Genomic DNA, 72089 nt, shown 5'->3' with positions numbered 1-72089 from the left:
ATATTTAAGTTGTGTGTTTATGTTCTGAAAACACCATTTTTCTTTATTTTTTGCTGTAATGTGATTGTTGTTAGCTGTTATCTGCTAAACTACTGGAATTGGAGACTAATGCTTCTATACCATGGAAAAGCAGCAGTTGCCAGCTTGCAGATATTATTTCATAAATTTAGTTGGTTTTTTTGATAGTCTGCTGCAATAATTTTTATACGTAAGATAGGAATTTATTTAAATGAGATTACGTATCTAAAAAAAATATATATATATATATGCTACAATCAGTCAGGGATCACTCCATAGAAAACTGTAGTAATATCACCTTGCTCTGTTACTGTGTTTCACTAAATTTTGCCTGTATCCTATCTCAACAGACCTTCAGTTTTCTGATTCTTCCTTGTTACCTGCCTTGTAGGCAGAGCTGGGTAAACATTGCCTTTACTCTTGAAGGCCTCTGTCTTTGATCTTTTATACACTTAGAAGTTGTTTTTGTTTTTGTTTTTCTATATTAACTAATCAAGAACAGCTATTCTCAAGGCAGCCCCTTTGAACAGCTCTGATATATCTACTTAAGCTACTTCTGTGATCATTGCATTCCCACAGCGCTGTATTGCTCTTAGCATAAAAGCAGTGTTCAAGTCAGACATCATGATGCAGTTCTGTGCTACAGGCTCTAAGTATTCTGGGATTTTCCTTCTGAAGCACAATGAGATATAGAGCAAAACCACTGGGAATTTGGATCAAACTGAGTAATTATCAGGCATAGAGGGAGACGGAGAATTAAATTGAGCCATCACTCGATAAACATTTTGTGATGTGACTTCCCGTGCTGAACTGTCACCATCTAGCAGGGACCAATGAGATGATGTAAGGTAACAGCACTGAACAGATGAGCAGCAGCAGCAGAATGTAATAAGGGCAAAGGCTGTGTTCCTAGAAATGTTTACAGAGCTCATACTGATGCTGCTGTACATAAATCTCTTACAAAGTAGCTTTTATCACCCAGAGAAGAGAGCGGCAATTGTTATTTTGAAGCTTCCTGTTTCCTGCTGTTACCAATTCCCAGTCAAGCAACCCTATAGCACCTCTCCTTGATGCTTCCCACCTTTCTGTGGCTTTTTTCCCCGTGCCGTAGAGCAGCATTCCTTTTTGCCTGGGAGGCTGCACCTGCTGGTATCAAATACATTTGCTTTAACTGGATGTTCCTATTCTCTTGTCTACTCTGCTATTCCACTGATCCTGTGTATTAAAAGATCTCTGTCAAGAATGTCGATACAGAAGTCAGGTGCATCTGACTGTAAAGAGCTGAATCAGTCTTGCAGCCCCATTTTAGTGAACTTTTGTTTAATCCTTTTTCTAATTACTATTATTTCAGACACATGCAAACTTCTGTGTTTTTATCATACAACTTTAATTTTTCCATATGGAAGAAGGAAACATACTCTGGCAGGTTGATTTTAAAAAATAAAAATCCCAAAGCAAAAAGGTTGCAAGCATTTGCTCAGCAGCATGGAATGCTAGAGCCATTTCTGGCTTCCTGGATGTAGGTAAGATAGAACAGGTGACAAATTCAATGTATCATGTCTCTGCAATGCATCACATGGACCTTATTTCCAAGCATGTGATATGTAGTATGCGTATGCTCTTGGTTTTGTAAACAGTGAAATATGAGGGATCTGGTTAATTTAGGATATTACATTTTTTTTCTCTTTTTAAAAGAAAAGATTAAAAACATCTATCCTAAGAAAATAACTTGGCAGCTTGTTTTGTTTTTCTGATATTAAAAATACTAAGAGGAAAACACTGCTGTGTGTCCTGCAGGAATTTCCTGACTTCTTGCAGATAACTATTGGGATAGAAAACAAAATCACACTATATTTACTTTTTAATTAAGATTTTTTTTTAATTAGTAATGTCCACATGCACAAATGTGGTGCATGGTATTTGGCTCTGGATTTGTGTATTCATAACATTCCTTGCTAAACACAATATTTAAAAATACAATACATGTTTAATAAACATTCTTCTTCCTCAACTTAAAAAAAAAAAAGTTAATTTATATGCCTTTGAAACATTTGTTTTTCATCTGTACAATCACTGAAGAACAGAGAAGGCAAAAAAATAAGCTTGTCGTTTCACTTTGGTAGTGGTTGTGCGAGTGGTCATCACTTTCAGAAGTCTGTCATCATGATTTCCTCTTTAGCAGAAGCTCTAGCTTATTCATGCCCTTGATCAACAGTTCTTTGTTCTTTTGAAATCAAGTGCTTGTGGTAGGGAAAGAATGAGAAGAGAAACTGCAAAGGGATCTTGGAGCCTAAAACCCTTGCAACAGTCCAAGCACAGAGACTGACCCTGTTGATGGGAGACACTGCAGATGGAGCAGGGTCTCTGGAGCTCTTGTCATGCTGCATGTAGCACCGAAGTGCTGCCTGTGCAACATCAGTCAGCTTGGGCATGGTTTGGTTGCCTAGGCACAGGTGACTGGTGCCATTCGAGAAGGATATCCAAGGGCATCCAGTACATCCATATGAGGCTGGCATCATGATGTATATGTGGCACAGCAGCTGAAGTGTAGGCGATCTACCTTGTGAGCATCCACAAAGACACCAAACATTGATGTTTAGGTAGCTGAATCCTACTTGTCCAGATTTCTGTAGGACAGGGGGAATCACTGGGAGATGTAACACAACGTAATCCAAAAGAGTGATCCCAGATGGTCCTGCATTTCCTGCTGTGTTCTTCCAGTGATTCAACGTAGAGAACTTCAAAATGATACATCTCTTCTTGAGGTCTAATTAGTGGTGAGTCTCTACAGAATCCTTAAAAACCCTTAGCATTTTCGGCCCCAGTTCTCTTCCTTTCTGACTTCTGCAGTCAGACACGTTCCCCACAGAGTGTGGGCTACTGATTTCTTTAGCCCACGCTCTGTCTGTCAGCCTCTCTGCTGGCTCTGTACTCACTTCCTGCTACACTCGCTTCCTCAGTACTTAGGAGGCAGTCACCTAAATAACATATACCCTAAATTCTTGCTTGTTTTCTTCTAATCTACTGAAAGCCTATCCTTAAAGAGGTTATGTCTCTGGATTGGTGTTGTGTAGCTGTTTCTCAGGGTGTTTGTATCTCACTGGCATGTCAGCATAAATTACTTCAAAACATCCTGCAGTACTTCAAAGGAATCAATCGATAGAACTGAACATTGCAGAAGCCTTTAGGACTCAGCACAATCATGTGAATCTGGTCCAAAAGGAAGGACTTGATCAATCTGAAAGGAGTTTCTCTTTGCTCCAGCATTTGGTGGTATGTGTGACTAACATTATGGATTGCCACAAAGTGGTTCAGCAGATGCATACCACTGAGTTTAATTGTATAAGAGCAAATAAACCAACAATGATTTTGTTGTGAATCTTCTCTGCAGTAACTGTGCATGAAAAGAGAATGCAATGTACTTTGCGTTGGCTTTTTGTGTCAGGTGGCATGAAGAAATTCTTGTTCCCTGGTATTAATGGATTTGTGGTTTAAGAAAATTGTCTTCCTCCCCCTTTCTTCTCTACGGGGGAACGGGGGAACATACACTCACTCGTAGGTGTTCTACACTTGAAAACAAAAGAGATGTTTTATAACAAAGCATCCATTCTACTGCAGTATGGGCAGTGAATAATACTGTGACCTGTGTGTGTATTTGTGTGTGCAGCCAACACATTCTTCAAGTCCAGCATCCTGCACCTCCTTTCCCTCAGGGCCTTAACTGTGAGCCTACTCTGCTGCATTTGTGCAAAATTGGTAGGTTTTAACTGCATGTCTTCTAATAATCTTGCTATTTCAATTGTGTAATGAGAATGTCTGGTTTTAGATTAGTCATAACTTTGGTACCTGTTTTAATGAGATCTTTGGCTGTCTCCTAGTGGGGAAGGCTTTGTTTTCCCAAAAGTGATGTGTGTCTTCCCAGAAGAGATGAAATTCTACTAATGAGGCATTAGAAGGTAAGGTTACAAGTTGAATGTTGGAGTGTTTACAGGGAGAAGGGAAACAGCTAAGAAATATGGAGTCATGAGTCTTGTGCACTGTAGAGCATTTTGATAATACCAGTGCCTATCACATACTAGGCATTCACATATAAAAATAGTTGCAACAGTGCATAGCATCACTGTGATCATACTTGCTTTGAGAACAGCTAAATGTAATAGCCTTCTCTGTCATGGTGTAGAGGAGTACAACCCAAAAAATAATTCCTGCTCTTGCATGTTGTTAGTAGACATATAAAATTATGAGACCAGACTTTAATGACTGCTACAAGAGTTGGTCTGCTCCCAAAGAATTTATGGCTACGATACATTTGTTATGTTTGTCTGCTTATTGTGAAGACTGGTTACTGTATAACTATTTAAAGCTGAATCAACAGGGTTGTTGGGGAAACAGGAAGGCGAATTAGTCATTCAAGATAAGATAGAAGACCCTAGTCCTCCCCCCTCTCCAGACAAATAAGGGGGGGGGGGCTGCTATAAAGACGGTGGGAAAGCAGTCAAGTGGCTGGCTTAAACAGTCCCTCCATTTTCCAGAATATTGGAGTGGAAACTGGTTTTAGGCATCAAGATCAAAGAATCAGAGATGATTTACAGCTGAAATATAAGTCTTTTCTGGGGATTTTATTGAGAACTGTTTGACACGCACAGATACTTTCACAGAAGCAAAGCCTTCCTTGGTTTCTGCTCATCTGTGAGGAAACTTTCTGGCCACCATTTCACCAGTAAACGTAGGCAGATTTGGAAGGAAGATTGGGTGGGCCTGCTGGCCAGGAAAGGGATGTATACACTTAGTGTGTAGTCCAAGGTTAAATCTTAAAGTAGAGATACAAAATTCTGTCCCCCCCCCCCTAGGGTTTTTTTCAGTGAGCTTTTCACAACTAAATCACAGGGTTTTAAAGTGAACCCTGGTAAATAGGAAGTTAATAGCTCTGGTCAGCTTTCAAAGAAAGAATATCTTGACTTTCTCAGTAAAACTGCCCTTGAATGCATGCACAAAGACTTGTAAATAACGTGAGATAACTGTAAAGAGTATTTGGAATACTGTGGACTGTCTTTGAGAAAACGTAAAGACAGTCCTCACACTTCTGAACTGACTTAAGTCAGTCTGACTTCAGTTTAGAATGACTTTTCCTTTTTGCTGTCGCATATTTGAATTTAAATACAATATTTGTAAAATAACATTAATATCCTATACTATAACATATGGGTTTAAGCAGTCGATTTTGTTTCAAAAAAGATCTTTCTGATATTTTCTGAGTTCTTCAGAGCTGGGGAAGTCCTTATCCAAGACAAGTTTTTCAGGTTAAATAATATGCTTAACGAGTCACCTTGGCGGCGGGCTTTGGGATATATAGCCCCTGAGATTTAACTGAAGAAGGGCTTGTGAACCTGAGAGTTTTTCTTTTTTCAAGTATACTTGTTGATTTCTCATAAGAGACACTATCTCAGCTTATAGCACTGTTTTGCCTATGTTCTTAGATCATGACAGCTGTGACCACTAGCATGTTTCTGAATACTGTAGAATTATTTTGGCCAGCTGAGGATCACTAGAGCTTCCCTCATTCTAACCTTGCATGATTAATTGCCTGGTCCTAAATATCTGAAACACAAGACCGTGGGCAATGTGGAAGAATGATACAGACATTGGGTTCGGTTTATATGAATATCCATTCGCTGGATTTCTAGCAAAGTCTAATTCTAAGGAGCACTGTCTTTTCTCCGTAAGCTCAGCTAAACTAGATAACTTTCAAACTAGTTACTGCCTCATTCTGCCTTTGAGATGAAATTCTAATTTTCAACCATCAGTTAATAGCTAGCTCTTAACAGTTATACAAGTTGTGTAGTTTTTAAGTTAGATGACAACTGTTCCCCTTCCTGTTCTGATATATGTGTAAAACAGACCATATTAAGCATAGCATTATCCTTATGGAGGGCCTTCAAAGTGTGTTATGTACTTGTCTGTGTGTAAAGTGGAAAATGTAGTCAGTAATGGTTACTTCTATCTCTGTTGGCTATAGCAACCCGATTGCAGCAGTTCTTCGTAAAAGTAACTGGGAGTGACCAGCTAGGAAGGATATCCACAGTGGAACTTTGCTCTATGGATTTACAGCTATAGAGGATGTGCAATAAGTGCTTCGTTCTGTTCCTGCCTGTTTGGGGCCTTTTGTTGCTGACTTGCTTTGGTTGCTGTTGCATTCTGCAATGTGGAGTACTGAACTGAAAAGCCTGAGTCCCCGCAGCATCATTCCATTTCTCTGGGGTGGTAGAGCTAGAAAGCGCCTTTTTGTTTGTTGTTGGATCCCAGCAACCGGGTGATAGACAGTTATTACAGATTTGCCTATAGAACTGCAAACTACAGGGTCAAATGTGTCCATACATAATGTGTTACAACTGATTTAGGTAAAGGTGTGGTGTATAAACTGTCACTGTCATTTCAGTTTGCTTAAGACTGGTTTGTGCTGATTTGGCTTGAAGTAAATATATTTAAGTGAACCTGGAGTAAGCCTTCAGGCTAGTTGTTTCCTGTAGGCTTGCAATACAGTTTTAATGAAGTAGGTTTAAAAATGGATTTTAAGTGTGTGCATTCTCCTCATTCAGACAAAGCATGAGCAGGAAATCTTTCTTCTGCTGAAGGCAGAAAAAGTCTTTCAGACCCCTTCGGTCTACATATTGAATTCACTGTCAAAAAAAACAACATGTGGGTTTGGGGTCTGTGGCAGCAAGATGCAGGTCATGTCTGGCTTGCAGGCAAGAAGTTCCCCACCTTTGCTTCTCTTGCTGCTTCCGCTAGACAATCAAGGGAAGCTATGGATCACTATAGGTATAAGTTACACAAGTTTCCAAGAAGGCTGAGTCCCATCTCCTGTTTATGTTGAGTGTATTTCTGTGGCATGTAGTAGTCGCCACAGAGAGAGAGAACGATTCAGCCCAGGAACCCTCATCTAAATGACGGTGAGTGAGGGGAAGAGAAATGCAAAGTATCAGCAAAGGGGTGGTAATGGTTGGGGGAGTGTCTCTCCCTCTTGCTTTAAATTCTGTGCTAATCTTGTTTTGGGACAGGTCATGTTGTAACAGATAATGTGTAAATACTTGCATTTGAAGGGGGGTAGTGGTCTTGTCACTTGGGGCTGAGTTATGGGATGCATTGAGAATAGAGTGGGAGGAGCTGTTGCCTGGGTGAAGGCTGCATTGGTGCCTCCATCTTGCACCCCACCATGCTCCCTCTTGACACAACAGTGGGGCTGTTTGTCGCAGCCACTGGCGTAGCCTCCCCTCCAGCAGCCCAGCGGTACTAGGGAGAGAGCGTGCTGCCTGCCACCTGCCTTCAGTGCCTATACTGGCAGCGGGATGGGCAAGAGGCAGCAATGGGTGAGCAGCTTCCTTCCTAGTAGGCTGGGTGCAGGGCTTTCTGGGTACCCAAGCACCTACCTGTGCCTCTACCTGGGAGAAATGCCTACACTGCTGAGTCAGCAGATGGTCATCTTGGTCTGAGAGCCTCTTCCATCCACAAAGGAAAACCTGGCCACAAGTTTGAACTGAGCTGGTCGCACAGCTGACTAGTTATTATAACCTTGAGCTGGTGTTGGTTTCAGGCCAGCTGGCAACCCCTCTTACTGGACTGTGGCACACTAATCAAACCCAAATGCTGCTTTTCTTTTCTTTTCTTTTCTTTCTCCCATCTTTGTTTGTCTTGTCTCTGCTCAGTGTTTTTACCCAGTATTTGCTGGCTCCTGCTCTTCACTCACAGCTTCTGAAAGGGGTTTTCTATACCCGAAATCTTCCTCCCATGCTGATAGTTGGCCAAGGGCTGATGCCAATCTTGTAAAGTTGTGGTACAACACTGATAAGACCAGTAATTTGGGAGAATATACCCAAAAGACAGTTTAACATTTAGTGGGCATGAAAGAAATTGGAAGCAGAAAATCCAGTGGGTATGGATGAATCACTGATTTTTCAGATAGATTTTCTTATTGGGCATTCTCATGAAAAGTTCTTCCTGCCAAATCGTGTTTGCTCCTCAGAATTGTCTGCTTTAATAATGAGTAACACTATTTAGAAGCTATTTACTTCCAAAATACTGTTTTCTTGCCACTGCCATAGGCTAACTCAGAAAGACAACAGGCTGTTGGGCAACTCGCCTGTTCAGTTAAATTCACTGTTAACAAAGTTTTAAATGGTTAACTAAACTACTGATAAACCCAGCTCAAACTAGTTCAGTATATGAACACAACTACACAGATGCAACACCAGTAACGTTTTGCACTAATGATAGGCCGTCTGATGAGCTCTTCAGTGTAAGAGATCCTGAGTGAATGGGCATTGCGTGTGGGACTGGATGCCTGTAGGAAATCCCATTGGACCATTGTAATGGTCTCTTTATGGTTTAAAAAAAAAACAAAAAAAACTATGGATTGCTCTACCTAAAAGACCTAAAAAACAGAACAGTTTGAGCAGATTTAATCAAAATGCTTGGTGAGCTCACTGTATTGGCTGAAATATTTCATATCTTTCCTGCTATTTTGAGCTGCAGTTATAGAGACTGCTTAGAACTGATCTGTCGCAGAGGACTTTACTTTTAATTTTATTTTTGACTGTATCTGTGCTCGTTTACCAGACATCTCCACAGAGAGCCATTATTAGACTGATGGTTTTGATTCTGTGGTTATGACCAAGACTGTCGCTTTCACTTCACTTTGATCTCTTTTTGAACAAGACCAAACACTAGCACTTCCTAGCGGTGACCAGGCTATGCTTCACAAAAATAACCATTTTGATAGCATACAGAAATCTGCAACAGGAAGAAAGCCAAGATAAAAAACTATGTAGTGCTATTTAAAAGCAATTCAAGCAGCAGAGCACTTGACTGGAAAAAAAAATCATAAGATAAATTAAAATGCTGAAAATGAGCAAAAATGAGAAACTTCAGGCATATGATATTCAGAACATTAAAGGGAGTGAGCCAGGAAAGAAAGGATCAGGTGGTGTCAGCATTTGCATTTATGAGACTGAAACCTGTTGCAATAAGCCTGCATTGCATTTGCTGACTTTTGCTTTTCTTACTCAGCTGTACAGATACAGCTTCCATCAACCTTTCCTTCCTGTGATAACTAAAAATTGGTTATTCCAGAGAGATACCTTGGGGGAAGAGAATATTTTGAAGGTAATATAACTTGATTCGATGCAATGAAATATTTAATTCCTGTAAGTTCTGGAAGAAAGGAAAACATGTATTCTGTGAAAATAAATACTTTTTCAGAAGCTGCAGTTAAGATCTTACTTAGAATTTTAATCAGTATTCCAGAATGCTAATACTTTAGTTGCTATTTATGAAACCTTGCTTTTTGGCTTTGCATTCCAGCTTGTAAAAAGAGCTGTTGTTTAATGTGGTGTTTGACACTAGCATCATATAAAAATATCAAGGGGTGGCTTATCCAATCTTGGGTGATTTTATATTGCCCGTTGTCATTAGTGTATCTAATAAAATGTGCATACAATTTGTGTGTGCCACTGCATGCACATATCTGCTCATCCTTTTTGAACCAAACAGAACTTTAGCTTGGAAAGTACTCAGATACTACTTTGCTTCTTTCCCTTGGTATTCAAAGATAGTTTTACTGGCAGTGACATGCCTTGTTTGTTTAAATGGTGCTAAAAAGTCCAGTGCCGACCCAGTGTTTTCCATGTTGATTACACCTGTAGTTAAAAGAAGACTGAACTCCCAACTTCCCAAGCTTGCTTCTGCTTCCAAAATTTTCTCCTAGCTTTTAGGAAAGGGATCTCAAAAGTTCCCTTAAGCAAGAGCGCTTGCTAAGAATTTATCTTAGAGGTCACCAATACTTCCATTCAAAGCCTCCCTGCCTGATCTCTCATTGGCCTTCTTAGAATGCCCTAACGAGAAAACTGGAATTATTTGCGCTGCAAAATGACTTAGCATAGTTTAAGCTGCTTATGTGCTGTAATATTTGGAAAGAGTAGCAAAGGTGGCCTCATGTAGCAGGCCAGCTTGATATGAGCTAATACATGCCCCCTGGAGATGAGGGGAGCCAGAGCTGTAGGAGAATTTTGAGTGGTCCCAGAAACTATTACAAATGTTACCCCTGAATAATAACTAATTACTTTGTTGAAGGCTGGCACATACTGTTCTGTCAGTGCCTTTACCCACAATTACCCTTCTCTAGCTGTGGCTAAAAGGCCAGTGTGCTGGCATTAACCTTATTGATATTCTCTAATGGGTGAAAACCAAAGTAACAGTTACTCTGGGATCAGCAACCCACCCAAACTGCAAATTTTACGTGAAGTCTTTTTGTTGAACACTTTTGCTGTTTGAGACTACAAAAAGGAGGAGAATCAAGAAAGATCCCATGTTCTCTCCCGCTGGAAACAGATTTCTTAATATGAATTTCTTGCTTGTTTATCTTTAAGTCTTTAGGAGCTTCTCAGAGGCTTGGAATGTGAGTCATTCTGCTATCCAGCAGTATGTTATTAAGTTGATGTAATTACAAGTGTGTCATAATACCAGTTTAATTGGAAAGCTGGACCCATACCTGATAATACAATCTATGTAGTGTATTTATTTTGGAGAGGAGAGGGAAGTTGGTATGTTTAACTTGTTGATTCTTGAGTTCCTCTGAAATGAAAGAAAATTTCTTAGATTTTTTTTAATTGACTGAATGAATTCTCTTGATTTAAAAAAAAAAAAGTTGTAATAGCGAGAAAGATTGCAGCACAGTGGAATGGCTGACTGCAGGAAAAATGCTAGCATGGTGTTTAAAGAGGATTCTTCCTATACCTGGTGGCCATAAACAAGCATTTTGCAACCAAATGGAGTGAAATCCTGTATGAAAACAAGAGTTAACTAGGCATCCTGACCGCAGCAGCTGAAAGTCAGAACTTCAAGTGCAGCCACAAAAGCATGATTTTTGGAAGTGCATTTCTATGTAGTGTTGTGGTTGAAGGGATGTTTTATGAATTCTGTTGGTGATTTGGAAAGTTCTTGTTCTTTTAAAAGCAGTTTAGAAAATGCCCTTGCTTCCTGCTCACCAGTGAAGTGATTCTGCTACTACTGTAGTACGACATTAATGAAATGGGTACTTTTAGCCCAGAAAGTACTGGATTGTACTTTAGTTTGCCAGCTTCACAAAGCAGTCTGCAGACAACTGAATGCTGTGCAGAATTAAGATAAAAATGCTTATATGTTTCTTTTGTTTTGTTTCTAATGAGCAGACCATGAGTGCGACTTGCTGAGGGAAGGATAAGTGGATAACCAGCAGGGTTAATGAAAGAAGGAAAGACCTGAGCACTCCAGAGTTACAGTACTCACCGTCCTGCTTAGGTACTTCAGAGAGGTGTACTCCTGATTCCTCTTATAAGTGCAGTCAGACTGACCCCAGGTATTACATTTGTTCAGGTGGACTAGAAGGCATCTGCTTACACCAAGGCTGAGTTTCTTCTGAACTGACTGGGGGGGGATCTACTTGGGGAGCAGCACTTGAATGAGATGTGAAGGACATAAAACTGAAACAGGCAGGCTGGCCAAAATGCAAGGTGCTGGTGATGGACACCACAAAGCTGCTATACAAGTGTGGTGTGTACTTATTAAAAACTAAAAATGCCAACCAGACAGGGCTGAAAACTGAAGGCTTTTTCTATGGACCCTGATGTTTTTTCATCTGTCAGTTGGGCTGCATTACTGGGTGTGCCCAGATTGCTAGCTTAGGCAGTAAGTCTGGTCACAGGCCTATCTGCAGTTTATATCTCTGGGTCTGGGCCATAGCGCCACTTTATAGTGGGCTGTGAACCCTCTGGTTTGGTCTGGACAAAAATGCCTGTCTAATGTAATGAGTAGCGTAAGGCTAAGATTCTCAGCTGAGATGGCTTGTGGTCCCTTAATGGTATGAACACTTCACTGTCCTCTGTAACGTACACGCTCTGAAAGTAGAGCCCACTACTGTTCATGAAATGCTCATGCTTTTGAGTGCAGTATGGTTGTCGATCTATCAGGAAAAAAAAAATCTTTTCCCTGTCAGTGAAAGCAGTAGTTCTACAATGACCATACACCCAAATCCTGTGAATGCCAGACTACATGATAATGTGATTAGTTTGGCATCACAGAATGGTACACTTTGTATGTATAAACCCCACGTATATGTATAAATATACTAGCTACCTATATGTATATTTCAGAATATTTTCTTCAAAAACTGGTGAATAAGCACGCAAAATTTTGTTTGTTTCTTGTACTCTAAGATACCACTGCAAGTCACCATCTAAGTCACTGCTGGACTAGACAGATGTTTCCACTGATTTCATATATTTTATTTATATATATTTATATATATTTTTATGTGTCTGTGTATATATATATAAAAAATAAAAATAGTGTGACTTCTTACTGTTATTGTGACTTTAGGCAGTTCAGACACTGCTTTCTGCTGCTTCTTACCCCTTCATCTGAAACAGATATGACACTTGAATCATGCTTCTGACTGGACATGAATTTACTAGGTGGGGCTTTAACCCCTCCATTAGCTTCCATTTCCTAGTTTCTTGCGGCAGCAGTGGCACAGTCCATTCCTATGGCTCCTGGCTCCTTGCAGTAGCTGTGGGACGTGCTCGTTTCCCAGCAGTGACCATCCCTGCCAGTGACTGACCTCTCAGACCCAGCCTGGCCCCCAAGTCTTCAGCAAGGACAGTAAATACTCCCCAAAATAAATTTTTGTTGTCCTACCCTGAATCTAAGCACTTATGTTTTGGCATAGAATTATTTCTGAGTTTGTTAAATATAGTCGTTTATGAACTCTCCAGAGCTAGCTTTTTTTTTAATTGCAGCTCTGTCTGTCTGTGTATTTTGCTCACAAATGCATGTGGACGACCTGATGCTTTTGAGTGCAGTGAGGCTGGGTACATGCAGGCATGTTCTGTTGTACTGAAGGCCATGTACTGATGTCATGTACTTTCTACAGACCGTAGATTAAAACTCTTAGGATATTTTATATGATCTTTAAGATAAGCAAAACCTAAAATGCAGTAAAGATCTTTATTTAGAGATTTAGTTGTGATCTGTCTGTTGGTCACACTGTAGCCTTGAAAGAAAATTTCATTCAATCCTGATGACAGTAACAACCTTGAAAGGGCAGCTGAGGACTTTGGTTGTGATTGCATAGGACTGTCAATCATGACCAAGGTGTAAAAATAGATTACTCTTCGCCGTTAAAGCTTGAAGGTGGTTATTTAGTTATATTTTCAGAAATAAACAAGGGTGGATGGATGGGTAATTCTTGAACTGCAACATTTATTGTTTGAGGGAAACACTGGCTCTGTGGCATTTTGTAAGCAATCCCAGAACAAACAAGTGCACTGCATATGCCACTACCTAGCAAAGGGCCAATCATAAAATTCCAATATAACTAAACACAGCTAGTAATGAGGCGGCCAAGAAGGCTGTGCTCGGGTACCCGTCAGAGACGAGCAGTCCCCAAGCTGAGCAGGCTGCTGAGGCTACGAACAGCACGTAGCTCTTGCTCGCTTTTGTTTGCGCTGTACTTGGAGCAGTCTATCGTGTCATTTTTTTGCCTGTATGAAACTGCTTTAGTTTTAATCATTCAGTTGGGGAATATAGGGGAGAAGCCACCTCCTCCTTTAAGATCAATTCATTTTCAAGGTAAAAGGAATTTTCCCAATAGTAGTTAAAATCTAAATTGAGTTTACTTAGAAAATAAACTCTAAATTAAATATGAAATAAAATATAATACCTAGCACTTCCCTGTTATCCATAAGAAAAACACTGCAGTTCCTGTTTCCCCCCCCCCCCCCCCCCCCCCCCCCCAATTCTTAGGCTACAGGAAGAATGACAAGTCACTCTCCGAACTTCTTTGCTTTTGGGTGGTGGTTGGCAGCTGTGGCGCTGTGCACTGAAGCTTTTGTTGGTTATGCAACTTAACTGTCAAGAAGTATCTGCTGAAAGGAACAGGTGTCATATTAAGTATATGAATCTAAATAATAATTAAAAATGGGCTTCAGTGTGATAATAAATCAGAAGCAGAATGAAAACTTATTCAAATCAGTGTGTGTGGGGGATTCTAGCCACTGTAGAAAGTATTTTATCAAAACTACAGATCTCCCACCGATTTGTTTCTTTTTCCCAGCATTGGTTCGTTTCTCTGTCAATGGAAACTTTTTATGAGTAAGAAGACCAGCAAACTTCTGTTTGGTTTCTGAAGGCAGTTTCTCTCCATCACCTGTGTTTTGGGAGGATTTTTCTAAAAACAAAAATATCTTTTCTTAAGCAGGAGTTGAACTGCTGTTCTGCTTCATTGACTTCTGCATGTGTTAGGAAAGTTCGAGAAGCTTATCTGTGTCTGCTGCTCTACAAGAGTACTCCATTCAGCATGTTTTCCAGTTGTCTGCAGTGTGATGGCTGGGATCTTGGCCACCTGAAGTCGGTGGAAAATATATCTTTAATGAGCTTGGATTTCACTTTGAGATTAATCACATTGGAAGCTGCTGAGTTGCTAGCCTGCCTGTAGTATGTTACTTGTAAAATGAAAAATGCATTTTGCTATTTGAATATGAGAATTTTTAAAAGTTGTGAATGAGATTTAGTATTTTAGTTTCCTTAAACAAGAGAACATTTACTATTAAAGGAACTAATGATAATATTTGCATTACAGAGTCTTAAAATGTTTCTTTCCTTTCTCATGCTATATCTTGTTTTGCAAGATTTTGGTTTATTAAGAGAAAATATTTGCATGTACAATGAAGTATCAGAATAGTCCTTTATTTCCTGTAATTCCATTTTTCAAATTGCATGGAAAATTTTTTTAGTATTTTAGAAAGCCTTTTGATGCTGAAATATTAATTTTAACACTTCAAATTGCAATGGCTGCTTGGAGTTTAAACTGTTCTTTCTAACCTGCACCAGCCCATAATTGTTAATTAGAAAATAGAAGATAAAATGAATTGTGTTATTTCAGCCCTGTCACTTATTAGCAGTATCAGGAATAGGATATTTTGAGCTTGCCTGATTCTTACTGCTTATGTCAGTAAGAAATAGAAGAGAAAGAAACTGCAGAAGAGATATGACCGGAAAAAACAACAACCCATAATAAAACACACATTCAACAAGAGCAGAGATACCATTTTCCTTCTACTGCAAAGGTGGTGGTGGGGGGGAGGATTTTTGGATTTGATCTAATTCTCTTTCCCCAAACAGGGGTTTTAAAAACACTAACGCCATGAAATTTAGCTTGAGTTTTAGCTAGCATACAGAATCCAAACAAGCAGTTTCTCTCTCTGCTTATCTCCATTTCTGGGAAACAGCTGAGAGGCGCATCTGGATTCTGCTGCTTTCAGCCATCCGTGAGCAGGATGATTTGGGCTGCATTGCGTTCTGGCGTCTTCTAGCCATCAGCTGTACTAGGCACGCAGAATGGTGCCTGGCAGTGAGGCAAGGAGGTGCTGCCTTGGCTTTGCTTCTGCGTGCGCTGGTGGTGCTGGGGGCCTGGGGCTGTTGGGGATTGGTGCGAGGAGGCTACCTGGATGGGCACTGGGGCACAGGGCAACTGCTGGATATAACAGGCCTCTGCAAGCAGTGCAGGGGTGTGCAAATCTCTGTGTGTGTCTTTTATATGGCCCTTGGGACAACCAAGAAAAATACACTGAGTTCCAGAGATGGCAGGCATCACTGGACTATCAAGTACTACAAATATCCCCAGAAGGGAACTAACCCAGTGCTTCTAACACAGCTCAGCAGTCTGGCCAGACAATCTGGCCCATCACGAATCAAAAATGCATAGAAATGAGCTTTTGTTTCTGACTATTCCATTCCTAGTTATGATTTGTGAAAAAAATATTATCTGCTATATACTGGACTGACTGTGGCTCTTTCTACTGTTTACTAATATCTAGCAAAAAAGATAATGACATTTAAATTCCTGTTAAATGCCAAGCTGGTGTCTGTTTTATTTTTCAGGGTTTTTTTTCTTTTAAATACAAAACTGTGAAGATGACCCCGAAGCATGAAAAACAAGTAAGTGATGTTTAAGCTTTAATAAAGAAGGATTCTAGTCTGGTTGTGGAGTGAATTTCACTGAGACTTACAGATGGGGAGTTTGTCATCTTATATCTGTCAGATTAAGTAACCGGTCGCAGCAATTTCATAACATCTTCCATTAGCTGTAAATAGAAAGCTTTCCCTGGAATTATTCACTTTCTTCTCTTACAGCAGCCTGCACCTGAAGTCAGAGTGGCCGTTATCTTTGGAGCATCTCCACTTAAAAATGCAGTGAAGTCTCCAGAGCACTCAAATGTGGTTGGTTAGGATGTGTTATATTAAAGAGGTGCTATACTAGGAACAAAGCACAGTATGATGTTCCGCCTTGGAGTAAATACCAAGCATTTCATAGTTATGCCATGTTATGGTTCTGGCAGTATTCCAACCCCTAGAGTAGTCCGTGGTCACTGCAAGATTGAAATGAAAGAAGAAATTTCTGGGACTAAGAGACTGAGATTTGGTTTGTGTGCTATATGCCACTTCCAAGCTGGCTTTTTTGAAGCAAGTTTTTAAAATGCCGCTTTTGTATGCCCTTGATTCCACTGTATGATGCTTTGGGATTATCCGGTTGCCTTTAGATATGCAAATCCATGATAGCACTGGTCGCTGCCTTTATTTTTGTTTGCTTGTTTTTAAGTGATTAGGCATTGTTAGCTGCCTGAATGTCATAGTACAGTGTTTTAGTAGCTAGTATAAACATCCCAAAGAAGATCCTGTAAAATCCTGTAATTCTTGCTTTTTGGCATTCCTAGGCCAGGATGCTCCTGCCTATTTGGGAAGACTTTTTGGCATAAGATGACAGCATCTTGAAAGCTACCATATTGTGTTCTCCATTAAAAAGACAGAAGATTTATTAGATTTTTTTTTAAGAACAAACAAAACAGTCATTTTAATGACTATTAGTAGTAACAGATTGTATCAATATTTTGAGCAGTTTTCTGCAAAATTTGCAACCTAAACTTTGCATTTTATTCGAAATGAGGGCTGAGGAGTGAAACTGAGTTGTTGCCAAAGCTGCGAAATGCACCTTCCCACCCGCAAAGTCTCTCAGCTTATATAGATTCGGATGATGTTAACCAAAGGAAGACGATTGGGAAAATATATTTAAACCCCATCTGATGCTACTTGTGATATTGCTGTAAGTGCAGCACCACAGAATTTTTTGCTTGTCCAACAGTGATTTCCGGATAAAACATGAGAAAGCAAATATTTGCTTTGTTACTACCAGTGTGTTTGTCTCAATTTGGGGCCTGGATTAAATGAAACTAAAATGGGTCACTGATAGTATGACAAAGGGTGATGCCTGTTTTGCAGGCCCAGATTGGCCCATTTGAGCAATGGCAGTAGGTTAAATAAATAAATGCAGCTAGTCAGCGTCCATCAAACACTTGCCTATTTTACCATCACCTCTTCTGGTATTTGTATTTATTTAATAATTTGTTGCTGCAGGAGTGTTTAAGAGCTTGAGATATAAATAAGATCCTGTGGACTTAGGTGTGCTGAACAAACCCGGGGGTGGGGGAAGTCCTTGCCTCAAAGACCACTCAGATTCAGGAGTGGCAAAAGCCTTTCACTTGTGACAGTTGCCATGTCTGCTGTCACTGGTGGAGCAGGACTAAAGTACAGCTGTAGGTAAAAGCTTTCTGAAAACAATCAGAGATCTAGGTGTGTTGGTAATGATATTTTGCTGTTATTATCAAAGCTGCAAACCATTTCATTGAAGCATTACATTAAAATAAGTTCACAGAAGCATTCAAGGGCACAAATTGATTTTTCAATTAAAATACCTATAGATGAATGTTTGAACCCAAATTAATTTACTGACCCAAACAACATCAGTGCTAGTATTCTGCATCAGTATTTGGAGCCAGACCTTAAGCACAAATGATATGGAAAACAGGTTAATACAACTGAAAAGCAAACCCTGCAGGCAGTTTTGAGGAGGAATTTGTTTGACATGTGCAAGTGTTTCTTCTGTTGTTGTGGTTCATGTCCTCAAGAACAACAGTGACATTTTGTCACCCCCCCACCTTCTTTTCTTTGCATGTTGTTGAGTGGATTGCCTGGTAAGTTTATTTTTAGCAAGGTATTAATAAAACATTTTTAAGCAGTGGCCACTGAGAATTGTCTGCTCCAAATGTTCGCTAGTGTGTGTCCTGGACTGGAAGTCAATGTGAGGATGGAAAGAAGTGCAAAAAGATGAACTCACCAAGAGCACGTGAAGAAGCTGGTCTATATTCTGTGGGGAGGCTGCTCTCATTTTAGGAGGCAGCTAGAACCCTGGCTCTGCTTCCACTGCAGCTGACCCAGCAGGGAGGACTTGCCATTTGCTGCTTCATATAGCCCAAACCAAATTCAGTTAGTTATACTGGGGTTAGGGGATTACTGAGTTAGCAGAGAATTTCCATATGATCTAATTATTGCAACATAGGAAACCTTCATGCTTTACTTAAACCAGATGAGAAAGCAGTGTTTAAAGTGACATGGTCCAAGCTTAGCACGTTGCGGGAAGAGTTAAAACCTGCTGAGGACTGGTGCCTTACAAGAGCAGCAGCTTCTGGAGAGTCAGTTTTCTACCATTGCTACCATCAATGAAATCAGAAAAACAGACAATTTCTGCTGTTGATATTTTGGCTATTACGTGGGCAGTCTGGGACATCTACATTTTAAATGGCAGAAGTAAGGGTAGTGCTCACAGAAGGGCTAGGCTACTCATTTCTCCTTGGTTTAGCTTCAGGTGCAGTTACATCCAAAATTGGGATTTCAAAACCCCTAGCAGTTGTTTCATGTACCTGTGGCAATAGCTCACTTCCAGAAATGCCTCCTTCCAGAAAAACCTCCTGTTGGTACGTGGCATAAAACAGTGGCAAAAAAACAAGGAACACCTCTTTTCTCACTTTATCCACCCAGAGAGTTGGCTTAGAGCATTCACTTAGGCCAGGAAAGATTTGCTGTGTTCTTCATGTTTTAATCACCAAGCTACAGAATATTCTAGAGTGAGGCACTGCCAGTTCCTTCTGTTCAAGTTTCATGGAAGAAACAAATATTCACTGGATCAGAGAGAAGGAGAGTAAATGGCTCTGTGCATGATGGGTTCAGACACTCAGCTGGGAGGGAGGGACTTCAGGTATTTCATAGGATGTAATGCTTGGAGCTAGGACTGAACTCTGACTTCCAGAAAAATCTTTTTTTTTTTTTTTTTGCTCAGTCCCAAAGTACATGAAAAACTTTATCAAAAAAATTTCTCAGCTGTTAATCTCTTATCAGCCTTACTATTCAGCATGCATGGAGTACAGATTCCCCATACACCCAACATAAAGAGCTCCATGTCACTTGTGATTGATCCTTTTACTAAGAGGCAACCTGATGGGAAATTCTGCTTTTTTAAGGATGCTTTGTGGAAAATGACTCTCTTGGGGTTATTGACTAATCAAATGTGTAACAGTGGCACCATGGAGCATGAGTTTATCACCTGATACTGTCCTGAGGATGGAGATCTGAATTAAAACACAGCTTGAATGGATGAAGCAAATAGTCATCCAGTGCAACAATGTTTTTTCCTCCCTCCCTCTCATAGTAGATTTTTCCCATATTAAAAATAGATGTTTCCATGTAAGATTTCCTATTTTCCTAGTAGAAGAATGTTAAAAATAAACTTCTCAGAAACACAGTTTTTGCAGTCATTCTGTGTAATAGAACTTCTGGCCTGTCCTTAACTCCAAGCAATCCATTGCATTGTCAAGAAATGGTATCTGCAACAGGAAAAAAAAATTTCTTATGTTTGCTTCAGCTGCTTTTATGATGTATTGTTCCTTTTGGGGCAAATCCAAATGGGAATATTCTAGCTTTCAGCCTCTGTGTCTACAGTGACCTTAGTGCTGCCCCTTTTCCTCTGTTGTCAGCAGTGATGTTCTTTGAGCAGCCCTGTAACAGTGAGAGTATAGAAATAAACAAGGCATCAGGGCCACGTTGACCTTTTTATCGTTTATATGTGACCTGAACTACTTGTAATGCCCCTGTTCTTGAGGGCAGGCTAGCAAAATGCCACTCCTGAAGTGGCTGGCAGAGAAATCACAGCCATTTTAGCCATGAATTAAAAGGCACAGGTAGCTAGAGAACCTGCTCAGCTTATTCCTGCTCATTAAATAGTTATGACTCTTTTTGTATTCTGGGCTACACGTGCTAGCTTTGCTGGTGCATGCAGTAGCTGCAAAGCTGTTTCACATGAGAGAGAGAAACAACTTTCTGTTTTTCCTCAGTTATCAATAGAATTTCTGATTAAATTCCAATTTGGGGGCAGATTTGAAATTGCTTATGAGGATATTTGGGCCAATGTGACTGCTGGATCCCAGGTCAAAGCTGTAGTAATAGCAGTTTGGGTTTTGCTTGTGAATTAACAATTTCCAGGGAGAAGGAATACTCTGCAGTGACTTTGTGTTGTGTCCATATAGTTTGCAGTGCATGAACCTCCACTACCAAGCTTGGACATTTTGTGTGTCAGCAGCGAGTTCAGGTTTTGAGAGAATCACTGCACTTAGGCAGTGCAGGAAACATATTGTTGCTGAATGCGTAGTAGGCATGTCTGTGTATTGTGCCCACAATAAAAAAAAAAAAGTGTATAAATATGTGGCGTAATAGCTAGATCTGCAATTCTGGAAAAAAAACAAAACTTGGAGGGAAGGTGGGGGGGAAGAAGACCATGACTTGAAAATGATTTCCTCTCACAAGTAAAACTTCCCTGAAACTTTGGTTTTAAGCATTAGTAAGCCTGGGGACTTTTGCTCTCTCAGGGTTCTGCTTCCTGGTTTGGAAAGCTAGACTGTAATGCAGTCTGATGACAAAACATGAAGTTAGTCTTCATGTGGTCTGTGGAAGGAAGAGGGCAGCCTCACCTCTCACAGGTGAGCACTGGACTACTTGAAGAGAGACATGCCTATTGACTGTATCCCTTTTTTTATAGCAAAAGTAGGAGAGAAAGAAGGATATGCAGAGGCAAAAGGTAGTTATTACATGAGACTGCTATAATTTGTTCAGTGACTGACCAGTGAATGTCTCAAACGAATATCCTGCCACCTAACTTTATTTGGATCCTGCCACAGCCTGTGTACAAATACTGGACTTGCATAAGCCTGGTTTTATAGGGACAAGGTGACATAAGCACCTTTTATGGCAGTGTATCTGCATCTACACTAAGTAGTACTGCTTTGACTGAATCAGTGTTGTTATATTGATGTATTTATTATATTGTTATATCCCAGTTTGGTTTTGTATCGCAGAGAAAGCATATGGGTCAAAAGAGAAGGGATAGCCTGAGTGTGTAATGCCCCTATTTCTGAGTAGCAGAAACTGTGAAGAGAATTGTAATTAACGCTTCCTGGATTGAAGATATTTATAGGGGAAGTAACAGTAAATCTTGAGAAAGGCTGTACATTTTGGTTTTGTTTTCTAATTGCTTAATATTTATCTTGCTTCATACTTACCCCAATCTTGGTATCTTTTGGTAAACTAAAAGAAAAAACTCCGCACATTCTGCTGAAATGATGGTGTTTCAAATTGGAGCTCATACTGACTGTATTTGAGTGCTGCAGTTTACTGAGGTATTCTGATGTACCATAGAATATTTTTGCTCGTGGGTCTGTGATATGCTTCCTAGATACCTGACTGCCTTATTAGATGTGACAGATCTCATTTCTTGTATAGGTAGAGTCTGAAAGGTCTGAAGTATTTGAAGGCCTCAGTACTGAAACCTGATGGCCATTTAATTAGAAATTAAAAGTACAGAGGGTTTTGCATGGAAATTGTAGTCCAGAATCATTTACAAGGTAACCCATAGTTAACATGGCATATCCAACAGTAACTTTTTATAATGTGTTGGTGTAATAGAGATTGAAAGAAGTATTTTATTTAGAAGGCTATTTTGATTCCTTATGAAGAGGAGTGTAGTAGAAGGTCCCTTGGAAATAAAGTAATTTGAGGAACCTAGGCATAAGGAAGCAAGATGGGAAGATGATAGGGCAACTGATGTCAGGAAAGGAACCAAAAGGTATGTTATAAGCAGGCTGTTTACAGTCTTGACTTCTGGGCTGCAGTGTTTGAATGGAAGAGGAGAGTAACGTTGCATCTGAAACTTTCTGGCATAATTGTTCTTCTTCCAGCTTGCAGGACTGATGTATTTACACCTCATGAAAGAGAAGACAGAATGATTAGGAGAAATGTTTGCAGCCCGGGGGAAGAGTGAGAAATAGGGAAATGGAAGGCTGGGAGCAGAGGGAAAGATTGAATGAAGGAAGACTAAAACTTAGGAGAAGATGAGAATATAGGTATGGAAAAATGTTACAGCAGGTCTGAAAACATGCTATAATAGTGAGCCAGGAGGGAAAAAAACAGAACTGAAAAATGGTTTTCTGTCCTTTGTTTAGCACATTGGATTGATCTGCATAGGAGGAGGAATAACTTTCTCATACCTCTGACTGATATTTCTCTACTAATAAAGGTATGACCCCCCAGCTGGTAGAAGTTACTACAACTTTGTTTTTGTTTGTTTTGTGCCCTGTTGGCATGGGGTTAAAAAGCTGCAGAGGATACAAAGCAGAGGGCAGTCAGGCCTCCAGCGTTCTTCAGTGAGGAAAGAAGCAGCAGAGATGGCGGAAACCTTTCAAATGGGTTTTCTTTGGCAACATACTCACTGACATGCACCACGGTGTTATCCAGTAATAATGCAGAAAAAACCCTGTGAATAGAAGCTGTACTAAATGAGATGAAACAGTGGGCTGTATCTGGCCATCAAGCCAGAGGTTCTCCATCACTGAAACAGTATCACCAGGAAATCAGCTGCTCTGGTATGATAAATGATTTAATCAAGACCACAAATACCTCCCTGCCACATATAGGGTACAAATGACTGTTCAGGCAAAATAGATCTTTTCCTGTCAAGGATGTCCTTTTTCTCCTGTTTGTCTGTTAAAATTTGCTGCTGGTGGGACTGCTGGTGTGTTGCATGGTTGGAGGAGAGGGTGGAGGGGACTTAGCTGAAGAATAAAGGTTTCCTTTCTGATGTCTGTGGTTTGAGAATGGAGAGACACGTTTTGAGAGCTTTCTAGTTTAAGACTCCCTGATTTATGAAGAGAGCTACTAAAAAAGCATCCTACTTACCAGAGACTTTGTCCTTCCTCACAGCTTTGATCCCTATATCTGGAGATCTGGTGCAGTGCCTTTCTCTCAGGAAAAATATATCTACAGCTTAAAATGATTTGCTTTTCTTTAAGTAAGTTGTTGTGTGGGTGGTTGGCTTAGTTCTTTGGGTCATTGTTTACTTAAGCAACCAGAGTTGGATAGGCTATGCTTTTGTTCTAGTAAGAGCTGGTAGTTCGGCACACTGGCAACCTTCATCTTTTAAAGAACCTTTTCCATCTTAATCTGAAAATATGGATTTACCAGGTTGGTTTTCTTAACATGATACAATATGTAAGGGGGTTATTAGCTGAGGATACCCAGAAGCATGTAATCTTCAGCCTCATCCAATTATTATTAGTGATGCCTAGTTGCATTAATGCCCGCAGGCCTCTGTCACTCCTTTGGGACCACTCTAAGTTATTATATAAGCGTAGAAATTATAAGGAAATAGAGTAGGTGTGACAACTGCTAAGGCGCCTGCTCTGTATCATTGTCCCCTGAAAATGGGGCTAAGTATGCTCTGCAGTGTTGCCTTTTCATGCAGGTTGATGGGCAGACTGGGATGGAAGTGCCCGGGTCCTGCTGTCCTCAGCTGTACTCAGTGACTTAAGTTGGTGGTATATCAGGAAGCATATGCGGCATAGCAGAAGGGGGGTATTCATCTCCTTCCACAGAGCATCAGGGACACTAGGCTTGAGACCATGAATCCCTGCGTCAAATCTGTGCCTGGGGCAGTTAGTAGTGGTACATCCTCTTCTATTGGGCTGGAGCAAGTAATTTTGTGTGTAGAAAAATGACAATTCTTCATCTCCTCATGGACATACTGAGACTTATCTCAGATCCCCAATATCAGTGGGTATAAATACTTGATCTTAAAAAATGGTAGATAAAGTGACAGAAGAAAATTAGGTGCAAATAAAACTCTATATGTAAGCATTGGGTACAGGGAACAGTTTTGTAACACATTCTTTGTGAATGTCAAACACAAGCTTGGGAAAAGCCTAAAATACCTGCTTAGTTCTATCTTAAACCTGTGATTTTGTATGTTGGATACTTAATTTGTAGCTATTGAAATCACCAGATCTCCCATGAATGAAGCATGTGTGATAATTCACAGTATTATTTAATCTGAAATAGTCCCTTTTGCTAGCAGTTTGGCAAGGAATTTCCTGGACATGTGGTGTAGCTCAGATGATTCATTGCTTTTTGCTTCTTCTTTTATAGGATTGCAACATTCAATAAAACAGCAGTTCAGCTTTTAATCTGAGCACAGTAGTTTGTGGAACAGCAGAATAATCAAAAGAATCTTTCAGGCTCCCTTCGTCTTTTGAAATTAATTGCTTGATTTATTATGCACTTGCAGGAATTTGTAACTGTCTTGGTGCGAGACCCTAGGACACAGAAAGAAGACTCTTGGCATTCATACATAGACTATGAGATATTCATTCATGTGAGTATAAAAATATCAGTACAGATTCTTTGCGTTCTTATTGCTGTTTCTGTCCAAGCCCAGGCTCGCTTCAGGTATTTAAAGGAATTTCTTTACAACACTCCTGGAAGGCTGGGGGATATTATTCTCCTTTTAACGATGGAGATGCAGTGGAACAGGTAACATAGCTTGGCCAAAACCATGCAGTAAGTCTGTGGCAGAGCCGGGACTAGAACCCAATACTTGGGTTCACATGAGCGTTCCAGAACACATTGTCTTACAACAGATACTGTTCTTAGTTTTAATTATCAGCTAGAAAATCAGTGCAACAGACTCGCATAGTCAGTGATCTTACAATTATAAAAGAAGTTTGATGTTCAGGTGCTTATGTGAAAACAACTTTCTTTTCAATAAGAGTCTGGTAATTTGTACCTTAAACTCTCCCCAGTTCTTATATTTGCCAAGGTATTTGGTTTCTGTGATGTGGTTGGTTTCAGTGTACGTTAACATTCATATTATGCCAGCTCAGTGGTACTTGGATATGTCAAGTAAGTACATTTGTGTTTATAATTGTAGTCTACCATATGTTTGTGGGACTGCACTTAGAATTATGGTTCTCTCTTGTCTTAAATCTGTCCTGTACATCATTTTATTTTGTTGATTATTCTTTGGTGGATGATATTTGGAAAGAATTACCTTAATTTCCTAAATCTAGATCCAGGGATTTTAATTGCAATGTAAATAAAATTTTGTGAAGTTTATCAGCTATCAGGTGAAGAATTTGAGAGCATAAAGTTACATGACTAATGTCTGGCACAAGACTGAAAGCATTTCCTTCCTGTGTGGGAGAGTTAAGCATTCAGCATAATGAGAGCAAACAGTCAAGTGATTGCTTATTAAATGCCTATGCTGACAAGTTCTTGTGTCCTGTGTGGCAATCACAGCTGTGAAACTTTTACATTTTGCAATGTGGTTTAAGTACTGTTTCAAAAGCAATTATATTTTTGACTTCTGGTAATAGAAATTCTGTAGTTTTGGGGGATTATATTACAGTTTCATAGGCACTGGTGCTTCTGAAATGGAAGTATATTACTGGTTTCCTCAGCAACTGCCAAGCTGGAGTGGTGTCATTTAGACACAGTGGTCTGATTCAGCAGTGGGCATCCCTGGGCATCTCTGAAGCTGATAAATATCAGCTCATCTCCCTCCCAGGAATCTGCAAAGGCTTTCAGAGACCATGTCTGTAGGTACATACTGGACTGTACTAGGTGGATTCAAAATCTTGGGTCTGCCAGGTTCTTGGGCCAGCTGGATTCCTCTTCTGCCAGGCTCTTAGCATTTGGTTTCTCAAGCTATGAGGCAGCCCGGATACCAATCTCTTCCAGAAAGCTGGTGTCTTTGGGCCCTGTGCTGTCCGCATGGGGGGGAACTGTGTCAGTGCTACAAATGCTGGCAGGCTATTGAGGGCACTGTGAACTGCAAAGTTCCAGTGGAGTCCTGTCTAGCAGTCAGAGTTTCACTTAAATGTATGCTCCACTAGAAAATTTGGCAAAATCATTTAATTTCCATGAATTGTTTCTCTTTTGATGAATTGGCCTTTTCTTGTGGAGTAATACTGTTCTTTGGGGAAATGTCCAAATACTGCTAATTGCAGGGAGCATTCACATTGGTTTATTTGATTTAACTAGGACTGCAGACTGGACGAACTCTGTGTAGAGTAAATGTTTGGAGGATTGTAACTAGAATAGTTGAATTTTTTTTTTTCCTGCAAAGATTGGTGTTTTCTACCGAAACTTTTTTTCCTAAGATTTTTTTTCCCCAGTTACTGAAACTTTATTCTGATGTCTTGCTTGAAAAAAAGAAAAATAAATTCCCTGAGAACCAGTAGAAATTGATGCCAGTTTTGTCTGAGAGAAAGCACAGTCCTTCAACTAAACTGTATCCACATCGCTTTGTGGATGCATTGGCATCTTGGGGTTTTTTTTGTTTTTTTGTTTTTTTTTGGGGGGGGGGGTTATATCATGCCTGTACTTTAGTTTAAACTGGTTTACAAGGTAAAATGTTTTTTATTTTCCAACAGACAAACAGTATGTGCTTTACAAGGAAAACATCCTGTGTTAGGCGACGCTTTCGAGAATTTGTTTGGCTCCGGCAGAGGCTTCAGAGCAATGCTGTGCTAATGTGAGCAACTTTTAAGTTTCATTTATTCCATTAAATATGTGTTTTTAATAATCTGTAAATAACACATGGTGGGAGAGGATTGTTTCTTCTTAATCTTGGGAATTATAGAAATCAGAGCTGGAAAGTGTCCTGCATTTTCTACTAGTACAATTTTATTCTGTACAACACATTTCCTGCTGCTTTACTTGGTCTAAACCCAGAAGGATGTAGTTTATACTCATAGCCCTTGTTTGGTGACCCCCAGTCTAATAACCCGTAATATACTTGATCTGTATTTCCTTTTATTGTATACAGGTAGCAGGAATAGCATTCTGGCCAAGATAAATTATTAGGCCATATAGAGCAGAAGCTGTCTTGCTCAAGCTGGCTAGTACCAACAGTGTAGATGTTTATGCTCTATGTAATTTTAGGATGTACTTAGGTTCTACAGCCATAAGGACAGCAAAAGAGACAGATATGCATGCAGGCTTAACAGCTGGACCAGAAAATTCTGATTTTTTTCTTCAGGGTGTGTCAGAAGCACACCAGTTGCTCAACCTTGTTCTCTCAAATTTGATTTAATTAGCTTTTGGAACATAACTTTTGAATCCCAAATGCTTGAGGTTGGCTTTAGCTTACAATATTTTTCTCTGTTGTTTCAGGTTTGGTTTTAACTATGTATTTGCTTGTTTGTTTATAAAGACAGTTACCAGAACTGCCATCTAAAACTCCCTTTTTTAATGTGAACAATCCCCATCACGTGGACCATCGTCGGCAGGGTCTTCAAGAATTCCTTGAAAAGTAAGTACCCCTTATCTCGAGATGCTGCTGTTTTTTATGATGTCATCAATTTTCTAGTTTAACATAGCTCATCCCTGGGATGTGAGAGCCATCTTGTGGTCATCCTCACATGGTACACATTTGGTTTTATTTTTGTTTTATTTGCACAAAGTCGTATTTCGTATATGTGACTTCAGCTTCATTGGTGTAAGGAAACTTTAACTTTTCCATTGCATTTCATTGCATTGATTAAAAAGAATAGTTTGGGGTTTAAATTGCTTCATGCTTGTACTGAGGTTGAAAGTTCTTTCATGGTGATGTCTACTTGCAGCTTTCAAGAATTACGCTTACACAAATAAATAAGACTTCTCCCCTTCTTCATAGTAATGGGAATTCAGTGTCCAGGTCTCTCTAGTAAACTCTGTTGGCTAAAACATTGGGAGCTTGGGAAAATTCTGCAGGGAGATTTTCTAACACAAATATTGCCTGTGATGCCAGTTACTCTGTTTACCATACCCACTAACATAAACAAGCACTAGCAGCTGTGATCACTTTTACTACAGCTGCAACTTGTATAAAATCATTGTTCTATGCTGTTATGTAAAGGGTTAGTGTAAACTGTAATAAATGAACAGTAAAATCTTAGCTAGACTGACTTGAGCTACAAGAGAGTACTGTATTAGTTTTAGTATTGCATTGTTCAGTCACACTGCTGTAACCATTTTACTGTCCGCAGTGGTAGAGATCCTGTTGGTTTAATTTTGTGCTTTCCCTGCCATTTTCTTAATACCCTGCAACTGCTGTTATGAGTGCAGCTCTAGTCACAGTTGCCATGGTAGGAATTATGCATAAGTAAGTTTGCAAGCTGTCTTTAGGCACTGTTTGGGTTAAAGGCATGGTAAGACACTGAGAGTAAAGACACTCATCTTTCAATATCAACATTTTCATGAATCAGAGTTGCGCAGACAAAGGAAGAAAGCAAATCATTTAAGTAGGCCTTAAGGCTCATGGTGAGTGGGCAGAGGAATAATGGACCCACTGTTTTTCTAGTCGGTATGATTATAGGCTTCCCTAACAGACAAGAAAGAATTGGTCCTGGGGATATATTTGTTAGCAGTAGGCTTAACAACTGAAGGCAGAGAGAGTTAACCATTGCAGGAGTTTCAGAAATAGTATTTCTGTGTACACTTATACTTAGGATCTGTGGGCAGAAGTATAGTCAGTGAATACTGTCTGAGGACATGGGAGACAGAGAAAGGAAAATAGAAAAGGATTAGAGTTTTTTTTCTTTACCTCACGGGAGAGGGAGTGTCTGCATTTCTAGAGGTGATAATATTAATGATCGGACAAAGGCTGTGGTAGTTCAGGTCCCTGTGTCCGAGCAATTCTAGCTCAGCTGTGCTGTCACAAGGAGTAGTGCATTTTAAAATGAGAATGATTTTGAAAATGGTGAAGAGACCAATCTGGTAACAGTATATACTATTTCAAGATCAAAAACACTTACAACCACTATTTGTGCCTCAAAAGGCAAAACACAGCGACATATTCTCTTAAAACAGCTCTTCACTCTCCAATTTTGTGAATGCATGTAATTTAAATGGGTACTGACAGGAAAAAATGACAGCATGTTGAGCATTTTACCCTGCTGCTGTTCATCCAGGAGCAGGCGAAGAGGCATTTCTGTTGTAAAGTACTGATTTAAATGTTTGAATTTAGGTGCTATTTAGAAACGTGGCGGCCTTCTCTCAGCCCTGGGGAGTAGCTGGAAGGAATTTTCAGAGATACAGTTGTGTGGTGATGAATTGGCTTGGCGGTTATGTGCTGTACCATTGCCCTCTACTGGCTGGCATGTCAGATGTGCTGCTATTTATAGAAGGGATCTTTTTATTGGCTGAGCTAGGCTGCCATGATGTCTCCCCCCCCTTTTTTTTTAATCTGAACCAAAGGTTATGATTTCTTTCACTGAAATTGCATTTGTGTGACTCATTGACAAGTGCAGTGTCTTTAACTCCAGCATGTGATCAGTGCTGATTCTGCACGTGCTCCAGCTGATACAGCTGATGCGCAGTTAATGTCAGACTATTCAAATTCTTCTGCCTTATGTTTTATAGCCCTGACATTACTAAACTACTGGGTCTGGATGCTACAGGTTCCCCAGTGTAGCGGTGCTAGGGGAAGCAGGACCTCCCTGGTATACTAGAAAGGAGGTGAGAAAAGAATCAGAAAGCAGTTGCACAGGGTTTTCTAGCCCAGAACTACAAAACTGAGCGCTCCATTAGCCCAGCAATGACAGTGGTTATCACGAAGAGGCCCACAGTCCCTGCTGGTGTTCCCCTATGACAGCGAGAGGAAATACGATTTGAACCTATATATACACCTGTTCACAGGTAAGATTTTCAGATGCTTACAGGTGATACAGGAGCCTGTGCTCCAGTCTGCATTCAATACCTTATGAGATTGTCAGGATCCAAACCATATCTGAAAATGAAATGTAGGTCTTTAACCATTTCTGTTTCTGGCCTGCATCTATTGCTCTGTGCAGGGAGGTTACTGCAGCCTCTCCTGGGACAGTAGCCCCAAGACAGAGGAGTAAGGATTGAGCTGCTGGAGGCTAAGTGGAGAGGGCTCGCAGGTATCCAGTTACTGTCATTGACCCTGAGAGTACCTCCATATCACCTGTATGTGGATAGCTGTAGAGTTCTCTTGTTCTCCTTCACATATTGCTCCAGAATTAGCGTGGGGTCTGGGCAGCCTCTTTATGCTGAACAAGGTAGGGTGAGAATTAAGTCCACAGCAGGAACCTAAAGCAAAGCATTAGAGTTTGTTAGAATCTGGAAATGGGTTTTCCATTCTGTTTGTCTTTACCATACAAATGCAGGGTAAGAACTGCTTGTCTTATAGGTTATTATCACTCTGAATGATGAAGAGCTGTAAAGCTCACTTCTTGTCTGGGCATAATTTAATATTTCAAAAGCCCATTTGCATTAACGGAAGTCAGCTAGCCCATTTTCAATTATGAATTACTTTGTAAGAATAAGGAAAATGATGCATTTTTCTTGGTAAGTATCCTGATGCTTTTGAGGATGTGTTTAAATTCACAGGAAAAGCTTATTCTTAAATTGAAGGTCAAAATCAAAACATGAACTTTTAATATTAGGTTCTGTAAGAGTCTCTTTGCTTTCACCCTTTTTTTCTGCACAGATTTAACTGGGATTTAGACTACCTTTATATAAGATCATTCATGTTTGCTTATTAGAACACTAATTAACAAAACTGATTTAAATGCTAGTTGTATTCACTCCTGTTGCTGATATTTTGCTTTCATTGAATACAGTTGGATTCTAACAAATTGGCGTGGCTCAAAAAAAATATCTGGGGCAATTGCATTGCAGTTTATGATGTGGTGGAAGAGATAGTAGGAGTTTGGAAAAATGCACTGCTAAAATCCACAGAGAACAAAGTATGTGCACGGTCTTCCCACTCTGGATGTAGTGGTTTGTGCTCACTCAGTGCTGGTGCAAACAGACCATTCAGAATTCTAGTTGATCGCTGCCTAAGGCAGAACTGTTCTTTAAAGGTAGCTTTGGTTTTGCCCTCCTTCCCCGACTTGCTTACCTTCCAAATTACAATCCCACAAGCCCGAGCTCGGTAGGTTAGAGGGTTCCCCGGAGGTATGTTGTTCTCTCATATGGATGGGAGAAGTGGGAGAGTGGCTGCTTGCCGGGGCTGCTTGGGAGCCTTCAGCAGCGCAGGATAGACAGAGGCACTGGCAGCCATAGGCCAGGTGGGATTTCCTCAGTGAAATGTGGCTCTCTCTTTCCGCTAGAGCTGTTCTGAGTAAAACTTGGAAAATATTTCAGATCTGGTGAGTTCCACTGAAGTGCATAATACTTAGCAGGCAGTTTAGTTACTAATTCTTTTTTTTTTTTTTAATGTATTTGTTATCAGATTCTAAACAGTTGCTTAACAGTTGCTTGCTATCAGTAACATTTCCTCTGTTAAAAAAATGGATGAGGAAACACAGTAGGCTTTTTAAAAGGAGGAAATGGAGCTTTGTTTACTGTGGACTGTGTAAGTCCCTGTTAGCTGTGAGGCTGAGTGGATGTTCAATAGAGGGCACCACAGTACAGGCTGTGATCTGCTGTCTCAAGTTTTATTTTTTTCCCTTTCATGATATGATGTAAATAGGCAGAGTAAATTTGTTGAAAACAAAATCGGAGTGTTAACCTTCCACACACATACAAGTGTGCATCTGTCATTGTATTAGGTTATAGTAGATACAGGAAATCTTTAGTTAGGATTAAGTTGTACTGTTCAGCCATATGTTGTTCTCCTCCAGCAGAACAGTGTATAATATACCTAATAAAATCATGTTGAAGAAAGCCAGATTCTGGAACTTGTCTAAATAAGACAAAACACGTTTTGTCTTTTGTAAGTGCTCTTGCTGTAACATGGGGAAGGAGAAATACTCTCCAACTAGTATTCAGCATTTTCTCAAAAATGACGTTATTTCTTTTGGATGTCAACTGACATTTTCTGTCCTTCTTTAAAGGTCTAGAGATCATGAGCATTTACTGAAAGCTTACAAACAAAGATTCACATGGCCACAAATAAAAAATGATTTTATTATCTCTAATTCAAATGTAGAGCCTTATCCTGCAGCCCCCTTAATCACATAAGTAGTCATTATGCATGTGAGCAATCTGGCTGAGAGGAGTGAGATCTCTGACAAGTAATGACTACTGATGTGATAAAGACTTGCAGGATTTAGCCTTTCATTCTTATTCTGGGCATGCATAGAAAGTCTGTTCTCTTAAATATGTCCAGTCAGTTTATAGGAATCAGCACTGTGAGCCATGACTCTTACATTAGCACAATTGCAGTGAGAACTGATTTACATCACTGTAACTGCAACTTTGTATTGACACTTGCTGTAATAACACTGTTTGTGAAACATTGTGAATGCTACTGGTTGAATTCATACTGCACGTACGGCTAGCCTGTGCTAAGACATCTGAGTATTAATATTATTACATATCACTTTCCCTTTTACCTTTTTTCATTTGTATGTTGTATTTTGTAATTTTGATTTTAAGGTCCTTGGAGCCAAAACAATTATTTTCTAGCTGTACGACACCTCACACAATGAATCCCCAGAACAGTGAAGGCCCTTGAGGGCAACTACTGTATTAGTAACATCTGGTGACAAATCATAGATATATGGTTATTTCCTTGAAACAGAAATATTCTGAACAGCAAAACATAAGGCTTATGGGTAGCACAAATTTATTTTTCATTTTGATTGCCTGAAGGATGCAATTAAAAAGCAATCTGACCTGTTGGTTCAGATGGGGGAGAAAAGGCAAAAGTTGTCTTTTAATTAAAAGGAAGAAGAGATGTTTCAAGGGCATGACTGGATGAAAGGTGTTCACATTTGCTTTCAAGATCACTTTAAACGGTTTGTAAAGTGCTTTGTGTGTTTGTTTTTTCCCCTTATGGATGTACATACACAATTAACGTAATGAATATCTTTGTATTCCTTCCCCTTGGTTCCTCTTCATTCATTTCACCTCCAGATGGCACTATTAAGCAGAAAAGAAAATTGCTGTGAAATAATGAGTCCAATGTAAAGTAAAATTGGAAATTGAATTATAGCTGCAGAAAAAGGACAGTAGCCTTGAGGTCCTGATCAGCCTGTACTCTTATCACTTTTGTTTGCTGTTCCATGTGTTAGGTTACTGGCGAGTTAATAACAGTGCTTCAGCAGTTCAAGGCTTAGTAGAATTGTACTGGACATGAAATAAAGCTAAAATGAATTTGTGTCCAATATCATTGACATTAATGCTCATTACTTCTCTGGTGTAATGCCTCAAACCATCTAAAATCAATTTTAAAGATTACCCATTATTTTATAAAGAAAATAAAATACATTTCAAACAGCAACAAAGCTGTAAGTATAGTGTAATCTTACAAACAGTTAGTTACTTGTGTTTTTGATGGCTGGCAGGAAACTTTTGAAGGTACGGTACAAGAAAATCTGCCGTGAAACTAAATGCCATACACAAAATTTAATGTCTTAGCTTTTGCTGTGTTACTTTGTATTAGACATGCAAATGTCAGAATGGCAGAAATGTGCATCCCCTCATTACGCTGTTAAAAAGCCTGGGAAAACTAATAACTCTAGTTACTTTAGAGTAAACTCTAGTATGTTTGTTTTGTTGGGTTTTTTTCCTCTTTAAGAGGAGGAAGAGAGGGAGGGGAGAATTTACTCCCACAAGTGCTTAAACTAGAAACATGGATTTATTTTGTGGAATGGTATTTTTTTCTTTTACTTCTTGTCATGATGTTTGTCTTGTTTGGGAGTTTATATTTATCAAAAGTCAAGGCTGAAATCTCTTTCAGTGGCCAGTGAATGATGGCTTTTCAGACTGTATTCATGAAGCTATTGCTGTTGAGGTGTGTGGACTTGTAAATTCTCTGTTTTGAATCATTTATACACAACATTTGCTGGTTTCCCTTAGGTTACTAAGATTGTTTTCAGTGTACTGTGTATTAATACACGGTATCCATTGACTTTACCAATGTATACTGTATTTGCTATGTTTATTTTTAAGTAAAATTATGAGAATTTATTTAGGAGTAAAAAGACTTTATCTAGGTATGAAAGAGTGTTTATCTTGAACCGTAGTGGAATCTGGTCCTTTTTAGACTGAATTTCATACGCACCTGGTAGATCATTAGGGCTACTGCAGGTATTTCCTCACTGCAAGATGTCAACATGTGAATTATTTGGTTGTGAATGTGTATTTACCTAGGCAAATGAAATGTGCATATATACACAAATATCCTACATTTTCAATTAGATATATCTCTTATTATTTATTTTGATTTGACAGAATTTTATAGGCTTAGATAAAGCCAGAAGTCTTTAAGTATATTAATTGTTATTGTAATGTTCGCCACTTTAGAGGATGGTTTTCAGAGCATATTTATATTTTTAAAATGTTACAGTCCAAGCACATCATTAATCTTGTTTGACAGAAGGAACTAATCCATTATACATTTCATTTTAATCAGAGTACCTATATAATGAACTATTTCTTTCTGCTTTTACCAGTTCTAACATTAATGTCCTCTCTTGTATCCTGTTGCATAGCAATGACTTTTTTGGCCACTTCAGTGACCTAAATGATTAGAAATAGGTAAATGTTGATTCTTACTAGTTTTGGTTTGCCTAAGGGTATTTTAGTAATTTTCTATGGAGCACTATTTGGTGTGGCTATAGGCTCTTATCTTGCAAAGGCTGACAGTAGATTACTTCACTCACGTGAATAAAATTACATGTATGCATAAACATAGTTTCCTGTTAATCACACTAGAATACATATATTAAAATATTCCTTCTTTAGATAAATCTTGCAGCAGAGTTGTATTTTTTCAAAATAGTGCTGATGATCCTCAGTTCTCAGGCCATGTAACAGTATCTCTACAACTTTTTGTATTTCTGGAATGTATTGTACTTTGTACTCCCACTCTATGTAAGCAAATACTCTGGGCTAAATGTATTTGAAGGCTTAGAGAGATGAAAATGGAGTTTTAAAAAGAATAACTAAAATGAAAAGTATCTTATTTGAGATTCCCTGAAAATGGTTTAAAGTACATTTAGATCAATGTTCAGTATTGGCATTTTCACTCTACCTTAAAGGTATGCTTATTTGTTAAAGTGTAAATGAATTTTGGCTTATGTATACAAATACTCTGTTGTTTACAAGTATTCCAGAGCCCGGACATTTCAAGTTTCTAAAGTCCTCTATCTCTGTACGCACTTCTTTCCTCCACCAAAGAGATGGGTGACTTCTAATTTTTTGAAAAGCTTAGTTACTTTAAAAAATATATAGACAGTTCTCAAATGGAGACCAAATTTCCATAAGAGTATATACTACCAACGGCCTAAAAATCATTAATTAATCCATGTGGTAATAACAGATGGTTAAATGGAAGAAATGTCCTTGAAGTTATTCTTATAACAGATGTGCTTAACTATTAGCTTCATGTTTTTACTCACCTAAAATTCCAAATAATGTAATAAGAAAGTAACACACACCTAATCATTTTAATATGTTCATTACCTTCTGTAACTGATTTAGGATTCTTATAAACACTTAAAAGCATGACATCATTTAGGATTTGTTCTGGTAAAACACTTTAGAATATATGTGTATGTGTATCTGTATAAATACATTTGATTTTTCTTTTTCTTTTTAAAGGATCCTACAAAATGCATTATTGCTTTCAGACAGTAGGCTTCACCTCTTCTTACAGACTCAGCTAAGTCCTGAAGATATGGAGGCTTGTGTATCTGGACAGACCAAATATTCTGTTGCTGATGCGATTCATAAGTTTGCCTCTTTGAACAGACGTTTTCCTATAGAAGATGAAGAGAGAAAAAAAGAAAAAAACAATGCAGACTCTGATTCAGAGAGGTGATTTCTGTATTTCCTTACTTTTTGAGATTATATATACATACATATACAGGCGCATGCTTCACTTTTTTGTTGATGTAATACTAAGATAATGAAAAAATTAATTGACTGAGATTTTATTGAGCTGTGACAGCTCATCATAGAAGTCTTCACACACACCTCCACACTGAATTAATGAATGCAGTAGAAATTCAATTATCTGCATTCTGATTATGTGAATTTCATTTAGTCAGACTTGAATTATTCGCGTTTAAATTATCTTGCTAAAAAAATATCCAACTGCACTCCAAATGGCTAATTAAAAGTCCAAATTTCCTGTCTCTCTTTGTGACTGGAGATAATTAAAGTTCTCCTCTGTTACTCAGGCTTTGAGTGTGTTGTGAAAACCAATTTCCTCCTTTTATTTTTTTTTCTCTCCCCTTCTCTGCAGTTCATCCTCTGGACTTGGACACAGTGATGACAGCATTTCACGTGGATGTAAAGCAAGCTCAGCTTCTGAAGAATCATGAAAAATAATTTCTGCATTGCTTTCCGAAGGACAGTACAAAGTGGTTTCTGCTACGTTTACTAGTTACGTGCACCACGTAAACATGATTTGCTAATAACATGTACCTAAAAGACTCGTTGTCAATGCATGTCCCTAAAGAGTTTTTGAAACAGACCTTGATATTATTTCTTTGTTGATTTATTATGTACATTGATTGAGGTTTACATGTTACCCATTACATTTAGGTTTTTGCAACCGTTAAAATCTCAGTATTGGGCTAGTCATGCTCTACTGATACATATGGCAGTTAAAATATTTCCCTTAGTGACTGCACGTCTTAGATTTGGAAAATCAAGATAACTTAATTCCTCAGCTTAAAAGTTCTTGTATCAAATATATTCAAAACATCTTTTTGTAATTTGCATCAGGGAAGTTTCATCTTTAGAAGTCAATTGACATTGGTGATGAAATTACGTACCCCACAAGATATTAACTTTTTAAAGTAGCTCAGCAACATTGGCAAAACAACATTTGTACAAACTATATTCTGCTGACAATTTGAGATATAAATATATGTTTATTCTCTAATGTTTATGGAAAGCTTGGTTTTATCATGCATAAGAACTAAAGGCCAAAATTCTCAAGCATGACTGCTTAGAAGTTAGGAATAATAAAAATGACGTAATTTTGAGGGTTTCTAAAGGGGCCTAGTTCCCAGGGAATTATGGATACTCATTCCCAGTGGATGAAGTCCATTAAAACCAATGGCTAAAATTTCCATTGACTTCACTAGGGCCAAGATTTCAACCTACAGGTCTAACTTCAGGTACCTATATTTGAAGATGTCAGGACAGAGGTTTTAGTTTAACAGCTTAAATGGAATGTATTTCTCTCTCCAAGATGATGATAATCACATAGCTATAACTTGCTGTACAAATGGGCATCTCTCAAATCTTTGGGAATAACTGCAGCTGCTGATTTCATTGTTACTGTAGTTAACACATAAGAATATTGACTTTTTCACAAACAAAAGGCAGGCTTGAACACAACTTTGTAACCACCAATGCTTATTTTGATTAAACGTCAATTTTGTTCTTTATTGTTAACAGCAGCTGCATAGTGTCTTGTCCCAGATTCTGCAAATGGAATATGTTTCACTGTGGTGTTGTATTTATATTTGACATTTAACTGCTATTAAAAAGAGCTAGGGGGTCTGATCATCCTAGCAAAGCTCCCATTAACTTCAGAGCTGTAGTTACAGGCCTAAAAATGAACTTTTTTTTTTTTTTTTTAAGAATTCTGTGTCTAGTTTCAAAGAAGGAACATTTAAAATCTGTGAATTACAGAAACAATAGATTATTAAATGGCCAGCTAATAAAGGTTAGCATAGGCATGTGTGGGCATGTTTTTTCAAGCATCCAGCTGGGAATCTGTAATTTTAGAAACATGTTTTAATAGCCCGAGGATAACATCTCTTAGGTAACTACTTTGAGCCGCTGTTTTCTGTTGATGGTAGCACTTCTGTAAGATAAATATGTTACCTTTTGCTCAGTTTTATTGAATTGCACAAATGTATCTCTTCACCATCTCAGCTTGTGTACAAGGTAGCAGCAAAGGTATTTTAATGTAAAAGTTATAACATTTATTTAAAGCAGCAAGTTATCTCTAAAGGTAGCGAAATGAAAGTTGTTTTTGCCAGGCAGAGATGTTTGCTTTTTAAGTTGTTACATTACTGGAAAAAATTATTGTTTAGCAAATTTATGTAAAAGATGGGGGAAAACATCAAAACAAACAAAAACTGGGATAATGTCCGACAAAAAATGTTTTTATTTAATACAGCATTAGGATAGTGGGTTTTTTTGTTTTGTTTTAAAATGATGACTAGACTGTTGAAGCACTTTATAATTCTTGGCCTACTTGCACAGGTCCTCAATAGCTGACTAAAAATACATAAATAAAAGGACTGGAGAATCTTTGTAGCTACTTTTTTTTTTAATTCTAGGAGTATATCTTTTGTGTGTCAGAGGATATTTTCCAAAGGAAAATATTTCTGAATAAATACTTGTTTCTAATGGTTCTATTGTTACTCTGTTATTTTCTTTATCACACTGTTCAGAAAAATCAGTACTATTAACAATACTTTCTTTGCATCTTTGATAGAAATTTGTTTAAAATATTTTTCTGTTGAATGTTATTTGTTTAGCAAGTACTACTGGATTTTTTCTTATTAAAGAAGAATGAAAAGTATTCTCTGTTCTAGCACTTTTGTTGTCAACTATATAAGTGCATATAAATGCTTTACAGCACTTTTGGTGGACAGACATTTAAATGTAACATTTATATAATTTTACATTTATATGTAAAAAAACCCCCTATTTTTTTAAATGTCTTATGTGACTTCAATGATTTCATGTTTTTAACACTGGCATTTATTTTGACTCTGTTAAAAACATCACTGGTATTTTGATTCTCAGTTTTTAGTTTTGAATAATGCTGATATTGCTTGCTAGTTTTTCAAACAGGCTAATACCAAAATTATAATTTCATCTAATTACTATTACTAATTTATATCCAATTACAATGATTCCAATTTGCACTCAAATAACCAAAAGCGCTGCCTTCTTTTTTTTTTTTTTTTTTTTTTTGCTTAGAGCTTTATATTTTGATTTTGTATAATGGTTTCTTAACAACTTTTATGTAACTAGATAAAACATATTACCATTTTTATCTTGTCTTTAAACCAGACGGTAAGATTTATGTTAGTATCAATATCCTAATCACTTTATGACTTTCCAGGTTTAGTTACTTTTCTTCAAATATTTTTGATATGTATGTATAGACTAAGTTTTTGTTTTGTTTTTTTAAGAAAATGTAAACAAGTGAAAATATCTCCAACCATATATCCTGTCAAATTGTACAGCATGTTTAACTTCAGGATATTGTAAACTAGTATTAAGCAACCTGTTACTTAAAATGTCACTGAAATATACTTGTAAGAAAGATGAGAAAAAAAATTTTTTGGAAAGAAAATTGTTCATTTATACAGCAGTGCTGTTTTATAAGTCCTAAGAAAGTTTATACTCTTAAATGTACCACCATATACATTGCAGAATTCTGTGTCCAAGATTTTTTTTGAAATATGTAGCATGTTGAAATTTTTTCAGAACAGTATTTAAATTATATAGCTACACAAAATTTGTCACTTACTCTGTTGTAAAATACAAGGTGCACATAAAGTGAGTGAAAGAAAACTTTTTTCTTTGTAGTTCTTAGAGGAATGGGATCAGTGATGATGACCAATGTTTACACCAATTTTTCTCCCTAGCTTTTACAATGTTGTACTTTTACATTTTTGTGCATGCATTAATAAATAAATCAGTATTTCCAATATTTCCTAAATACTTTATGAAAAATAGTTATTCTCTTCCTTAATATTAAAATATTCTTTAGCATGTTAAATTGGTTCCTTGCCTCCTGGAATAAAACATTGTCAGAAATAATTCATGTGATCTTCTAAACCAAAAATCAAAGGTACTCCTTTTGCTTGGGAGCACTGGCTTTTTAATCGAGAGATGCCCGCAGCCCGCGCGCTCACGTTTCCGTGCGCGCCTCTGTCCACCCCACCGTTCGCGCACAGACCAGCGGTTCGCAGCGCCGCTGTTTTACTTCACCCGTTGGGCCTGTGGCGCGCTAACTGCAGCCCCTGGCGCTGGCCCTGCTAGCGGCGTTAGCCGCAAATGCAAGAATGCGAGGAAGTCCGCAGCAAACGCGACGGAGGCACTATTTTGGAAAGCTGCACTTGCTTTTTTTTTTTTTTTTTTAAATGGCAGGTAGTGGCTCCAGCCCCGCGGTCGCCGCCCGCTCCGCTCCGCCCGGCCCGGCCCTCCGCCGGGGCAGCGGCCCCGTCCCGGGCGCTCCCGTGGCTCGCGGCCGCCCGCCGCCGCGCGGGGCTGGTGCTTACCTGCGCCGCCGTCCTCGCCGCCCCCGCCCTCCTGCCGCGCCGTGCCGCGCCGCGCCGCGCCGGGCGCTCCCGCCAGCGCGCGGGGGCGCGTGTGCAGCGCGCGTGTGCAGGCGTGCGCACGCATCGGCACGCGCGTGCAGGCGTGGGCACGCGTGTGCGTGCGCTGCCGGCGCCCTCGCTCGGCCGGGTGGGGGCGGGGGTGTCCGCCAGGTAGCGGAGCCGCCCGCGCGCCGGTAGCTCGTGGCAACCGCAGCCCATAGCAACCGCGGGGGGAGGGGGCGGGCGGGCGCTGAACCTCGCGCGGGAACTGCGGGTGCGGGAGGCGGCTACCCCCCTTCTCCCGGGCAGGGGCAGTCATCGCGTAACAACCATCCGCCGACAGGAGGGGGGGGCGGCCCGGGCGCGGCGGCGGGGCGCTGCGGCTGCAGGCGCCCGAAGCTAGGGGACGCTTCGGGGCTTTTTTGGGGGGGGGGCGCACAGACCTTCCCCCCCCAGCCGCGCACCCCCCCCTCCCCGGGGCACTTAGGCCCCCCCGGCCAGGCGGGGGGCTTTGAGCGACCCCCCGGCCGTTAAACCGCCTCCGCGGGCCGCCGCCGCGCCGCCAGGGGGCGCTGTGGGGCAGCGAACGGGGCGGGGCGGCGCGGGGCCTTCCGCGGGGACTGCGCCGGGCCGCCGCGTATTTACACGTATTTCACAGTTTTATTGGCCCCCCCCCCCCCCCAAAGAGCACCTCCCGCGGCCGCGGGAGCCCGGGGGGCAGGAGCTGTGCGAGCCTCCCGCCGGGAAAGCCCCTGCCACCACCCTCACCACCCCTCACAGTGCAGAGCTCTTCAATTTTATTATTATTTTTTTTTAACAAAAGCAATTACCGAAAAGTGCAAATCTAACGTGTGACATTTAACACCTCTCCGTGGCAGGCAGGCTGCACTTAAATGGAGGCCTTTCCGCGGAACAACACGAGCCAAAAGGCCTTGTGTCATGGAGTTATGTAAGACACAATCTCCCCTGAAAATGCACAATGAATCGGGAAGGATTTATGTAATTAATTGACCAGTCTTAACCTGTTATCGTGATGTAAGGAATTTGGAACTCATTAATTTGGGCCCTGACAGATTTCATATTAGAGCTGGCAAATATGGATTGAGCCTCTTATTCTTGTAGCAGCTGGAATTTCCATGACAGTGAGGATTAGTGAAGAAGACCTATTGCTTGAGTCAAACTGCCTCTTTTGTAATCAGCAGCCCTGCTCTGCATTAAAGGGGTAATGGGAAAGAGAAAATAATAAATACCAAACAAAAAAAAAACAGGAAAAAACGTATTCATGTATGGAGCAGAGCAGGGGGAGGGAGAGGGAGGGTTATATGCTGGCATGTAAAAGCACCACGCTGGTGCTTTTACTGCTCCGTTGAAATAAAACTGCTGTGGGGATGAGGGTGCTCTGGTGCGAGAGGGGCAGGATGGGCCTCCCTGTGGCTGTGGATGACGGGAGGAGGAATGCTTGCATTGTCCACTGTCTCCGTCGGGTTTTTACCCGACAGTCTCCTCTGTCACTTCTAGGCGTTGATGTAACAGTGAAAACATCCAGTGCAGACTGTCAGGAAACAGTCCAAGAGCTTGTATTTTGGCAACTGTTAATGACCACACCAATAATGAATAAAGTTTTCAGAAATGACATTAAAAGGTTTCCATGAGGCATCATCAGCTTAAAAATCATATTTCTTCCTGCAAAGTGTTTACCTACTCTTGTGACAAATGCCATTAGAAGGTGGAGATTTATTTTTCCTTTTCTCATCTTTTCTTTGCTGTGAGCCCTTGGTAGTTGAACATTTCCCCTCCCCAGTCACTCGGTTCCTCCTTTTGTTCATGTGGGTCATTTTTCCAGGAGGAGGGAAAAAATGAAGAACAGGAGTATGTGATAGTTTGCAAAGACTGTAATGGCAAATACAGGTTAAAAATAAAATGCAGCAAATAGGTCTATGTGGCTTGAATCCCCTGGACGACCTTGTCCAGGCTCATTGGCCTTGGCCTTGCTTCCCATCCTTGTGCCAGGGTGATTACATGGATCCTCGTATTGAAACGAGAATGTTCGGTGCTCAGTTTGGGAAGCTCTGTGTGGTTGAGCGCTTGGTGCTGGAGACCTGTCCTTGCCAAATGGCAAAGTCTTTGGAGAAGGGCTGCCTCTTCTTCCTTGACTGCATAGAGCTAAGCTCTGTGGTAGCCTCTACGTTGCTCTTGTGATTGTCAGCTAATAATCCTGATCATAGCTTTAACCTACTTGATTATTAAAACAAAAAAACCCAGACCAACAGATTGCAATTTGATTGCGCTCCTTCAAAGAATATCTTTTGCCTTACTGTCTCCTGATAAATTAAAAAATCTTCATATATGTCAAGGACATTATATTTCCCCCAAAGGTAGAGAATAATTGATCATTTACTGTTGTGCATAGACCTGACTCAACCGTTCCCTCACTGATTCTGTCTTTGCTTTTCTCAGTGATCAAGAGCAGCAAACTGCTCAGGTTCTACTGGTAACTATACATTTTGCTCAAATGCTCCTCTCGTTAAAATGTTGATCAAGCATAACTAATTTCCATGTTAAATTAAATGTGCCAGCATATGCCCACGCTTAGCATTATTTAAAACAGCAAAACAAAGCATTTTAAGGTTTTACCTCCTACAGGATGTTGTATTTATAAGTATCTTCACTTTCTTGGATTCTTTCCCAGGGACATATTTAAAATATGATTGAGTGGTATAACTTTTCTGTGTTGCCCATGGTTTTGGGCACTTGCAAAATTAAAGTTAGGGGTTTTTTAATGGTAGTTCCCCTTCCCTATTTTTTACTTGTAGGTAAATAAATAGTCATCAGCTGAGATAGGCATTTTGTCAGATTCTTATACTATTTTTGTTCTTTGATGCTTAACCAGGAAGCAAAGCAAAAACACTGTATAGAAAATGAGTACAGAAAAACTGAATACAGTTAAGCCTTCTGAACAGAAATATCTTTGCTTCAGATATTTTATAGCTTATGCTGTACAGAAGGCCTGTTTTAGTTTATGTGCGAATATGAAATGCAAATTTCAGAGTAGAAATGGTTAAAAAATATCAAGCCCTGGTTCAGTTGCAATCAATGGAATAAACTTCGCATTGCTTATATTGAAGTTGAAAAAATTCTGTTTTCTCAGTGTCACTCAGATTAAAAATGGCATTCTTGTTTGAACCAATAGGTGGCCTTTTTGAATGTGCTATGGTTATTTTTTTCCTAAAAATTGAAAAAAAGTCTGCTTTGAATATGAAAGTCTGCTTTGAGAATATTTTCAAACAATAATTTTCAAATACAGTGAAAAAGTATTTTTGTTTCTGAAAGACAATAATAGGTGACATTCTTAATAATTTATTTCCTAATATTCTAAAAGTGCACATTTTCATTGTACCTATATTTACTTTTTTTTTACATCCTGGCTCTTCAGTGCATGATAAAGATTAATAATGATGATAAGGTGGGCTACAAAATTTTCTCTTTCTTTTTCATATGTTTGTGCAAATGCCATATATCTCCAGTTTCTAAGAGCTCCCATTGGTTCTTTTACACAGGTAATTAAAACATGTACAGTTTTAAAAGCAGTGTATCTCCTTGTCCTTTAGAAAAGGAACACATATGATTTTCAGAAGCTGCACCCCTGAGCAGAGTGTCAGGAATTTTGATTCCATTATATTTCCTATATAAGCAATTCACTCTTAAAAGAGCTTGGCAAACAATGTAAAAAGTTGCTAGCAAAACATAACTAGCAGCCATTGGTGGCTAAGCTCTCTTAAGTGTCTGGGTCAGATGAAGGTGTTAAACACTTGAAAACGAGGCCCGAGTTATGTAGACTATCCCTCACTTGGGCCTGGACCCTTGAGATATTTCAGCGCCTCACCCCATGAGTAGTTTTTGCGTGGATACAAGACTGTTTCTCGTCTTTTGCAATATTTTGGGCTTGTGTTTTTGTCCCTGTGAAGCAAACCTGAACTGTGAGGGTAAAAGCCAGGCACGTGTCCCAGGGTGTCAACAGCATGAGCATCTGCTGGTCCCTGTCAGAGCAAGGACACAGAGCTACATGGACCAATGGTCCGACTCTGTTCTTACGTTCCTCGAAGCCCAAGGCAGTCGGGGAGTAACATACAGCTTAGGCTTTATCGTTCTCACCATGAAATCAGGTTGTAATTGAGTGGGTGGGAATTCTGCCTTTGACCTCAGCATGGGACAGGATTTAACGCACAAAATCCAGGATGCCTGTGTTCCCATTTATATCTACACCCACATTTTTTACTTCCTGTGTTCATTCGATGGCTCTGTGTTTTGAATAATGAGATTGAAGTACCTGAGGTATGGGGAGAAATACTCTCAAAGGCTAACTTTAGCCTAGGGGACTAGTTTCTAACCAAATTTAGATGCTCTGACTCATCCTCTGAAGGAGTCTATCACTCCCCTGACACTTGAGAGCCTTGGGAGACCTGGCCTTCCAACAGTAAAGTAACCTTATGAATATCCACCTTGGGACAATAGTACTTAGCCCCAAGAAATAACTTCGTTGGTAATGTGCCCTGCATATAGCAATAGGATGGCTTTCTATTATGTGGCAAAAATGCATTTATATGGGCTGCATATATGAATCTTCCCATTTATTACTATTTTCCTCTTTATGAAAGACCCATGACTATTGCTGTTTCTTATGATCTAAGACACTGGGGAAGGAGAAGGGATATGACTGTCCATCCATCAAAATATTGCAAACTTGGTCACACAAAAAAGGAGCTCTTAAGTTTGGCTCCTGATGTCATGAGGGCTTGAATTTTATTGGGAAGTCTAAGCCACCCTTTGAGCTGAGAATCAGCACATCATCAGCTGGATATAGGAAGTTAATGATTCTTTTGCATTAATGATAAAGCTTTCCTGCGCAGAGTTCTCGAAGCCCTTTGCAAAGGTGGATGAATTCAGCCTCACATGCAATAAACAGGAATGACTATTCTACGGCTGGGGAAACAGAGGTGACCATGGATGTACAGGGTGTCTTTCACAAATAAGGGATGCAAATAAGGGACAAAGATTGTCTGCCTTCCACTTCTGGGCTCCAGAGAGCTGGGAGGGGCAGAGTGCCAAACTCCTCCTGAAAACCTCGCCCCAACTATCGCTGCCAATTGTTTGTAACAGGTAATGGAGGGGTCCCAGGTTTTGATGATTGACTTGAGACACCTGGAAGGTATTTGCTCTTCAGAGCCCCCTGAGCCCCCTGAATTCAAGCTCTTGGAAACCAAAACCCCTCAAAATATCATTTGCATCTGAAAATGTTGGCCTAAATGTTAGCCTAATTATTCTTCAGGCTGCAACATTCAGAACAGAGATTTATGTCTATGTTGGAAAAAGGGGGTTATTCACTCCTTTTGCTAACTGATAAAACAGAGGCAAGAAGAGAGAGGCAATAAGGGGACCTTGTATATATTGGTTAGAAAGGCAGCATTGACAGAATTTTCTCTTTGGGACACTTGTAGAAGTGCTGCAGTCTTGTTTATATCAGTTGGTGTTGTTATCTTTGGAATTGGACTGAAGAAAGCAAGACTGGTGTTGATTAGAAAATATATGAAAGATTGATTTGGGCCTGATTTTTCAGTCTTTACTCATCTTTCCATTAAAACACCTATTAAAATGATTTGGGACTGCAAGCATGAGTAAAGACTATCTGTATGAATAAACATTGCAAAACTGGGCTTTAAAATTACTGTATAAAAGTTGTGTCATGTATTCTGCTGATTCAAGCAGATCTCCTCACAACATGTAAATTTATTTTCCTGATAGAAGATGTGAAATGGCCTTCTATACTACCATAAAAGCAAGTCTCAAAAATTGACTTTAAATATGATCATTATAGATAAATACAATTTTCTAGATAACAACAACCCATTTAAATAAATCCATGCAGATATTATTAAAGTTCATACTTTGTTTTCTGAACAGATCTTTTTCTTTGGGCAGTGACTGAGATACTTCACTGAAAGAGTCTGCAAGCTTCTCCTTGATCCTCCGTTGTTAGGACAAGGCAATGATGACTTCTGAACAGGAGATGAAGACTGTGCTGAGGAAGGAACACTGTGTTGTGCTGACAGCTTTCCTGGCTATTCCCTCCCTCTGTATTTCGTACTCATCACAATAGCTTCCTACAAGGCATTTATTAGTGCAGGCCAGTGCCTATAAATAAGACAATTCTTATTCTCTCTCTCCTTTCCAAAAGCCAATAGTACAATGTTATCTTTCCTCTTTCCCACAGAAGAGATCTATTAGGAAATTCCTTGCTTTAGTTTGTCCCTCCTTGTTCCTTGATGATGTCAGAGTCCTTATAAAAAGGCACTGGGCTTACATTTCCTTCTAAAAATGGCAAATTCATTGATGATCTGACTTTTGGGGCAGGCTGTTTTGTTAACTGTAAGCAGACATTGAGAAATCTTTACCCTGTTCTTGGAATGGCCAGGCTAATTTCTGGCAATTCCAATATTCTTCATAGTTACAGTTATTCCAGGCAGGGCACTGTGACAGGGGCAGGAACATTGTCTGTTAAAGTTGTTGGAGCAGGACCCTGCATGGAGCTGAATATTCTGGGCTACTTCAGGGCATATGAGTCCACCAATTATTTTGCCAGTCTGGGAACTTGGTACTCTTGGTTTTTCTGTGTGAAATGTGTGAAAATAAAGACCTAAATTTTAAATTTAGTGAAAAATTATTTGGGGGGTCAATTCAGGGAGTGAGGGGTGATGTGATTGCACTGACCTGTAACTGTCACACTCAGCAGTAGCTGAAATTTCTTTGAAGGCACTGCCCCAATTCCTAGTTACAGTGTGTGGCAATCACTAAGGATGGAGGCCTCAAAAATATGGCTTTATAAAGTGGCATGTAGCTACTAGAGAGGGATCTTCTGACAGTTCTGTATTTCTGTGTCTGTCATAGCAGGAGGACACGGAGGGGCCCAGAGATCATCTCTTGCAAAGACTGAAGCGGGGACAGCTGTGGCTGTGGGTAGTGCCAAGGATGTGGCCAGCTCTCTTGCCTGCTTCTGCCATTTGCCTGTTTGACTTCGCTTGTGAGTGTTTGGATGTGACTTTGCTCTGACTGGCTTTTCCTCCAGGGAATGCTGCTGTGGGGCCAGCCGAGAGACTGTGCTGTCCTCGGAGCCATCTGCCCATTTCTGCCCCTTTCCCTGGTGGATCAGAGGAGTGGATCCTCTCTCTGTTAGGTAGGTAGTAATACCCTTGCACTTGCAGAAGCTCTACAGGCAGATTAAGGATTTTACTTTTCTTGACTCATGTGTTAACAACCAACCCATCCTCACTTACAGTAGTTGTCCCCAGAGGTCAGAAGAACCATTCGTGCTAGAAAGATAGGCAGCACCTCCTGAGATGCACCAAAATGATCCTGAGATGAAATTGCTCAGCTCTTCCCTGGAGGGCCTGCAACATCTCACAGGGTCAGCTGCATAAACTGTATGTTCTTCAGGGCAAGGACCTTGCCCTCAGATTTGTCTGGGAAGCACACACATTCGGTGCTGTGTACTGCAAATAATAAATAACAACTTTAGCTGTTAGCTGGACTCAGGATTATGAGTCGATTCTCCCTCCTGATTCATTTCTTGTTCCAAGATGCCAACTATGCAGTTTTACCAGAATATGTCAGTAGCTGGTGTTAGACCCTCTGCTACTTCCCTTTAGTCTGCACAGCGTTAACTGTTAGGCAACTGTCATCTACTGTCTACAGCATACTTTATAGCACAGAGGAAGAATATTAATAAGACTTCCAAAGGGCTTGCTGCCACTTTTAGTGGAAAGGTTTCCTACAAAGGGAGCGCAGCAAAACTCCCAGGAGACAGAAGGAGAAAACGCTCCCACCGAGAAGAGCTGGTGTCATCCCATTTTATTGTCTATATGTCACTACAACACCCATGTGATTCTGACAAGCTGTTCTTTTCTGCCGTAGCTGCTTGATGTAATTTCCTTGGTTCAACATCTTTATTTCAGATTTGTAACAAGGTATTAACTTGTTTCCAGGTGTCTGTGTTTGCTGTTTGCGGTTTAAGTAATGTTCTCCTTCCTGTTAAGGTCAGCTACACATTTACTTTTGCCTATTTGTTTTTGCATCACATCGCAGAAAAAGCCTTCTGTGTCATATTTCCATATGGGTTAAGGGCTTAGGATCACAGCAGTGAATGTGAGAAGAAAACCAGAAATGCACCATGTCAGTGAGTAACAAACACATTTAGCCCAGCAGCCGAGGAAAGAAAATGGTACATGCAGAGAATCCACACACTGCACGATGAGGCCCTCAGTTTACTAGACACATTTCTCATCGGTGAGCTGGCAGATGGTCAGTTTGTTACTGCAAAATTACTGATAGTGCACTTCAAAAAGCAGAGGGCAGCTCAATCATGTTTTCTTAGCTGTGTCTTACTTCTCATACTGTTACTACGCCTCAGCTCTCTCTGGATCGCTCTGAGAAGTGGTCGGCCCTGCCCTACTCCTGTAATGCATCTGTCCTGCAAACACCCATGTGCAGAGACCCCGCTTCCACACCCTCACTTTTCAGCAGAGCATGGCCCTCCTCAGGAACGGCTCCCAGCGAGGTGCCGCTTTCCTGTTGGCAGCTTGTCGGGGTGGACCTGCCGCTGGCTGCGTCGCTGGGCATCACACTGAGCTTATGACTGTGTTTGGGTGCGTAACAGCCTATGCAATTTAGAGACTGACTGCATTTTCCAGGTCTGGTCCTGAGAATGCCCCTTAAATGCAGTCTGGGTTTCTTCAGTGAATATGCGGATGTGAGTATGGGTAAGCAGGGCTGCTTTCTAAATGAAGAAGGTAGGTAAAGTGCAAGTGAAGAAGGCTTTTAAAACAAAAAGAGCATAATGCTAACTGTTGAGGAGCTTCTGTTAGATGTTAGGCATCCTCAATCCAATTCTGTCCAACCCTGCCTGTGCAAAATTTGACCTTTGTCATTTTTATCTTCTTTGAGTTCAGGAAGACAATTCATATATGGAATTAAGAGTTTGTGAGCTGGGCTTGTATTCCTAAGCAGATGCTCTTAAAGCACATGCAGGGTTGACCAACAGACTGTCATGTCTTTTATTGCTCGTTTATGCATCATATATATTAATATGGTTGAATGAGCTGAACACTTTAGAAAGTTAGACTACTGTATCAACTACATCATCCAGACATAACTTTTAATAGGTAACAGCGATATTGTTTTGTGTATTCAAATAATAAATCCCTAACTACTATGTAAGGCATACTAAGTTTTTGTTTCATTTTGTTTTCAGATTGAAACTGAGAAGCTGATGTACATGAATTGGCCTGTTCTGAATCTTTGTCATCTTAGACAGCCCTGCTTATTGCCAGCTCATTTCAGAGATCTATTTCAAATCAACTCATAAATTATTAATAGTACACGTGTAGGTCAGAGAGACACTAACCCTGACAATCACACCCTAATATTCTCTCTTTAGCATCAGAAATAAGAAAGGAGATGTGAATAATCAATATTCAACAACAGAGGTACATCTCATACAGATATGGTATATGCGCTTAGAAAAAAAAACAGATCTTTACAAAACCTGTCAGGCTGGCATTAATCTTGCATGATGAATAATGTGGCAATCTATGAATTTTTAACACCTTTAAAATGATGAAATTGTGGGATGTGATATCCAAAAGTAAATTTGTTCAAACTGGAGAATATTTTTGATCAAATGGAGATATTGAATAATGTGTATAAAAATATTTAAACATCAATTCAAATTGCACAGCAAGCAAGACAGTTCACATGGGTTTTGTGACTGGGAACAGCTTTCTATCACAAATAATTTGCCTGAAGATTTAATTATAACTCAAAGCTTAAGCAATACCTCTTCTGAGAAGAGACCTAATTCTGGAGGGCGCCAAGTGCCTCCTGGGACTGGCTGGCTGCTCTCACCTCCCTGTGACTGGGGGTACTCAGGAGGGACCGGCTGCTCCGGCAGGCTGTTGGGCCAGAGTTTATTATCTTGCTGTGTAACATCATCTGCAGAAAACCCAGCTGAACTCGGTAGGATTTTTGCAGAGGGAGGTGCCACACAACAGCAGTAAAGGGCAGGAGCAGAATTTAGCCTTTAATTCGCAGTGGGGCTGAACTCCAGGGGTGCTACGTGTGCAGGGCTCTTCACAGCCTCTCCAGGCAGCCAATGCTCAGCACTAGGCAGGATCAGGCCCTTGCTTGGCTGATACCATTTTGTGTGTGTGTGTGGCTTCGTTTGGGTTTCTAGGCTGAAGAAATAAACCCCTGCTAATGCATATAAAATAATGGGATGGACCTAGCTGCAGTCAGTATAAATTTGCTATTGACTTTCATGGGGACAGGATCAGACTTCACATTGGAAGTCACCTCCGTGTGAGATTGCCTGACAAACACTAAACCAAAATGTTTCATTTAGAAACTGTCAAAAAGGAATTACTAACCTTTTATGCTTATTAAAATAGCTATATGCTTTCCTGTAAAGGGACTAGAGAGCAGCTGGACATTTTAATTTTCACTCTATGCAAAATAAAAATGACAGTCAAGAACTTTACCTCTTTATTAAACCCTTCTAATGAAAGACATTTTATTCCATTTTTACTGAACAGAAAATAAAAGGTGTTTGTTTCCACAGATTTGAAGAGAATTAACATGTATCTGATTGTTAATATTTGATCCTTCTTTAATTATTTATGGTATCAAGGAATGAATCTGTCAAGTAAATAATGAAATGCGTACATGCAGCATATGTAATTAGGTTAGGTGCATAAATCCAAAGTGTTCACTTTATAGTTGTCAGTGCAAAATTTATTAATAATGAGAAATGCTAAGTGAAGAAAATCCCTAACAGTCTACTCATTAGTGTAGGTTAGAGCAGCTGCTGAAAAAGAAAGTTATCATTCCTCACTTACTGTATTTCATCATTTAAAAATGTTAGTAAATTGCTATACATTTTCCTCATCTCTGCTCTAAATCTGTAACAAGAGCAGTCTTTAAGTTGCACTTTGAAGGTACATTTCATCATCATACTGCAAATAAATAGACAGCTATCAAAGCAGAGGTTTTCTCCAGCTTTATGTAGTTTAAAGCCAATAGAATACCACGTATCTTGCTACCTTAGGACACAGAAGTTCCTTCACATATTAAAAAGAAAGAATTGCACCATATTTCTCTCTGGGTGTTTTAGGACTGAAGATGATGTATGAATGCTTATAAACAAGAGGAAATGTAACCATACATCTATCAGTGGGGTAACACATAGGCAGTACAAAATTGTGGGTGAGACGGCACGTGTTTGTTTGTGTTGTGTACCTTATTCTGCATCAGAGTAGGTCATGTATCCAGTCTTCACAAAATATCTATCTTCATATAACATATAAGTAGCATAAAAGCTCCTCACTTAGAGGTCTGGGTTCGTAGCCAGGTGTAACAATCCGTCTGCAATCTATTTTGAGCTGAGTGGAGCATCTGACTATGTCTTGGGCCGTGGGTAATTTGGTCCACACAATCACAGACCTTAATGCATTGCCATGAGCAGATGACCTGAGAGGGGAGCTGTGTGGCTGTGCCTGTTTCATGTGACCCCGGAGAATATACGCCATGCCAATTGGCTTTAACAGTGGGGCTATGGCCCGTCTTACTCTCCCTGCTCCTTTCCCTTAGCTTGCCATCAAGTTGTTTCTGCTTTTTGCAGATTAATGGAAAAATGGTTCTGGTTAATAAAAAACAAAACAAAATTAATCTGTGAGTTTCTGCCTCTTGGGCTGTGAGAAAAATGTGTGAGATGATAGATGAAACACCTGTTTGAGACAGAGAACTGTCATTGTGGGACCACGAGAACGTTTCCTCAGTCCCAAAAGGTATTTTTCAGAGCTCCCACTCTGAAAGAAGATTTGATTGTTAAATGTATATTTAAAACAATATTTCAATATCATTTTGAAGCTTATCATTAGCACAAGCACTTTGTGGGCTAATTCTCTCTATCCAAGGATTGAGATTCACCCCAGCTCACTTTAACTATCGAAAATTAGATATCTAGTATGAATTAGTCATCCGGGCTCCCTCTGCAGTCATTGAGCTTCATCCCATCCTAAAACCTGTGCTTTAGGCTAAGCCTGAGATACAGGAGGTGAATCACCCTCTGGAGACACCCACTCTCCTCTTTGGCTGTAGAAAAATGACTAGCTCAGGCTAGAAGCCTGGACTTTTAGGCTGCTAAATGAGATGAGCTATATGCTTCTCACTGTATGCTTCTGTGCTGGACTTACTTCCACTTGGGAATTTAGAGGGAAGACCATCACATGATGACCTTAAGGTAACTAAAGCTCTTGGGACTGACCGCTTGACCACAACAACGTGCTTATGCTTGTCGTGTCCTATTTTTTCAAAGCATTAAAATATGGAGGACTTTGTTTCCTGATCAGCAGAAGATGACCTAAGTCTGGGCTGCCGCCGAAAGCCGCAAACCTGAAGCAGCATATCTGTATCCCTTGCTTACGCTGGCCTCAGCATCCATGCAGCTCTGCGGGCAGCTGCTTTGAGAGCTGATTTGGCTGAGCTCTATTCCTTAGGCGGGTGTTGCTGGGCGAGTTTTCGTTTAGATCTTTTTAAGGATCTAGCTGACTGAGCAGCCCCACAGTTGCTAGGGTTGCCTCAGGGGAGAAGGTGGGAAGGGACAAGTTGCTGGCATTGTGGGGTGGGAGGGTTACTGCTGTTCATAGTAGTGCAAAATTAAGCTGATTGTGAAATCAAACCCTGAGCAAAAGGAGGCTGACAGCCATTCATTCAATTTTGCATCACACTGTTAGATTTTAATCACAATGTTTTGGACCAGAATCACAAATCCTCTTATCTGCCATAAGAGCTTCTTTCAAGCTTAACATTTTTCTGCCCCATATAAGATGCAACATTATATTCATCTCTGCTAGTCAAGCCTAGAAATGCATTAAACTGTCCAACCAGAAAATCGGGAACAGGCATTTAGTGATGCAAAATGGTCATTCTGCAACCTAATGCCTAAGGGACCGATCAGTCATCACAGACTCCCACTTCTGCCTGAAAAGACCAATTAGGTGACTCTGCCTATTCAACTATCAATATAGGATTGCTCCCAACAGGATATTCCCCTGTGCTTTACCCAGTCTAATTTTAAATTACTCAAGTGCCAAGACTTTTATCACTTCCCTGGGGTGACCATTACACAATTGAAGGCCTCACTGTGAGGAAATGTTTCCTGATATTCTGTCACAAATTTCCTATGCTTAGTCTCATCCCATCTTACCTAGTTACACATTCTTGAACAGCTCTAACTTCTTTGGCAGTCACACCATTGCAAAATGTAATGATAGGTAACCTAATTTTTTGCATAATCATTCCTGCTAGGCATTAAATGCTTTAAGGAAAAGTCAATCATTTCAATCACTGGCATCACTATCGTTGTTCCTGCAATTCCTTCCCTGCTCTTTCTGGTGCGTAGATGCCCTGAATCATTCAGCATAAAACAAAGCCTCACAGAGAGGAACTTTTGTCCATGTATATCCTTTGAAGAAGATGATAAAGGCCAAAAAAATGGAAATCTAGACAGAAAGTCAACTTGAGGTTTTACATATTATTGTGGCAACAGGAATTAGCTACTCACATGTTAGAGGTCACTGAAAATGAATAACTGGGATGCAACTTACTACAACAAGAGCTTAAGGCTTAGTCTGTACTTCAAGGTTTTGGTAGGCAGGTAAATGCCAGAGCCCAGGGGGACGTGGTGGCTTCTGGCAAGGGGGCAGCAGAACCTGGCTAGAGCCCCGTGTGCTCTCAGGTACTCTTAGGTTCCTTTGCTCAAGGAAATAAGACTTGAGTACATCCTGTATATAAGAAAGTTTAGCAGGAAGATGCTTGTCTCCAAGCATCTTGGAGAAACAAATGGCAGGCTTCCTCCTCCCCACTCTTTTTACGCTCAATAAAGAGGCAATACTGTTATGTTGCTGCTTATTTCATCTGAATCAACACCACCCTGAATTTTGGGTCTGGTGGGTTCAGGATGAGCTTTCCCAAGCTCATTGCAGGACCTTTCAGCCTACTTTAGGTAGGATTTCTTTTTTAATTTTTCCCCCACACAGTGAGTGTTGTGTAGTCAAACCCTTCATCTGTTTTATCAGACAAGCAGAACTGGTAGTCTGATATCTTTTTAAAAAAGATACAGTTCTCTGATTAACTGAAGAGTAATAGCATGAAATTCTAGTCTCCAATAAGTAACATATTGATGCTTATGTCTAATTTAATCAGCATCAGAGGGGACGGGGGTGCCCATTCCTTCACCATCAGTTATGCAGCAGTTCAAGGTGATAAATCCTATCTGTGGAATGATATTCCGTTGACATTTCTATAATATTAATTAGATCACCATGTCAGGCTGTAGGAAATTTGCTTAACATTCATTAGAAATTTCTTATAGATAGATAGACATCCCTCCCTCCTTCTCCCCTCACTTTCTTTCGGCTGTGATTGACAGATGAGGTGAAGCCGGAGGCAGCCCCCCTCCCTTGCTGTGCCTGGAGAGCCAGGTCACCGGACTCCATAATGCACGGTGAGTGGGAGGGGAGGATTATGCCTCTGAGAGATATCTTATTAAATTGGACAAAAGCTTGTCTGCCTCCGGGCTCCGTCGATGGGTCTCTTCAGCCCGCAGCCGGCACGCAGAATGCAGGCAGGAGCACGACGCAAAAGCCATTTGCATCACCCTGCAGTCATTTTTATACGCGGAGGTAATGAAGTTGTCAGCGGAGTCCTGAGTGTGGCAGAGCCTGATATTCAAATAGACCTGCCACTTCTCCCCACTCCTCGCCACCACCCTCCACCCTTTTCTCTTTCCCCCCAGCTGATCTACCAGCTCCCTGGATTACTGCTTCACTGGCTCCTGGCTCCTGCTGTGCTTGCACTTTTGCCCCTGTCAAGAGCTTTTGTTTCTGAGGCAGGGAGTGCACAGCTGCGGACGTGGATGCGTGCGCGCCTAGCTCTGTGTACCAGGGCTCGTCCACGCAGGGTGTCACGCGCTGACTGCTAATGAGTGGCGAGCGCCCCAGATGGTCACGCCACCGCCTCTCACGCAGCCAGGCTGCTGCAGCAGGAGCGCCCGCATGCCCGATGCCCCACACGCTCCTGCTGGCATTGGATTTTTTCTGGGAAAACTCTCCAAGGCACCAAATGAATCCCTAACTGAGAGTCGGGGGCATTTTGTTATGGTCAAAAGGGTTTCCAGTTCAGGGAGGTTTTCCGAGTAAAGTGGTGATGGAAACTGCAAGTTCGTATTTTGCATTCACACCGTGTCCTTTCCGTGGGGAACGGCAGAGCACACAGCGGGGAAGCAGGCAGCAGCCAAGCGGTGCTCAGTGCTCGTGTTTACCAGTGCTGAGGGTGCGCTGGCAAAGGGCATCACAGCCTTACCTAAACTCATAAAGAAACCACAGGATCATAAATAACAAGGCAGGCCAGAGTGGCCTTTGGCAATTTTTAAGTCCATTTTGGAGAAAAATCTTCCCTGTGGTAAAGCTGCCTGGTAAGAAAAAGGGCTGAATCAACCCCATTAGCCTTGGAAACTAGCTTTTACTAAATATGGGGCTAGGCTGTCAGCTGGTGTTAATTGGCATAAACCCACTGAAGTCAATGGAATGACAGTGATTTATACCACAATGAAGGCTTGGGGATGGATATTCAAAAGGAGGTCTGTCTTTTCTCTGTTTTCAGTAAATGGACCCACTTGCGGTTACAGCATTGCAGGAGCAACTGATAGCTTTTAGCCTTGATGGGCAGACGTCATGAGGTAGCTAGGCATTTGCAGGTTGTCAAATGTGCCTTGCAAAACCGAAAGCCACTTTAAAAAAATCATCACCCTGGTAAGTATTTATCTGCCACAATATTTTCATTTTTGGATCACCAACTCATTCATTATTTGCAGAAAAGGATACTTTCTGTGCTCTTGTGAAAATGATCAATGAGCCTTTAGCACAGAAGACCCATGGGATTAATTTATTTTGTAAGCAGCATGTTAAAAACACTGGTTCAAGCATTTTTTAAAAACTTACTGGAGGGTCAAAAACACACAGGTTTCAGCAGCAGTTTTCTTTGGCCTTTGTTCTTGAAATGAGATTTTGAAAGATTCCCTAGAACTCTAGCAAGCTATGAATTTTCATGGCATGATACATCATTGTGCCACTGGAATTCATATGCCTTCAGGAGTTTCTTTTGAGCAAATTGAAATTTATTTAAGAAAGTAAACTTTATGTTTACACTAAAACAGTTAGTCTACAAGTATTTTTAGTGTACAGGGCTACTCTAAATGCATCAACCTGCAGATTAAAGGCTCCCCAAGTATACATTGGCACGATGCACTGTAAATGATTCACAAATGGAGGAGTCCCTAAGTGCGCATTGACTTGCTACACCATAACATCTCCTACAGAGATTTTACAGCATTGTATGCCAATGATCCATGGATTAAGGACTCCCTAAGTACACATCGACACGATAGACTGGAGCTCCTTTGCTATATCGTGTCAATGGTCCGGGGATAATGACAGTGTCTTGTGCATGTCCACTGAGACCAGAGGTGTTGTGGTTCCTCCAAAATTGTCCCACTTAAGTCATATTGACCTTTTTGGGTGCTACCAGGACTTGGACAATGTTCTTCTCCTTCATACCATCTGAGGAATATCTACAACAGTGCAGTGTGGTCTGGGTCACTTATGTTTGTATATGTATATACATATATATATATATATAAAACTGTGGGTAGGTGCATTTGCACTTTTATATGTTTGATGTGCATATACCTTTCTTCATACAGAATTCACAGAGCAGCAGGACTCTCACACCAAAATTTTGTCACTGTAATCTAAAGTAGCAAGGCTCAAACTGAGGAATAGTCATTCTAGATACTTCCTACTTCTAAATCGATTTCCTATGCAAAAGAGCAAAACTCAGGTACAGAGCAGGATGGGAGGGGGAAATGAAGACCCAGACCATATAATAATGCCTATTTATTCTGTGATTTTCATCTCCAGAAATGCCCATCCAAGAGTTGCAAGCCTACCCTTCCAACAGATGGGGAGATTGAGGGGAAATCAAGATGTAGAGAGTTTAAGTGATTTGCTAAAGCCATGTGCAATGTGCATCTGGGACAAGAACACAGGTGTTCTGAGTTTCTAATATGTCTCAACCCCAACAACAACGATTTAACAGGTTAAGGATAAGGCTGCATGGTCCTTATGACACTTCCATGAAGGCTATGCAAGAGAACAAGACTGTAATGCATTCAGGGACAGGTAAGAAGTCAGCGTTAGAGAGTGTTTATCCTCCAGAAAGAAAGCAGTCTGTTGCTGCAGCATCCTAGGCCCCTCTCTGACCTTCAGCCACTCAAGTTTTAGAATTGTTAGGAAAGGGGAAAAGGTAGAATGACAAAAAAATTAGAATGTAAATGCAACTCCAGGAGATGCAGAGTCAATGAAAAACTGCAATAGTCTGAAAGGAGAAAAAAAGTTGTCTCAGGGTCATATCTGTTTACTCTATATGGCTGGTTCTACCTCATCCCTCCAAACAACAGAACCCCCAGACATGCAGGTGAAATGAATCTAATGTCTAAGCCAAACTTCATACTGGGAATTTCCCTTCTGAAACTGCTAAAACAGATGTTTCAAAGGAGATTTCTGAGTTGGCCTTGCGTATTAAATCTTGGAGTTGTTTCTTTTCCAGAAGAAGGAATGTTGCAAATTACTGATAGAAAAGGGACAGAAGAAACACTGTGCGTGTGGTGGGAACATGAGCAGGAAGTGGATGAGGAGCAAGTCTGGAAAGAGGCAGCTGGAATAGCTACAGTGAATGCTGTTTCTGTAGAAAGAAGAAATATGGGCATAAGAAATATGCAGGAAGAGCAACTTTAGTGAGTTATAAGAAAGGCAAGCTTCATGTCCCAGTAGAGCATTATTTCTGGATTGCATAATCTCTGTATAGTCCTATGGGTTTCAGCAGGAGTTAAATTATTTCTATAGTAGCATGAAATGGGAGGGGGAACAGTACAAAATTATATGGGATGAAGTTGGCACAGGATGGGATTATAAACATCAACAAATGCATCTAGGAATAGGGTGATCAGGTTGGTGAGCTGTTGACAGAGAATAAAGTGAGGGCATTTTATGGAAGTAGGAGAAATAAACATAACTGATGATAGGATAAATGTCTTGCTTGTCCTGTTTAATAAGATTTGAAGAACCTTCAAATAAACTTTCACTGGATCTCCATCCATATAAAAGGCAGGTTTGGGGTTAAGATATTTAATATTTTAATGAGCCTGGCCATAGCTCCATCTGAAGTCATTAGAAGATGCTAGGCTCTACATTAAATTTCTGAAATTAAGCCTCAGACAACTAATGTCAAAGGAAATTAGCCACGTGTGTGCAACCCCATCCTTTTTCAGATTGTGGTCATTCACACTCCTCTCCCCACTTCTGTAAGAGGAGGACCTATGCAAATTTTCACTATAATAGCAATTGCTAAGAGCAAAGCAGACAGACCTGTCATGTTAATGCACTGATAGTGGACCCAATAATTTTTATCATTTGCAGATAGATTTCTCTCTCGGGCTGGAAAATATGTCAGAGAGCTTGCTTTTTTAATAAATAAAGATTATATTGAAGGTTCCAGGAGATGAGTGTAAAAATATAAAATTTTAAATATAGAATTAAAATTGGAGGCCTATCAACGTCCACCGAGTTCTTTCAGAAGAAACTCATAGTACTCTGAATACATTTAATTGAAAAGAAGAGAAACTCTTTGACTGTGATTATGATTTAAATGAATATATTATACATTGACAACTGGACCCTTTGGTGAAAGGCTGCTTAAAGTTGCAATATATTGGCTTCTCAGGTCTGCTGATGTTCATTATAAAAATTTCCATTATAATATACTATTTTCTGAAATGTTTAAATTCCTTGACTCCTGACAGTCAAGAGAAAAGGTGCATATTAAGAATATTTTCATCTTCTTCATAATTTTACCTTCACAGAAAGCTAAGTCTGACCTCATTTTATCTTCTAAGGTAGAATAAATGCTACTGAGACCCAAAGAAAACTAAGAAAAATCCAGAGATCATTACAGATATTCAGGAAATTAAATCCAAAATAATTTTTCTCAGTTTATAATCCTAGAAAGACAAAATTCATGAAGTTTGCAATTTTATTGCAATATATCACTTTATTTATAGCACACATAGCACTACTTTATTCATATTCAAAGGATCAAGAATGTCTAATCAATTGCTGTATTTCTTAATGTATGAGGTAAGAGTAGTTTCCCCTTCCTAAGATTTCACTATCTGTTTTCAAGAGTGATCTACCCAGTCTCCCCATCCCCTGGACTCCCTCTCCACTAAGTTCTGACAAGTTTTGATGAGAAGCGTAGAGATCTGGACAATCAGAAATGATGACAAATATTCAGTATGTTAACAATTCCTTTTAAGAAATACAAAACATAAGAAAAAGTAAACAGTTGTTCAACCAGCTTCTTCATCTGCTGCAGAAACTCAAACGGTAAATGGTATTCAGCACTAAAGGTAGTCACAACCCTGCCAGATGCTGAATGGACAACAAAGTCTGCAGCCACAGCAGGAAAGCAGCATATTGGAAGACCTATTTTGAGCTGCAGGCTGGCACTCAACATAATGTGCAGAGGGCAGAAGTAAAGAGGGCACTTCCTACAGACATGCTTTTGGAAGGGCTGCCTGAGCCTGGGTTGCCCCAGGTCACCATGCGTGGTTGGCAGGAAGGCAGAGATGAGCCCTAATAATGCCAGAAGGATGGTAACGAAGGGGAGGACACGAGCAGTTGCTGCCTCTTTGAAGCTCTGCATTTAGGATTCTGAAGCTCTGCATTTGGGATTCCCTCTCACATTTCTGGAGGGAAGCAATGACCTGGTTCCTTTTATGGGCTTCTCACTTTCTGTTATGGTCAGGGCTGTCCTGCCATCGTGATGTTGCCTCTCCGTACTCATGGCTCGTGGTGTGTGCCGCAAGTGTGAGCACCCTCTTTCTTCTGTGGCCATCCATAAAGGGAGCCCTTCCACTGTAAGGGGAATACTTCCTGGGAACTGCTCTGCACAAAATCTATGTCTTCTGCTGCTTCACAACCTGCCTCCAGCCAAGTGCCTAAGTCGGCCCATATCAGCTGACTATTGATGATTCGACTGGTCTTCAGGAATCCCATCTACTGGGATGATTTTTTGTGACATTTACAGAGAAATTACTAAAACTTATTTTATATGAGACAAACTGTGTATTTCTTTACTAGCAGTACAAACATCCTTAGCGAGATCAGTATGCATATATACTGTGAACTCACCAATCTTGATAATTTTAAATAACGCTTTTCCTGCTCAAGAACTTCCTTCCCACTTATATTAGCCCCATTTTTAGCCAGTCTTCCAGTTTACTCCTTCCCTCACAAACACTTGCATCATACAATTGAAATACCAAAACAAAAGCCCTTTGAAAGCTTTGCTGTCTTTCATCACTGGTAGAAAGAAGGGAAATATCCTAAAGTGTAAGTCATGGTTGCATAAAACATCCTCCAGAAAGGCATCCAGCCTTGTTGTGAAGACATAAGGAGACAAGAACTACTCCACTGCCTGCAGTATTTACTTTTTAAAAAGTAATCGTGCAATTGTTTTGATAAGCTAACCAGATCTAGCCTCTAACATGTCTTACTCTGAGGCATTTTTGCCAGTCCCTAGTGTACACAGAAATTCACTAAAAATCTCATGCAAGCTAACTGAAATCTAAGGAGTCACTATGATTAAGTTCAGTGGGGCTGGGGTAAAACACGAAAAATGATATCTATTTCCGCCGAGAAAGATGAAGAGCAAGGGTAGTAGGAAGACACAGCTTTCAATTTCTATTTTCTCCCCTGGCATCTGAAATCAATTTTTTTGAGCCGTGCATAGTTATCTGCGCTGTATCTACATGAGCAAGTAGTGCTGCCCAAAAGGAGTGGATCTGTAGAGTAAAACAGCAGTGAGGACCTGACATGCACATGTTATGCACTTTGGGCTTTTACTTAAGATTAGCTCTAGTCTGATCCCCAGGACTGAACATCCATTAGCATCTGAAGTGTATTAAGTGCACTCCTGGAGCATATCTTCTGATTTGGTTTTCTCCAGAATTAATTCACTGCTCCAAGACTGTTCTGCAACATGAACCAAAATGCAGTAAGTAGGGACAATCACAAGATTTTTCTTCTGCACTGAACCATAAGCACGCTTCCAATGCAACCTGAGATGAGACACAGGTGCACCCTGTAAGTGCCACGTAGTCCTGCTCCGCTTGAAGCTCAGCACATGCACCATAGTGTTATTCTGGTCTACTGCATAGTATGCATCACTTAGTGCAGCTCACAGTTATTACTGCTCAGAGGAACACTAGCACCAGCAAAGCACCAGCTCTGCACATTGGGGTACGCAAAATTAGCAAATCTTTGTGGATTGTGGCATCCCCAGAATCTACTTGCTTTCCACTTTGGTCTGCAATGGTCTCAGCCTTCTTCCATAACCCAGAGAATTTATTCTCAGTAGAATATCTGTGAATGCACACACATACACAAATATATATATAATTTTACAGTAGGTTCCTGATTTTCTGAAATGAATCCCTGAAAAGAGGCTGGTATGCTTCCAGTAGCACTACTTAACATGTGAACAGAGCTGAATCTGTTCTCAGCTGTAGTTCTGGGATATACTGGGGACAGCCATTGTCTGTTTACTGCTGAGGGTGCTTCAGGTTGTCCTGGACACTTCAGCCGATTTTGAGAGAATGCTGCTTTTTTGGCATATTGATGGGAAATGATGTAACCCAAAATGAATGAGAGGCAACCCAGGCAGGATGTGGAAGGTGGGAGGATGAAGAATTATAGTATCTACTCTTTCTTTGGAAATCTAGCTAATACCAATTATTGCTGTGTTCAAAAATGGTGCTGTGAGTTAGAGCTCTGGCTCTGAAATTGTTAGAGTATGGCCACAGTTCTGGTATATGGCAGAGGAATGGAGACTACTAATAGGAAATGGATGGAGAAATGAAGAGAAAAGGGAAAGGAAAGTTTCTTTGTACTCTATGATTTCAGTTGGCCCATCAGGATCTAAATAGGTCTGAGAGGGTCAGGGAAGGATCTGAGGCTCAGTTTTCCTCTGAAGTGGGGAAGAAGAAAGGGACATGGTTGGGGACCAGGGAAAGAAAGCAAGAAATCCATACGTACCTCAGAAGTGCTTTTTCTCAGATGGCAACACTCATTCTTCAGTGGGTATCTGGAGAAGACAGGCATCCTAATGGCTCTGCTCCTGGGGAACCAAGGTGTAGGACACTTTCTGGGATAAAACTACAAGAGATGCATATGAAGTTAGGTGGGTTCAAACTTGTTTAGCCACACATGGGTGCCTAGCGCCATTTGAGATGCCTTTGGCTGCCTGAGGCACCTGTTCAGGCTGGCAGGCATGATGCAGAACTGATGGATACCGATGCCCTGCCCAAGTGGGAGCTGAAAGCTAGCACAGCTGCCCAAGGGCATCTCAAGTGGCATCAGCACCCACATTTGGGCAACAGAATCAATCCCATAAAAACTGCACATCTTGTTACAAAACTGGTACTTTACATATGCAATTTATAGCTGTTATGAGAACCTTTAATTCATGTGCACATGCCTGAGATAAATATGCCTTAAAAAAATCCTTCTTCTCTTCTTTTTTAAACTTCTGGGTTTTGACATTTGCATCCCCAGCATTTAATTTTGAGGTGAAGGGAACCTGGCTTCTTTATATAGATGAAAAATACACTAAACTTTTCCCTTATGAAAGATCTTTCAAACATTAGCTGAATAATTTTTGTCCATTTGACCAGCTGGGTAATTACTTTAGACTGTCCTCTCCTGCATTTCTTTGCTAGCAGTCAGACCTCTGTAATAAAATATTATGTTTGAAACATATTTTAAAGGAAAGGTATATAATCCTATTAATGGATTTCTTTAAATTCTCTATATGTGTTTTGCAATGAAATAAGCATATCCATAGCAATTTTTAAAGTTCCACTTCAGGATTTATGCACTCTTAATGGACGGAGATTATTTCTTTGGATAATATAAATATCCCAAAGATTTAATGAAGCCATAAAGCCATTCATTAGACTTCTGTAATTAGAATTATAGTTACAAAAGCTTCAGAGTGCTAAATATACCTGCGATATTTCATTGTTTCAAGTCTTCAGTAAACAGCTTTCATACAGAGGAAGAACACAGAACTGTGGAGGTGGAATTCACCTCAAACCTGGCCAGGGGGCCCTGAAAATCACCTCACCTACAAACTGGGGAAATAACCAGTGAAGCTGCATATATGGAGACTGGCTTCTCAAGGCCACCTACAGCCTGCCGAGATCCTCTCTTTGGGCACTGCTGTGGAGTGTCCCTCAATTAAATGTCATCTCCAGCTCGCAAAAAAAGCATGAAGTTCCCTTGACTTCTTGATGTGGCATTTCCTTGATGTCAGATCAGAACCACAAAAATGTATCAGAAATCCTTTGACGATCTTGCAAAACCACGTGTATAAATGCTGGAACTGAATTTGGCCCTAATGTCTCATTGGAAGTGTGGAAAGGTAATAAGTTTTTAATGAATGTTGCAAATCAAGCCATTTCTGGTTTGGTTCTGGCCATTTTGCTCTCATGCAAATGTTTTGCCTGTTTTCTATGCAAAGAACAGCAATGACACAGAGCCCAGTGATGACGTCTCAGAATCCAAGCAGAAAACCTGCATAAAGATGAAAGGTCTTACCAACAAGAAGTGAGCTTGCTAAACTACAACTTTCAATGAATTTGGACAAAACTGAAAAATGTTGCTGATATCAGATCCTTAGGCTGATTACTGAAGCATTCGATTTTTCAGTGTGTCAATTCATCACTGTCTACCTGGTTATATTTAACACTTTCTCCTGTTTCCGTCCTGTCTGCTGAGATAGGCAATCTCTGTCACATGGTATCTGCTTCACCAGAAGGTAATAGACCATTGTGGAGACCCATGAGTCCTGTTCCCAAGTCGACTTGATTCTTTCCATGATATTGCTGACGGCAGATGGAGCTTCCATGTCTTATAGCATCTAAAATATTAATGAGATTAGAACTTTCATCCTTCAAACAGTTCAGTATTTCCTTTTTGGTGCTTTGAAATTATTCAGTCAGTCAGTGGAATGCAAAGCTTCCATAACAATGTTTGTTACCCTGTACTGGTAATACCAAAATGTTGCATTAGTTGTACTGGTGTTCATTTTCTTAGAGAAAGTGCTGCTTTTGCCAGCCTTAGATTCAAAATTTTTGTGTAGGATACTAAATTTCAGATAATCCAGTCTGCAGCTGAGAGATTTGGGACATACGTTAGTTTATACTTGGATACAGATTGTCCATTCTGGCCAAAATGCACAAAATATGCATCACAGAAATGGCTTGCAACCTCCATGTGCACTAGCCTGCTTTTGGGACTATGTGGGAGTGGTTCTTAGACTGTTCTAACTCAAGCCTGTCTGAAGCTACCTGTGGTATCACAGCTGTGGTATGGGACTGACAAGACTTAAATAATGTTCTTTTCCTCTGCTACTTCATTGTTAGTGAGGAACGGCTGCACAACCTGTCATGTTGCCCCCTTGTTCCTGTGAGATTACACATCATTATGTACCTGGATCCTCGAGGTGCAGCATACATACCCATATAGCTTTAAAGATAGACATATATATATATATGCCCAGAACAGTCATTGAATGAGTAAAAAGAGTTTATTGTTAGACTTATTGATGGTTTAGCATAAAGTGGCTGCACTGATTTCCCAGATGGGGTTTATTTTCCAGTGTGGGTCCTGAACCAAACTTTGGATCTGGATGCTTCTGCATGTTCGGAAAATGGGAATCAAACTCGGACCTTTTTGATATTTGGCTTCTCTCTTTTGTAGTATAATAATCATGCAACTTGCCTAGCTTTGTAAAGTGCTTTGAGATCTATGGGTAGAAAACACTATAGGCATTCTAAGCATGATTTATTTCCTTACAGGGCCTACCCCTAAGTGGCTCATTGAAGAAACAACATTTATAAATATGCATAGCTTCCTGGTAGAGAATTTTTTCCTATTCTTTTCAGGATATACAGGTTAAGCTGTTATTATTCACTTTTCCATTTTTAGAATCAACGATTAAATTGCACAGCACTGCTGTGTTGTACCAATTAAAATAACTACTGTCTATTTGGCAGTCCTTTAATGGGAAATGAAATTCACTTTTAGGCATATATCATGGTAATACATATATCTCATGGTATACAATTTAGATCATTTTGGGGACAGTAGCTGTATTAGTTCTTATTCCCCTACCTAGTCCTGGTTATCAGCATCAATTTTGTTAATTAAGAATTTTAAACCCTGCGAATTTATAGTACAATTATGTTTTACTTCATAAGTAGGTCTTTACCCCTCTACAACTATTAACAAAAATGTCCGCTTACATTATTTGCTGACGGTTTCAAAGGCTGATGAATTTTGTATGAAGATTTACCCTTTTTTCTAAGCTTTGCTCATTGCATATCAGCTGTTTGTCAGCAAAACATAACAGTGAAGACTTCTGACTTAAATCTTATTTTTTTTTAAAGAAAAGCCAATTCATCAGGTAGGAAAGACTGCTGCTCACACTCTCAAGTCCTGCCAAAGACAAATGGCTGTAAAAATTTAAAATCAATCATTAACAGATTAGCTGTTGGTCCAAAGTAAATAGCAATCAGCTTATTAGGCATCAGGCAGAGTGAGATAAAGGGGAAGAGTTATTGAAAATGAGGATGTTTGCTGGGGCTGTGCTGATGGAGCAGAACAGGGAAAGGCTGTTTCTTTGTTGCTCTAATTACAAATGGAAAATAACCTACAGTGCTGAACAAGTTGAGCTCCCTAGCTGAATTGAATGGAGCACAGTGCTTATGTTCTACGTCATGGCTTGATTTATCTTGATTATCAGTAGTTTGCACTACTTCTTCCCCTCCCCAGAAGGCCCTGTTTGGCATTCTCTTATACTGAAGTAAATGGATTTTGGTGCTTTGCAAAGAATGGGGAGTTTGCCACAGTAAAAATACCCTTCTCGTCCAAAAGTATAATTTTCATACTGGAAATTCCTCTGATATGATGGAATTTTGTTTGTGACAGAGTTTCATCATGGTTTGGCAACAGATTGCTGGTGACTAAGTTATAGCCAGCTTTATGTCACAGTTGCATTCAGTCATTCTGAAGTTCTGCAAAGCAGATAAATTCAGAAGAACAAGGATGTTGCGAGAGGAAACAGAAAGGGTGAATGAGTGGAAGAGGAAAAAGGCTGAGAAGACAGAGAAACAATAGAAGTTGAATAGGAAGCAAAACTAAGGGGAAAGAAGAAGAAAAACAACAGCTGAAAGTAAAATGACATGCCGAAGCAGAAAACACAAAGTGAAGTAGGAAGTAGGAGGAAATGGGTACAAGTTAAAGTCAATGACAAAAGCTCTTTTTCATCATGTAAACACTCAAGTGTTTACAAAGAGAGTAACTGACCCTTAAAATGATTACCAGGAGTTGGGGCCATTTCTCCATTATTGGAAATTTTAAAACCAGGATAAAAAGTTTTCCTAACAGAAAAGTTTACCGTTCCTGGTTCACCTGAGAATTCTTTGTTCAGTGGCTTGAGCCTCTTGAATAAAAGCCAGAGTATTTGTACATGAAGCAATCTGGGGACAGTATCTCCCTATTAACAAAATTATTCTGCATGTTGTGTCTGTGACCCCTCCCGTGGCACAGCGACTTGGCCTGAAGGCAATGCAGGGCACTTAGGAATCCAACAACACTTCCGTAGGCTTGACTTAAGCAGGAGCACCTTCATCTAAGCCCCAGTATGGGTTATAGAATTTCCAATTATACCTCTCAAGAACAAAGAGTTTTTAATTGACTTGGGTTGACACCAAGTCTCCATGCCTGGGAGCGCAGCTCAGCCCCTCGAGGAAGGCTGGAGGTGTCTGCCATGCCGTTCTGGCACTGTGAGGGCTTCTCATGGTTGTGCAGAGTTGTGACGCCACGGGAGCACATCCCCAGCAAGGCTTCCTCTACCACGGACTGCACAGAGGTCAAACCCAAAAGAAGTGGGGATTCTTTTTTCAAAGTTTCTTACTTAAAAAGAATTCAAAAGACTTACAGGGAAACAAAAACCCCAAATGAGAAAACTCTCATATGCTCTTACTTATTTTTTCATAGTAGGAAAACATGCATAGGACCTGTTGGAGGAGAATATTCTTGTACTCTTCAAACTCACTTTTCCACTAAACAGTGATGGAAAAACGCAAGGTATTTCCATTCCACCTTTTACATTTATTTTTTTCCTTTTCCCCACTTTCCCTGTGGCATAAAGATGAACTGTCTATTTTCTGTTCATTTTTTCTGCTTTTGCTTTAAGTTACAGTTGAAGATATTCAAGTGAAAATTCTTAAAATGACATAAATGTGATTTCTACAAAAAGAAAAATGTGAGAAGTCTCAGAACAAATACATACTAATGATTATTTGCCAACATTTTCACAGAAAAGAACAGTCAGCTGAAATGGCAAAGTAGTAGAAGTTTCTTTTCCACATGCTGAAATGGCTGAATAAGCTACACAGAGCAAAAATGACTTTTCTGCCTGCAATTTGTGGAGTCCCAGGACAGCAGCCCACACCTGGGAGCGACAGAGCTGTGGGAGTCTGTCATCTTTGAGCTATTTCTTGATAGACCAAGCAGGAGAGTGGTGACGCTGCTTTCTGTCTACGACAGGAATTGTTTGAATTATTTACAATGAACGGAAGGACAGCTGGGGGGAGAGGATGGGGAGGCTAGTGCAATTCTATAGACATTGATCCTGCCAGGAAAAAGAGCAAACTGACTTGCAATAAGAATGGCAGCGTTGGAAGGAGAGCCATTTTCCAATGTCATTTTCACAGCCTAAAAGAGGGCTCCATGCGTATTATTCAAGGGAGTGCAGGTGGTAATGTTGTCTAGGGATGCCAAAATTTCAAGATAGGTTCTTGTCTTCTTCGTTTCCTACTTCCTGATGTCTTCCAGTCTACAGTATAATGCAAGCTATACAGAGCATTTTGTGCATTCACAAAATTTATGTCCCTGAAGAACAGTGTCAGTTTAGTGACTGAATTGCTTTTAAGAACAGATCAAAGACAGAGAGGAAGGGTGGAGGGCTGAGGTCCGGCCAATCTCTGTGACGTTCTACAGAAAATCACGGAAGGCAACAGCAGGACCCGACCTGTAGGGAGTCAGCTCTTAATAACAGAGGAAGACCATGAATAGTTGACATTAAGTCTGTAAAGAAACAGTTACATTGGTGACACATCTTATACAAGGACTGCCTGACCAAATTTTCCACAAATATATTCCTGTTATATAATTTTTGGTTCTTTTAATTAAGCATTTCAAGAGAAAATAATGGGATCTTAAAGTCTCCTGTATTTTGGAAAAGGTAGTAGTAAATTGTACAGTTTTGACCTTTTCAGCTTTTTGTAATTTGATTGGCTGTCTGTTCTTTTTCCTCCACTATTTACAGCTGCAGTGAACTGTACAGAAGGGGTAGAATGGCTAGCCAGCTGAAATACAGAATATTTAAAAGGTTAAAATGCTGCAACATACTGGTGCCTTCCATAGAGTATACAGGCATTATAAATTTCACTGCAATGATCACATAAAGGATTGAGAAATTAAATGACGTCATGAATCATTTTTTGTGGGACAACAAATGTGACCAAAATGGGGAAAAATGGTATCACTTTGACCCCAGAACTGGGAACCATAATTTCTGGTGTTTATTATTTCTTTTTCAGTAATAGATGAAGGCTCCCTCTGAAGCACAGGGTCATTTTAGTAGGCACACAAGTGACACAAAGACAAGCCCTGCCCCAGAAAGCTTGCAATCAAAGCATCTTGAATCCATTCAACAGGTGACTAAATAGAGGTGGTGACCTTCTTTGGAATAAATATTTCTTTTTTAGAGTACCAGAGGGACATCTTAAGGAAAACACAGTATACTTTGAAAGTAATTCCTTAGCAGATGGAGAGGGTAACATAGAGACATTAATAGCCATGTAATGAGTCCAGAGAGCATCTGAGGGGCAATGTCAAATAATTCGGTACCCAGGCAATATGCTGAGGAGATTGACAGAAAGTGAGCAGGGCAACAGGAGATCAACAGAACCTCAGACCAGGATGACAGCTGAAACACTAAGAATTAAAGTAAAAAATCTTCAGGATTTGGTATTTCCTTTGTCATCAGTAAAAAATCTGACAAACAGTGTTCAGTTCTGTGCAAGCTTTTCTTGGTGGAAAAGGCAGCTTAGGGTGAATCGGAAGAAAGTCTTCTTGGAAAAAAAGAGCAAAGCTTGGCTCACAAATCTTTAATTTCTTTAAAACACAATACCCACAAAAATGTTTATTTTTTGTGCAAGACAAACCTGAAAAGTAAAACCAAGGAGATTAGGAGCCTGGTCTCAAAAACGCCAGTAAGAAGCTTCACTACTCTGTGTACACCATTTCTGCAGACCACTGGTGTCTGGACCTTTGTGCTGAGGCTGGAGGAGTGAGGCCGTACCTCAGCTCTCTACACTGACCCCATGAAACCATACATGGCTCTGAGTACAGCCGGGAAAGCACAGGAGCATTACAGATGATAGAGGAGGAAACAGATATGGTCAGAAGAAATGAGGAATCAACCCGAATAGTAGACACAAGAGACCCCAGGCTGTGCATGCAGAAAGAGAAGCATGGAAAAATGGGGCTGACTGAAAATTTCACTCTGATAGCTCTAGTGCCCTGTGCTCTCGGCAGAAATGGAGAGTTTCATCTTGTTCCAATTGTAACTCTGGATTAAAGTCAGAATTTTAGGGAGAATGATTGTTCATGCCTAAATGCTGGGAAAATTTCTTCAGACGGAAATGCCAGTATTGCTTTTGACCCATCATTTGAAACAAACTCATAATCTTTAGGGATTCATTTTCTGTGGTCATTAAAACTGAATGTTTTCATTGATTCAGATAGCCTCTTTCTGGAGTAGCTGCAGCTGCCGGGACAAACAAGCCCCCATTCTGCTGAGCTGATCCCTCGGGGAGACAGGGTGATTGACAGGAGGCTCTGGTTTGGGCAGACTCTAACCCAGGAGTACAAGAACTGATGTATGAATTTCAGCAAGAGCAGCCTCAGCAGCAAGGAGGCAAAGGGGAATTTTCCTACATTTCAGAGACATTGAGAGGTGGAGGAAAGTGTTTCCAGCATGTCTATGATGAATGCACACACAGAAACACCTTGTTCCCATGCATGAAACCAGTCCCACCCTTCTGCTGTGGTCCCTAAGATGATGGCCCTGTTCCCACCCTCCCTTGCAGCAGCAGCAGACAGCAGTTAGGAGTATGCAGTAAAGCTGTGGAGGAGACCAGAAGTCTCTGGAGTTAGTTGGTGTGTTTGTTGCTTAAGGGATAGGAGGGCCAGAACAAACAGCCTCACTTCCAAAATCACTGAGGAATGGAGATGGGTTGGACATGCTATAGTGACTTTTCATTCCCAGGCATCCTTGGATGTGTTTGTGTGCAACCTCTCTGAAGCCTGCTGGTCTTTATTGGGGCAGTACGGCTCTGTCTTCCCAAGTATTGCAGCTGGCCAGAGACTCTGTGGAGGACTGGTGAGATAGGGACTCAGCCAGACTGGGTACTCAGCTCCTCAGCTCCTCCCCACTCTGCAACACAGCTGTTCCTTGGATGGCCTCCCCAGTGCCACTGCGATTAACCTGCTCTTTGGGGAAGATGGGAAGACATGACTGGGGAAGACGGGTAAGGTTTTGAAGGAGCTGAGCTTTAACACTCCCCTTACTAGGCAGTAACCTGGAGGCCAGCTGCTGGAGGCCATGGGTGGCTTGGTTTACCTTACGGGTTCACCAAGAGGTTTGTTTGCTTCTGTTCACCTGCTGTCACTCTTCAGAGAAGTCCTCCTGCCCTTGATCTCCATGCTCATAGGTAAGGACACATGTCATTTTCCTTCCTTCCCCTTTTTACTGACAGTGAGGCCATCAGCAGAAAAGATATCAAATGGCATGATATGCACACACATACATATATATATACATATATGTATACATATTATATATATAAAATAAATAGTTATATTTTGATGAAGCACTCATCTGTTTAAGGGGTCATGTTAAAACATAGGCCTCATTTTTCATGAGTTTACATCACAGCCTTGTACTCCTTACGTGTTTCTACTTTCCTTGCTGAACATTTGCGGACTGTTATACAGGGAACTGACCCAGCCACCAGCCCACCCAGTACCATCCCCTGCTGGCACCAGAGGCCTCATGCGTTACACTACGATAAAAACCATCCGAGCACAG

The 72089-nt window shown here is 40.3% G+C and overlaps 1 protein-coding gene and 1 long non-coding RNA gene across 2 annotated transcripts; one reads left to right on the top strand and one right to left on the bottom strand.

Moving 5' to 3' along the window:
* The first annotated feature begins 16008 nt into the window (after positions 1-16008).
* Positions 16009-39831, top strand: SNX10 (sorting nexin 10). The gene is made up of 6 exons (XM_013941379.2): positions 16009-16044; positions 24605-24691; positions 26751-26851; positions 27533-27631; positions 35878-36093; positions 36524-39831. The coding sequence occupies exons 1-6, from the start codon at positions 16021-16023 to the stop codon at positions 36600-36602; spliced, it is 606 nt and encodes a 201-aa protein (XP_013796833.1). The 5' UTR covers positions 16009-16020; the 3' UTR covers positions 36603-39831.
* Positions 32880-40913, bottom strand: LOC136991291 (uncharacterized). The gene is made up of 3 exons (XR_010883485.1): positions 40542-40913; positions 35921-36035; positions 32880-33192 (listed from the first exon to the last, which is right to left on the bottom strand). It is a non-coding gene; the product is annotated as an uncharacterized lncRNA (long non-coding RNA).
* Between the last annotated feature and the right edge of the window lie 31176 nt (positions 40914-72089).

Source organism: Apteryx mantelli, chromosome 2 (assembly GCF_036417845.1).
Source record: "Apteryx mantelli isolate bAptMan1 chromosome 2, bAptMan1.hap1, whole genome shotgun sequence".
Lineage (NCBI taxonomy): Eukaryota > Metazoa > Chordata > Aves > Apterygiformes > Apterygidae > Apteryx > Apteryx mantelli.
Note: the sequence above shows the minus strand (reverse complement) of the source record. Positions and strands in the feature narration are given on the sequence as shown.

What these genes read in the sequence shown, in the direction of transcription:
- SNX10 (XM_013941379.2), top strand. Translation starts at nt 16,021, where the DNA reads ATGACCCCGAAGCATGAAAAACAA. An exon ending in CCCCGAAGCATGAAAAACAA is followed by an intron (nt 16,045 to 24,604) that starts GTAAGTGATGTT and finishes ATGCACTTGCAG; the next exon opens with GAATTTGTAACTGTCTTGGT. An exon ending in CTTCAAGAATTCCTTGAAAA is followed by an intron (nt 27,632 to 35,877) that starts GTAAGTACCCCT and finishes TTCTTTTTAAAG; the next exon opens with GATCCTACAAAATGCATTAT.